The following is a 72,089-nucleotide window of genomic DNA, read 5'->3' on the forward strand; positions in this document are numbered from 1 at the left end:
TAGAACTCAAAAAGTGAATACATAAAGTGTTTTGAACATAGAATTGCTTTGAATTATGGAACAAAGTAAAGACCATAAATGACCATTACGGCTAATCCAATCTCCTTTTCATAACTGCTTCTTATCTTACAAAAAAAGTGAAGGAAACTCACTAGAATTTTTCACAACCCAAAGAATTGTGTAAATGAACCAACACAGACCTATTGTCTTAGTTTTTGTTTGCTTCTTTCCTTGAAGTTGGAGATTCAAACCACTATACTCCACTTTTGTAATATGCTCTAGAGCTCAAAAAGTGAATATTCAAAGTAATTATGTAAAGATAACAGACTGAATTGACATTACAACAAACTGATCTAATCTCATTCTCATTGCTGCTTGATGTCTTACAAGAAAGTGGGAAAAAACTCACATGAACATCATTTGCCTTTCAAAACTTTTGATATGGAGCAGCTCGTCTAAGGGTTTCATCAATGCTAACCTCTTAATAGTCCCCTGCAAAATAAGACACTCAATAGAAAAATGTGCTTCAACACCAAAATTAAATTCACATATCTCGAATGAAAGGGTTAGGAAGTTGGCTAACCTTTGGAAGCATTAGTTTAATATACCGTCCCCCCGTCCAACAAAAATAAATTCTTCAAGTAATTGCTTCTACTGTTCAATCTCTTTATCATCGTTTTCATGCTTATGAAAGGAATTTTTCAGTTATTGGTGAATAAACAAACAAAGATATTCAAAGTAAAACATGGTACGAAAATTGAAAAGTTATAGGGGAAAAATTGAATCAGCTAAATAGGGGAAAAAACATTGACAAGCATTATCTATGGGCAATCTGAATGTATATATACATCCCTTTCTCTTGTACTATCAACAATCAATGTGTAGACCTACATTAGATTTATCGATCTATGAACTTTGAGAGGTTGATAGAGAACAAGACGGAGCTAGATCTACGAAAGAAACACAACAGAGTACCAAAGAAACTCCAGATCTGGGACAATCTGGGACGGTGCAACGGTGGTGGCATGACTTGGTTAGATAGATGTTGGCAGTCGTGGTCTTCATAGTTGGAGATTCGTGGATGGTGGTGAAGACTGAGCACGGTGGTGACGAGGACTGTACAAGAGGACAGTGGTCGCGAGGTTTAGGCTCGATTGATGTGGCCGCATCTGTTTAATTCGGAGAAGAGAGGGTGTGAGCTGTGCGATTGAGAAAAGAAGGAAAGGAAATTGAAAAACTAGAGAGAAAGGAAAAGTTGTGTGGGAAAGAATAGTAAATTAAGAGACAGGAAAACTTGATTTTTTACTAAATTAAAAAAAATAAAAAAAAATTACAAAAGGGCTTTAATGTCGATTTTCAAAAGGCAGATGTTTAATGTTGGTTTTAAACCGACATTAAAGAAGGATCTTTAATGTCAGTTTAAAACTGACATTAAACGTCCGCCTTTTGAAAACCGACATTAAAGCCCATTTTTCATTTTTTCCACCCGACATTAAAGACTAGATTTCTTGTAGTGTGGGTTTTGTTTGGAACTAAGTAGAAAGTATTTAGACTGGTTTGTGCATGAATAGATATGAGGACGATCAAAGATTAAGTTGGGTGAACTCTAGCTAATTGTAAGTCAAAATAATTGTAGTATTCAACTACAACAATAGAGGCTCAAAACATCGATTGGGTTATCCAACTCACCTGAGTTCCCAAACACTCATAAAAATAGTACGTTCTAAAAGTTTATGAGTCAAATTGACACTAATTCCTAAGTTTAAAAATTAAAAGCTATCATAATAGAATGAAATCTTGTAAAGTTTTAAAACACAAGGGAAATAAACAAGTATAATTTAAAATCTTTAAAGTAATACGTACAAGAGTAAGATTGCATTTAATTGCAATTTAAATATACTAATCAATGATCACTTAGTAATTAAACTTAATTAACAAATTATAGGTTGGGGAAAAAAGTCAATTTGATTAATAAATAAACAAAAATAAATTCTTTTGACCGAAATGAATTAAAAACAATTTAGTTTAAAAATTAATTTGAAACAATGATAGCAAACGTGAATGAAAATTAAATTTTAATGAAGAAGTTGTGATAGATTTTATGGGATATAGGATTAGGTAAAATATTTTGCAAACTATTGTAAATGGTATAACTACACTACACCTAACCACTTTTAATTTTAATATTTAACCATTCAAAATTTGCTCAGTGGATGAATTGAGTCTGAGGTGTAAAAGGCTTAAATCCTTTACCACGTATTTATTTGGGCACTAAAATAGTTTAAACAAAAAACTAATAGAATTAAAAGTCAAAGTGTTGGTTATAGGACTTGATTAAACTAAATATTTGGACCATAATAAACTCAATTTTGTTGTGGGAACGAGATTAAATGGAAACGTGGATTTTGAAAAATAAAAATACGAAAGTTGATAGAAAATAGGAAAACTTTAAATATTCTAGGTTTGTTTTTCTGCGTTCTTCCCATTCGTCTATTCCGTCCTCTTTCTTTTTTCTTTCTTCCTGTTTTCTTCTGCCCCATCATATTTCATTCTTTTCGTCTTTAATTCTTTTCCTTCTTTCTTGGATAAAGATCATGTTTCAAATATAAAAGATTTATTTTTTTTTCAAACACTTATTTGTTTTGTCCAAAATCATGTACTCAATATAAAAGCCAGGAAAAATAGGAAAATCTAAGATCGTGTATAAAGAATCTTCCTTTCCTCTTATTTTTTTACGTTGTTTAAATTTGAGTAACTAAGTCTAAACGAGTGCAAAAAAATAGCAAAATCTAAAAGATCGTCTATAAAAAATCTTGAAAAAAATCATTTAGATTGGAGTAGTAAACGATCGGGTAAAAAAGGTAAACGATCGTGTAAAAAAAAAATCATTGTGTAGAGAAATCTAAACGACCGTGTACCAGAAGAATTAAAAAAATTATTTAGCCAAATATAAACAATCGTGTACCAAAATTTGAGTAAAATCTAAACGATCGTGTACCAATTTTGAGCCAAATCTATACAATCCTATACCAAATTTTGATAAAAAAGAAAGTTGTTTAGATTTGGATCCAAATATAAACGATCGTGTAACCAAATTTAAACGTAACTAAAACATAAATGATTGTGTAACAAAATTAAACAATAGAATTAAAAAAATAAATTATAGCCAAATCTAAATGATCGTGTAACAAACAATAGCCAAATCTAAAATATCTGTACCAAATATATTAGGCGCGCATTATTGAGAACTTGGTTGACGAAATATTTTTGGTATTTTCCATAATGGATCTGTGGGGTTTTTCCGCTTTCAGAATTGTTCTATACAGTGTAAATATTTTGCCGTTTTGTTATATTTTGGAAAAGATTTCTATAAAATAATATACTTTTGAGTAAAACGATATAAAATAACAAAATTAGGCAACTAAATAAGAATTTTCTCTAAATTCTCCAAAATTCATGAAATTCCATGGATGTGCATCTCTTCATAATCCACAAATGACCACTTAGTTATAGGTACAAGTTGTTGGTATGACACATCGCCGATAAATGTGGTAAGTAGGTGGAGACTTGGCTTTAGACACACTAATTCTACAAGAAAATTTTCTTTTTCCGATAGCAAAAATCATTGAGTAAAGTCATAAGAACGTTCGGACAAGTAGTTCTTGACGTTTCCTCCATTGACACATAGTTGGTAATGCACAATTTGGCAACAGAACAATTGGGGTAATTTATCGGGCACAAGATTAGTAGTTGTATGGAAAAATGGTTTATCTTAGTGTCAATCTACAATTTTAGCTTCAAAATTATTTTAGCGGACAATAGTTTATTTTAGCAATAGAAAAAAGTTTACCATAGTTTCTTGTAAAAGATAGAGTTTCCTGACGCTTATAAATTTAGCATTAGGAATAGGTGTTTTTTTATTAAAATGCGTAAAATCTGCGATTAAAATGTCAAATATCAACACTGTTGAATGCTACAAATCTCAAATAATCTAAATAATCAGCAGTTGTTACGTTTAATTAGTATTCGAAAACATTACAATTATAGTCAACTGATTGACCGAAAGTTGTTGAGGCTTTTTAGCAAACCAAATAATTCTTCGGTTCTCCACTTTAACTTCATATTATTATGTCAATTTACAAGGACCCAATCGATTTTTTTTTGAGATCAACCTTGTATAGTAACTAGGGGTTCAGTTCGTTTTAATTTCACTTGAATAAATTAAAAAGATAACAATAAATTGAAATATTGTTGGATTAAGATTATCAATGAGACAAACACCTAAACCGAGGATTTGTTTAGTTTACTTTTGATTCACAATTCAACCATTAATTCATCGTGCATTTATATCCCTTGCAACATATGAACAAATTCTTAGTTGACCTTAGATAACCCCTAAACATGCAAAGGAATTGGTATTAAAATTTAGGGTGAAAGCTAAGTTGATCAAACAATTTGGAATTGTCTAATTAAATTGTTCGAAGGAATTTCCATCCTAAGCTAGTTAGACAAATGTTATGAAATTATCAAATCAATAAACAATTGTAACTTATCTTCTTTTATCTTGCGATCTATACTTAACAGTTACATATTATAATTAGATTTATAACAACTGAAACATGATTGGCTAATTGTGAATAGTCCGAAACACATTCAATCAAAAAAAAAAAGTTCAAGGAAAAAAAATTCAATTAATCCTAAGGTTCACGAGACATAAACATTCAAAATCTCATAAGTATACAAATCAAAAGATAAATCTAGAATTCCAAGCAAGACAAGAGTAGGAGTACGATATCTACAATACATCCTTGAAAATGTCTACAAAAATCGATATCAATCAAAGACTTCAATAAAATTGTTGAAGAGAGTGCAAAGTGGTTTTGAGAATAATGCCTAAAAAATAGGCGTAAAACGTGTATGAACAAATGGTGGCAAATAGCTATAAATAAAGAATTATGTCGCATAGGTGCAGCGTTGTGCACGGTGCACACATTGCATGTGTTTGAAAGTTTGTAGTATCATGGCACTATAGGGCAATGTTGCCGTGCTTTGCAGGTTGCACGAGTAAGGCCTCATAATGCCTTACAGAATTGCGACACAATGCCAACTTTTATGTGCCAACCTTGAGTTTCCCTGCTTTTTTAACGCTCTATACCTTTAGTTGAGTCCATTTTGTCCCAAAATAGACAATATGACCAAGAATGATTTAAATTAAACTAAATACCTAAATAATTAAGAAATAGACACGTAAAATACAAGAGCGAAGATCCCAAGTTAAGCAGGATAAGATAGCATATTTTCAAAACTAGCTATCAGCACTCCCAACTTAAATCTTAATCGTCTGATCCCGAGCAAGGTGAGGAACACACATTCACACATGATAACTTATGCCTTAACAATCAATAGGAATCAAGCACATTATCATCAATGTAATCCAAAAATAAGCAATAAATTGACGCACATTTAAAATTCGTTTATTCAGATCTATTCATACATAGACAAGTTCAAAACCCTTATACTTAAGCTTTAACAAAACCTAGAATAGAATACTCTCAATTTTCCTTTCCTCTACTCTGGTAATAGTAAATTGGAAATACAACTTGACAACACAGTGTGGCAATGACATGTAATTGTACAAACCAACTTCATTTCTTTCTTATTATTTTTGTCCTCATTTTTCTTCTTCATCATCATTATTATTATTTTAAATCTTTTCAAGGAATATGGGAGGGTGGCCAGTCGGGGTTCATACCACATCAATAGTGGGCATCCTAGGGGGAGTTCATTTATTATATATTTATTTTTTTTAGACAAGTGGAAAAAGTGGTTGGTTGTGTCCTAGTGCATGCATTACTAGATATTGGTGTTAAAAAGGTCTTTTAGGATGACAACAAACATATGGATCCAATAATGCTACTCTAAGCAAGCAAGATTTAGGATAGTTAGATAAGGACTCAAGTGTATATGAAAGATGGTAGAGGAAAATTTTAAAATGTACTTCAAAATCATACTTATTCACTAGAAGAAATATGACCTTTAATGTCAGTTGGAAAAAATGGAAACGGATCTTTAATGTCGCTTTTTAAAATGCGGATGTTTAATGTCGGTTTTAAACCGACATCAAAGAGAAAAGATTAATGTCGGTTTAAAACCGACATAAAAAACCCGTTTTTTTAAAACCGACATTAAAGATAAGATTTTAAAATTTTGTCTATCCTCACTTATTTTTTTAGGGCTTCATATACATTCATATATTTAGTAAGAAATGAAGGAGAGTGTGAGGGTGAGGGGAGTGCAGCCGACAGTCACAATAGAGAGAGGATTTGATCTCTCACGAGGAGGACGAGGCATGCCCTAGGAGGCACACCAAGGTCTATAGGGATTTGTTGTCTCGGCTGAAAGGGGAATCAATCAATCGAAGTGAGTAGGGGAAGAAAGCCCTAAATCTCTAGCTCGACCTTCCTCAGTCAGTGGGTGGATGTTGCAACCTAGACAAGTGAGTGTAGAGGCTTTTTCTTTTGACCTTGCTGCAAGAAGCTAATATTCTTTTTTATTGTATATGCTTCACAAGTCAAACCCCTCCTTATCGTCGGATCGGGATTCAATAGCAGACAGAAAGAGAGAAAGCCTAGGGTGCAAGAAGAGAGAGGCACGAGGGAAAGGCCTATTGTCGGGTCAGACTGAGTCGCGTCCGCTCGAATCGTAGTCGCACATCCATCTGAACAGTGAGTTTTTTCCCTGCAATCCGTGAGCATCGTCGCCACCGGTCGATGAAGTATTGACGGGTTGAATTATCGCCATCGTCGCCACGACTCCCAATTCACGCCATGGCTTCTTTTCTCCTCTGCTCCAATCCCTTCTCCATCTCTTTCCATTTTTCTACGTCGCCCTTATGTTTTTCAGCCATTTCTGCCATCCATAGTAAGTCTCTCTTCGTGAACTTCCCTTTCCCTTCATTGCTTGTTGTGCGATTTATTCAAATTGGTCCTTTCTTTTTCTCGAAATCAATAAACTATGTGGTGTTTGAGAGAATTTTCTTGCTTGTAGTCATTTGTCCATCAGGCATTTTGTCAAACAGTTGGCGTCTTTGTTTTAAGACTCGATTTTTTAAGCTTCTCTTTTGATGTGCACTGGATCTCGATTTCGCTTGCTTGAATGTGTTTGTATTCTCTATCTTGTGTTTTTTATGCTGGTTGCTCTGTTTCTTGTTCATCATCCTCAATTTCACATATAGTTTACAAGTTTCCTAGCTTTAGGTGCTTTATTGGGAGAGTTGCTGAAAGGAGTTCATTTCAACCTTGAGCTTGAAGTACTCAAATCACAGGTTGAATTTTTAATTAAAACCATTAATGGATAAGGTGTGCTTGGTGATGATTTCAAGCTTCAATATTCTGATCAAACCTTGAAGATACTCATACATAAGCAACTTATTAAAGAATGCAATAAAGTTGCCCTTGTTGTTTTACCATCACAAGAGACTCAAAGCTAAATTATAGGTATCATTATTAGCTAACCTTATATTCACAATCATCACCATCACAACATCGTCATATGTTCTTTTAAGTATATATATTAAACATTGTTTGTATGATATTATGAAATTGCATAAGTGCAGGGAAAGTCGGTTCTGTAATTTGATTCTATGAGTGGGTTAGTGAAGAGTACAAGATTGGTACTGTCAGAAGGGTGAATGAAATAGGGATTGGTATATTGGTCAAGAAATATCGAATTTAGAGGGGAAGGGTTGGTGCCGAAGCTGAAGATGAACTCGACGGGATAAATTTGGGGATGTTAGGGAAGGTTGGTGCCAGAGCTGAAGATGAATTCAACGGGATCACGTTAGAGTTGTTCGGTTGAGAGGGAGAGGAAGTTTCTAGTGGAGTTTCGAGAAGGGAAATTAGGTTTTTCAAAGTGGGTAGGGATTAACTTCTAATACCATTTTACACATTAAGGTAAAGGTAAATATAGTCTCTCTCTTGTTTTATTATTATTGATGAAAGGGATTTCATATAGGCAATGGATACAGAAGAAAAATACAAGTAAGAGATTAAATAACAGTTATATGGGAGTTAGGTTGCAACTAAAAACAGATTTAGTTTATTTTGTTATAAGAGTGTATACTGTGCACTTTCGTTGCTTGGATTTGATTTCATTTTCGTCTTTAATTGTTGATGGAATTTGACTTGCTCGAGAAAGGCGGTGTCTGGAGTATAGACTGTTTATATATGTCCTTGCGTGATGTGAAATTAATTGCACATTAATCCGACATATTTTTAATTGGCTCAATTAGTCTGAGAACCACTACTTTAGCATCGCTGTTTTTCTGGTTTTGTAATTATTTGTTAGTTGTATGGAAACGGTTCGAGTGTTATCAAATATTTGGATTCGCGGCATCTTAATCATTGTCTCTAATCTGGTTTTTTCTTGATTGTTTTGCAGGAGGCTGCTATGCTATTAATTGTCTTTCTTTCATAGATCTGTAGAGTTTGTAACTACATTCTCTTATAACTACATTGTTTAGGGAAATAAATTAACTAAGGATAGTTGTGATTTTAAGATAACAAGATTTGTTGTGCTCGTGGCCAAATTCATGCGTGTTTTTTAAATTGTAGTATTCCTTCCTAATGATGATATTTGCCTTGATTTTTGGCAGGTGGCTTCAGTGATTGCTGCAAATCTTTTAACAAGCATACAACTCATAGATTTGTTATGCGTTGTAGTGACGTGGGTGTTTCCTTATTTTCTGCATCTTTAACTACTCATGTTAAATATTTTTGTGCTTACGTGATAGATTTGTTGCAAGTTATGAGGATGCTGCTATTAATACCTCTCTTGAATCTGATGCTTCCTACCTGAGGTAACTTTTTCTTATTTCCTTCTATATTTGTTTATGACATTCAATTGTCACTCCACTGCACATCTATTTTTGGGATACTATTTGCATTATCTTTGTTTGTGCTTTACTGTGCTTTACTACACCTCACTTTATTTTGTATGTTTCTCTACTTTATTGGCTTATCCTTTCCATCACCATATACATGCCATTTCTTGTCTTGTACACAAACTGATTAATTCAAGCTAATAGAGATTAATGCAACCACTCTTTAAAACTCAAGGAAATAGTTTTTGGTGTATATAGATCTTTATACTCTTTTCGAACGTTGTTTCTCTTGATTCAATAATGCAATTTGTATTCTCTTGAAAGGCTTTTGTCTAATGGATTGTATTTTTGAAATGTATTGCTTGCTCTTTAAAATCTAAAATCCCTCAAATAATTTTTCTTTGAATTGAAGAAAAATTTTATAATAAATGGGATGTGTTTGTTTTGTTGTACGTATGATAATGGGAGCTTCTACATCATCGGTTTGGTACAATTTAAGGGTGGCTCATCCGACGAAGGATGTGCAGATTATAGATCATGATATAGCATTGTTGTTTCAACCCATGTTCATGCTTGGAATTACTATTGGTGTTTTTCTTTCTTTTTTCTTTTCCCAACTCCAGACTTATGCATAGTTATATGGGTTCTTTTTTTGGTTGTTTGATTCATACGGACTTCCTCCATGTCTTTCTTTAAGCGAATTGAGATGTGGAAAGAAGAAACTATTCTCAAGGTTTTCTAATTGATTTTCCTATGTTCTAATAATGTTTGGTTTTGTTTGAAGGTCATAAAATTTGCTCTTCGTTGGTTTTTTTCCTTTTCCCCATAAAGAATTTGCTAAACAATATGAGACTGTTGTGAATTCTCATGGCGAACGTAAGTAATATGGTTATTTGAACTCTTTTAATCACAATTTCGACTTTTTAGCTAAAAGGTATATCTCCTTGTTTGACAATTCTTTTGGCTCGATTCAGAGGATAGTTACCTTTTCATATATTGGGTTTTAACCTTTTTTTTTTTTTTTTTTGTGAAGATGTGCATCCTTAATCGTGTTAGCTTCTCTTATTTAAGTCAATTTCAATGTCCTTTTAATCGCTGTAAATAAATTTTTTAATGTTTCAGTAGTCAAATTAAATGGTTTATTTTGATATTGCTTGTAGAATGATTGAAGACATCGGGTTGAAAGCGAAGCGATTGTGTAGATAGCCAGGCTATTGTTGAAGATTGAAGACTGAGTAGACGTTTAGAATTTCTTATTAAAGTCTTGTATTAGGATCTTGTTCATGTACTGTTGTAGAATGTATATATAAATACAATATTAAGATTTCATTTTTGTGTACAAATGCAAAAGACAAATATTATAGTTTTTAAAATAATATTAATTTTATTAATTTGTTGGAGTGAGGAAAAATATTTATTTACATGGACTCAATTTCGGTTTATAAAAAACAGACAATGGTGAAACAATATAATAAAAATAAAATCGAAAAACGGGCCCAAAACAAGGCCTTTAATGTCGGTTTAGAAACGACACCAAAGGCATCTTTAGTGTCGGTTTAAAAATGACATTAAAGACATCTTTAATGTCGGTTACATTAAAGGTCAACCGACATTAAAGTTCTACAATAACACTATCAAAGATGTCGGTTTATAACCGACATTGAAGGTTTTTAATGTCGATTTTCCAACCGACAACCGACATTAAAGACCTTTAATAACGCTCGCAAAAGACCTTTAATGTCGGTTTAAACCGACATTAAAGGCCAAATTTCTTGTAGTGATTTTCTTCCTATATTTCCTAGCACATGCATGATTCTAAGAGGACATCATAGACAAGTCATTGCAAGACCTAAGACAACAAGGGCAAGCAACAAGAAGAAAACACTTGGCATTGTTCGAGCATTACGCTTAATTAAGGACCCCAAGTAAAAAACAAAGACCCACAAGAAAAATAATCACAAACTTCTCAATCTCCAATAATTTAAAAGGAATATTTATCCCAATGTAAAAAAAATAATCAAAGAAGAAAAATATAGGATAAAGTGGAAGGAAAACATAAAACATTCCTCAAGACTGAAAAGTTGAAGGGTGAGTTGCTATGATCAACACTTTTTCAAAGAAAACAAAAGGGCAAACCTTGCAAAAGAAAATAGTCCAAGAAAACAAACCTAACAGTGACACAAGGCAGGCCATCGAGCTACTCATCGTCATTTGACTCTGACAAGCTGAGAATCATAAGAAGAACTTTAAAAGATCTAGGCCAAGTTAAACATCATGGAGAAACAATGATTCTAAAATAGCATTTGTCTCTCTGACCGCCTAACTGACTGAGAACTATTCTATATCGAATAATGCTCTGTAGCTGGCTAACACTCTCAATGAGGTATCCTACCATTGTCAATAGGGCATCCTTCTGATGTACAAAATCCATTGCCTTCTCCTAGTCTTTATAACCTCCCCAATATGATTTCTAAGCTGTTCATTTTCTACGTGACCTTTGAAGGCTAAGATGTATGACTTATTTAGGGCTTTTAGGAAGGATCATCTCCTCATCTAGACCAAACTCTACCGTAGCACGTATACAAAACTCGATGATCATGGTTGGGTGTCTAGGACCACCAGTGGTCAATTCCTTGAATATACGCCTAATAGAATGGAAAATGATCATCTCCACATCGATAAAAAGACCCACTAGGTAGAGCAAAGAGCAACAATGCTTTCTCCTTTATCATGTTTTAGAGGCAAGTCACAGGCATCAACCTAACACATAAGAAAGCATGTCATATCTTGTTAGAGATAGTAAGGTAATTTGACCCTTTTATCCTAACCAGAACCCCGACCAAATTCTAAACACCCAATTGGCACCTCGCTCATAAAGAGTTTTAATGACTTGATCGAGATCCACCTCCTTTCTAATAACACGTATATATTCATTCGATCAAATTTAGGAATGCAGAATAGACGATCTATGGATTCTAGACTGAAAGGAAACCAAACAACATTGAACTATACAAGAATCACTATCCTCATCCATATTCGAATAGAATTTTCTAACAAGAGGCACACAACACGCTTTTAGGCTGCTAGACCGTTGTATATTGCTGGTGATGTGGGGTACAAATTGACATCTATGGACTCAAACTTTGCTTATGTATATAATATCCCTATTGGAGAATATAATGGTGTATCTATCAAAGACTTCTCTTGAGACAAACTTACAATGGTCATAGGCCAACCCACACGTTTGCGCCCAATGCTCAAAGCATCATCCTTTTCCTCACTCTTCCTAAGAGCCATGTGGAATTTAAACCCAAGGGCATAACTCTATGCAACAAGGGAGACACTAATATAATCTCACAAAACACAACCTAACAACACCCCGAACGCTTGCCTTTAACTTGTGTGTGTTGCTCACCAACTAAACAAAACCTAATAGCCCTTATTTGGGCATTAATCTATTGGGCCTTCGAATAATGAAATAATCCATCAATTTTGGAGAGAGTGATTAGGGGTAGAAAATGAGATCTATCAAACCTAAGGATATAGCTTTACCCATGAGCAACGGGGAAGGCGAGAACAATACTTATGATGAGATTTATAACCACAGCAAGAGCTAGAGTAAGAGTATGCAAAAGTGAGTTCAAGAGCTTGATAGAATATAGGATCAGACTCCCAACCTTGATCTTCTTTAACCTTTTCGTAATTTCCAATTTTTATTATACATTATTGCTGCAAAGTCAAAAGAATTTCCATATCACTTTGGTTAGCTCTTCTAAAAACACTTTCGTTAACTATATAACTAATTCTTCTAATTTAGGATTAAAAATCAATCATTTTCTAAACATTAGAACTTGATTGTTTAATTTTAAAAATCTTTAAGCTCGGTTAAGTGAATTTCAAGAACAAAAACTGTAACTTACTCAATAAATTAAAGATATGTACAAAATTTGAAGTATGAATGAATATTTTCTTTATAACATTATTAATATTAACGAATTACAGAATTAATACATTACAGTACATTTTTAGGTGGGAGAGGAAATAATTAATATTTGACCATGTATAAAAGAATAATTAACTATTAGAAATTCCCCTACTTCCTCATCCTTTTGCGGTCCATCTCAATCAAACTCCTCATGATAATATTTGAAGCTTTCGTGACAACTTCCGATAAGGTCCTAACAAAATAATGAAACAAATTAATTAGGGAAAAATAAATAATTTTCATGTAATTAGGGAAACAAAAATAATTTTGTGCGTTACTTTATTTTATTTTATTTATAAAAAGTGGGATTATTTATTAATTCTATATTTAAATTTAAGGTTCGTTTTGTTCCCTTGTCTTACAATCGTTTACATGCTTCTTAATAAAAAAAACGGTTGAATAATTAGTTAAATTTTAATAACAAAAATAATTTTTTGAAAGATACCTTATTTTCAAGTTTTGATTTGAATTTTTAAACCATTGTAAAATGTAAATATCAAAAGAAGAAAATTGGAGGCAAAAGTATTGTCTATAGCTTTAATTTTTTAAAATTAAAAAATATATATATAGTTAATTTGTACCTTTGTTTATTGATTTTTTTATTAAATAGTGTTTTTATGCGAAAAAAAAATAATTATTTGCTTTTATGGTCGAGAACTTTATAATTTGTAGAAAATAAACAATTTTTAAAAATAAATTCTCATCTTAATAAAAGAAAAAAAATGTAAATTTTCGACTATAGAAAACATGTTAAACTAATAATAGAAATAACAAAAATATTTGATAGACTCTTAACTTCTATCAATCTTTATCGATGATAGATTTGAATATATCAGTTTTTATCATTAATAGTATCGATGATAAACTTCTATTAATTTTTTATTGATAAACACCGATAGACTTCTATCTACATCTATCAGTGATAGACATGTATTAATTTCTAGCACTAATAGATGCCGATAGATTTTTATATCACCGGTCTGAATAGTCCATCAGCGTGTATTTAGGTTGTATGAAATCTAGAAAGTTTTGCTATAATTTGTAAACACACCTCGACCTATTTTGTATTTTTTTTTTAAAAAAAAAAACTCTTTAAAAACATATTTTATTTATAGATTAAAACATCATTTTGGTTGTTAGTATTTTACATTTCATTTATTCCATTTAGCACTCATACTTCCAAAATCTTTTACTATCCACTCTCGATAAATCTTCAATATCTTTCCTTTATTGTTTTTTTAAGTTAATTTCGGTTAGTATTTTCTCTATAAATTTTAGTTATATATTTACATAGGACTATTATAGCATGAAATTCAAATTATTATTTAATATTTTATGTACCCAATTTTAATAAAACTTAATTTTTAATTCATCGAAAGTAAGACTGAATTTAAGAATAAATTTTTAAAAATACTAAGACTAAATCTAAATAACTAAAAATATATAAATTAAAATAAAATGAAAATCGAAGTTTACAAACAATATTTTAACTTCTTAAAATATTTAAGTATGCTTCTTTAATGTTTATATTATTAATAATAGACACACCCAAAAGATTAGGGATATTGAAAAAGTTGCTTAACTATGCCATCTCAAGGATTTTATTATATACTCATTCCGATTTAATTCAATGTTTATAAAATTCTGGGGACACTGTTTTTTATTCTTTTATGATCATATTACAGAGTGTGTTTGCTTAACTTTTTAAATATTTAATTTTGAAATAAAATATATTAAGAATTATTAGAAGATTTAACAACCACTAAAACTAACTTTTGATCTATTCTTAAAGTGTGTTTTAAAATATTTTTATGGTAAAAAAATTAAACAAAATGATTTTGTCCTTTTCTTTTAAAAAGAGGCCTTACTCTGTTGACGAATCAAATTTGAGTCCATCGAAGCTTTTAGCTTGTTGCAGAGCCCAATTGAACCTCCTCAGCTCGTCAGTTTCATAACCATGATGATCCTCGATGCGAAGTTGCGATGCTTTTATATCACAAAATATAGGAATAACCTGTTTAATAATGAAATCTTAATGATAAATTCTCCTTCTATATTTTGACGACAATTTTAGTATAATTGCATTTGGATAATATTTTGATGCGATCAATAATATTAAGGGTGCAATAATAGACTCTTAGTAGCAATATAATTTATCGTTGATAGACTTTTACAAGCATGTCAAGTAATATAATCTATCATTGATGATACCTACTAACAATAATGGTTTGTATTGATTGGTCTCGAAATCTAAACCTTGAGTTATATCGCAACTAAAATTTTAATTTTTTTTCAATTGTGATACTTTGCAACTATTCTTTAACTATACATGCAAAATAAGTTAGAGTGAAATATTGGAATTTCTTTTGTAACATATTCTATAAAATACAAATCCAAACAATCATAGACTTGAAAATTTGCATATAAAGAAAAAAAATTAAAGTTTTCTTAAAGAGATGCTGAAACCCTAATTCATAAAAATTCTCAATGTACAACGGTGTGAATTAAATAAAAATTGTTTAAAGGAAAAAAAGGGTTTTAAGGAGTAACATATTTCTTCTCATATACTAAAACAAAAAGTTAAAAATGATCTATATAATTATTAGGGATATAAACCATTTTTTCACCTATAATGGATTTTTTTTTCTTTTTTTGTTAATTACACTTCCTGTCAAAGTTTAAAACTGAAATCAAGTTTTGAATTAAAATAAATAAATAAATATAGATATATATATACATACACACACATATATATTATATATAATTTGACTAAGAAGTCATATTTTCTTTAAGAAAAGTTGGGACATATTTACTTTAAGAAAAGTTAAGTCATATTTTCTTTAAGAAAAGGAAAATTATGTGAGAGAAAAAAAAACATAGATAATAAATAAGAAAAAAAAACATGAAATGGTTATAAAAGGGGGTTCATTTTTAATATATTAATTTTCCTATTTAAAATTTCTGGAAATGCTTCTCTCAAATAATGAAAATTGTTTCGGGAGAGAAAACTACCACAAATTAAAAAAAAAATGATAAAGTGGCAAAATAATTATACCATATAAAACAATTTCGAAAACGGAAAAAGTCTACCGGTCGACAATGAAAAATACCAAAAATGCCCCGCCACGCCGTCAACAACGCCCTTATTTGATACAGGATCGTTTAGATTTGGTTATTTGGTATACCATCATTTAGATTTGTAACCATTTATTTTTTCAATTCTATCCATTAAATTGGTTACACAGTCATTTACTTTTGGTTATAAGATCGTTAAGATTTGGTCGTTTAGATTTAAATTTGGCTACCCTAAATCAAAATTATTTTTTTTTCAAAATTTATAAATTTTGCTATGATTTTTTTCAAGATTCATATACATAATCTTTTAGATTTGGTTACCCTAATCTAAACGACATAAAAAACAATGAAAAGAAGAAAGACGATGAAACGAAATCACAGCAGAAAAAAAGAAGAAGTGAAATCACAGCAGAAAAAAAGAAGTGAAAAAAAAAAGATTAAAAGAAATCAAATTTAGAAATCGTAGCAAAAAAAAGAACGAAGCTGAAAGACGATAGAAAGAAATGACAGCAAAGAGCTTTGGTAAAATGAAAAAAAAAACAGTTTTTAGAAAACGAAATACATGGAAGTTAAACAGTCCATGTATATAATTTTGGTTTTAGAAGCTAGACTAAATATATCAATTATAGTTAAACCTTAATCATTCATAAATCAATGGACATATGAAATCTTAAGATTAGAATGAATATTATGGATATGAAATAAACAACAAAAAATGCTAATAGAAAAAACAATAATAACAATAGGAGGGAAATATAACATACCTTCTTGTTGGACTCAATGATCATAGCCAACTCATGAAGGCAAAAATAAGACTCACAATAGCGAGGAGAAAACACAGCTACACCAACTTTACATTGCCTAATAGCCCCATGAATTTCATCAAACAGTTTCTCTCCAGGCCTCAAATTCTTGTAATCCAAAAACGGCCGCAGCCTCACCCGAACCAGCCGGTCGTACAACAATGCCGCCACCGTCTTCTTTGTGTCGACCCCTCTACGGTTTATGAACACATCACAAGGCTTCAGAATCATACCCTTCATCTCCTTTTTCCCCATATGAGCTAGAAACTGCCTCGGCGTAATGTTCCCGACACCGCCGACCGCCACACGGTTCATATTTCGGAATTCTTGTTTTTGGTTACGTTGAGAAAGGAAAAGAGAAGAGTATTTTTTTCTTTTTTCTTTTTCCTTTTATTTTTTTCAGTCGTGGAGGAAGAATAATTAATGAGGTATTTATATACATAATTTAGGGGGGGGGGGGGGATTTGAATGAGACAAAGAAAGAAATTTTTTGGAAAAGAAGAATAAGACATTTGATTTGAAAATCAAACATGAAAATAGACAAGGAATTTTTTTTTTCTTTTTTTTTTTCTTTTTTTTTTCTTTTTTTATTCCTAAAGTGCCAAAAGGAATGAATGGAAAAAAAAGTGAAATGAGGGGTTTGACCAAGTAATATACAGAACCACTGTTTGTAATGTTGGCTTCAAAATATGAAAATTTTAAATTGGCCTTTACCGTTGTGTACGTAATTCCTTACCATCTCTCTCCTCTCCTCAAAATTAACTTTCAAAATACCTCATACTTTTGATATAAAATGTATTGGTATATGAACAAAAATTAGTATGATCATCGTTCTTAATCCTAAAACACAAAGTATATGTAATAATAAGAAACAGAGACATCAACCTCTTCCTAACACTGCAACACTCTTAGACAACTCTAAACTCAAAGTCTCACCGATTTTTATTCCTTAACTCCTTGAAATCTTAAAAAAAAAAAAAAAAAAAAAGAGAATAGCATTAAAACTAACCACAATTTAACTTATATGTCCAAGAACTTTGATGATAGAATTATGTCCTTGAAATAGAAACAAAATGTAGGATCTTTATGTACTTGACATTTTAAACTAAGAAAGAAGTATAAACAAATGACTTGAAATGTACACAATAGGCAATAAAAATAAATACCAAAACTAATGGACGACCACTCAAAAAATGCAACAACTTGAACAATATGAAGGACATTTGTACAGCAATCTTGTATTAACTTCAAAATCGATCAACTATATCGTGCCTGAAAGTATGAACGATGTGGGTTGCCTTTGCTTTAAGGTGCTTAGGCATTAAATGCATCCAATCTCATTGAGCGTAGCCTTTCATAACCAAAAGTGAACCATGTTTTAGTACAAATGAGTGTATATTAGCCACAAACGGCTTTTCTTTGGTTTCTTGGCTAGAGGCTCTTACCATTTCTTCCTGTGGTCACATCAAATAAACCTTGATCATGCTAGTATAAGTACTATTAGCAAAGCTGTTAAGAATGAAGTAGTATTGGGTATACCTGATATTGACTTACATAATCAAGTATTCTGTGGTAATTGTCAGCTTTGTAAGCAAACTAAATCATCTCACAAAAGTACAAAAAAATGTTATACTAACAGAGTCCTTGAACTTCTGCATGTAGACTTAATGGGGCCTATGCAGACAGAAAGCCTCGGTGGAAAGAAGTATGTGTTTGTATGTGTTGATGATTTTTCCCGATTCACATGGATAAGGTTTCTACATGGGAAATCTGATACGGCTAGAGAATGTATAAACATGTGTATGAAACTACAACGTGAACATGAAAAACATATTATTCGTATCAAAAGTGATCATGGCGAGGAGTTCGAGAATGAAGAATTTTAAAAAATTTGTGATGAAGGTATACGTCATGAGTATTTTTCTCCTTTGATACCTCAACAGAATGGGGTACAGAAAGGAAAAACATAACTCTACAAGAGATGGCTAGAGTCATGCTACATGCCAAAAAGATTGCATAACATTTATGGGTAGGCTTTAAACACTGCTTGTCACATCCATAATCGAATAACTACTCATTCTGGAACAATTGTTACTTTATATGAACTATGGAAAGGAAGGAAACCTAATGTTAAATATTTCCAGGTTTTTTGGAGTACTTGTTATATTCTCAGAATAGTCGTGCCTATAGAGTATTTAATACATGAATAAAAATTGTTATGGAGACTATAAATATTGTAGTAAATGGTAGTGAACAACGGTTATATAGACAAACGGATGATGGAGAAGAATTATTATTTCAACTGTCTGTCTCTACTGGTTAATCTGAGCTATCCACTGCAGCTGGGTCCCTAGTTGATACTGAAGTTATTAGCAACATTAAGAGCTCCAAATCCATTCAGAAAGGAGTTATGACAAATGAAGAAGAAAGTGTTTCATCTTCACATGTCCAGAAAAATCATCCTTCAAGCTCCATCATTGGTGATCCATCTGTTGGAATTACTACCAGAAAGAAGAATAAGATAGATTATGCTAAGTTAATTGCTAATATATGTTATACATCTTCTATTGAACCCACATCTGTCGAAGAAGCTCTAAAAAATGATTTCTGGATAAATGTTATGCAGGAACAATTATTACAATTTTAGAGAAATAATGTATGGACATTAGTTTCTAAACTTGATGAAGCAAATATTATAGGAACAAAGGGGATATTAAAAAATAAGACAGATGAGAAGGGTTCTGTAACAAAGGACAAAACAAAGCTGGTTGCTCAAGTTTATTCACAAGTTGAAGGTGTTGGTTTTGATGAAACCTTTGCACCTGTAGCTAGACTTGAAACTATACGTCTTGTACTTGGCTTATCGTGCATCAGAAGATGCAATCTGAATATGAGATGAGCATGGTTGGATAGCTTTCCTACTTTCTTGGACTTCAGGTTTCTTGAGCTCGAAAGCAGGTCAGGTGCTCTCTTCAGCTAGCAGATATTTTTACTAAACCTCTTGATGTTTCTTCATTTGAACATTTAAGAGCTAGATTAGGAGTATATAGAATTTAATTTTAATTTATAAAAAATATATTAAAAAACAAGGAAAAGTGTAGTGATGATGGCAACATTTATGGCCCAACTTTAGTGCCCACATTCACATTAATTGCAGGTTTTTTTTGCCCACTTATGTTTAAATACTTTTGATGAGCGGAAAATTATATCTGTTTCGGTTCGTGTTCTTTTGAGCTCAAGAAACCTATTTGTCTTCAAGTTGTGACCATAAATTCTTGATTCTTGAATAAGCATAGTAAATACTCGTCGTGGAAAGTATCAAGTTCGTTCAACCTCAGTTGGTTCCGAAGATGATAGCTCCAGAATGAACATGCATGGTGTTCGAATGAGAGCGCATCGATTCAAAACTACTCCTTCTCGACATCCTAATCGATTACCATCCGAACGAAATTAGGTATCACCTCCTGATCCTACTAAGGAGTCTCTATTTCCTAACCCGATTGATTCTATTGTTCTTAAAAATGTTGGGCATTACGAGTCTAATGTATCGGATATGGACTCAAATGAGAGTGATGATGTACCTCTCATTCATATATTGAAGCAAAGAGTGTTTGGAAAAAATACTCAACTAGATAGTGGTGTTCCTGGTGCTTCTAATATTATTCCCTCTCAAAGTGGTCACTCTGTATCCTTACATTCCTCGAGTAGCTCTTCAAAGAATAATGTTCCTGCTTCAAATGTACCACATCACTCTAGTGATAATTTTTCCCAGGGTCTAGATAATGTTGATCAAGAATCTAATCCAGAACATGTTGAGCCAGAATCAGTTCATACATCTAATGATCGTGCATCTTAACATCTTACTAGAGTGTAAGAACCTAATTAGGAAGATGAACTGGGTAGAGATATTCCTGGCCCTGTATCTTATATAGGTAAGAATCGTTCTCAGAAAAAAGTGAGGAAGGCTTCAGTTCGTCCAAAAGTTATTACTACAAAAACTGGACATCATAAAGTACCCTAAAATGTTCAATTTTTTTTCTCATTGATGGAATATCATGCCACCTTTAAGATAGTGTGCAGAGGTGGAAATATGTAGTTCAAAGGAGAATTGTTGCTGAAGTTAATATATCTGATAAGCATCATTCTTGTCAAAGTGTAATGGACTTGGTGATTCAACCTGGCCTTTCCAAAACCATCTTCAATGTAGGGTAATTTTATCTTCAATTGATCAGAGAGTTCATAATAAATTTACCTTATGAGTTTAATGATTCTAGCAACCCCGATTATCAAGCTGTCCATATCAGAGGATCAGTGTTTAAGATTTTTCCAGCTACCATAAATGGTTTTCTTGAAAATTTTATCATAGCTTGCTTTCAATCATCTCAAATTTCTAATTATGTTTTGGCTTCGGTTTTATCTGGAGAAACATTATCTGTTTGGCCTGTAAATGGTACACCTGTTGTCTCTCTAAGTGTCAATTATGTCATCCTTCATAAGATTGGCATTGCCAATTGGTTTCCATTATCTCATGCATCTAGTGTTTCTATAGCTTTGGGCATGTTTTTGTATCAAATATGTACTGATTAAACTGTGGATGCTGGTTTATTTATATATAATCAATTATTGAAGCATGTTGGTTCTTTAGGTGTCAAGATTCTCATTCATTGCCAAGGTTCTTCTCGAGCTTGTTGATTCACTTGACTCCAAATGATGCTCATGAACCAGATCCCAAGACATTGGCGCTAAACTACAGACCTTTTCAAGGCCGCCATGTATTGATATTGAGCATGATGTGAGGCCATCTAGAAATGCTAGGGTGTTTGATTCTGAAGATGTGAATTTCACTTTAGAAGGTTTCAATCTTCCTCGAGAATTAGCTTTACGTGTTATCAATACACTGACAACTAAATCTCAAGTACTTTCTACCTCGATAAATCTACTATCTGATAGAAGACTTGAAGTGGACAGTCTTGTTCGTCATTTGAAGAGTTTACTACCGTCTACTAGTTCCACATATCAAGATTCAGAGTAAATCTTTTCTTTTCAGGAGGGAGAAGAAGTGGTGGAAGAAGGAGGCTTGTTTGTTTTGTGCTTAATTGATTAATAGTTGTTTATATGATAATTGATGTAGTTGTTTCTTTTTTATTATATGGACCTTTTAGTGTTCTTTTTGTTGACTGTGAAGATTGCTACTATTTGTTGTTGCAGCTTAATGTACCTAATTGTTCTATAAATGATTTGTTGTGTCTCAGTAATGAATGCTAATGTGGAATGATTCTTCGTTGCAATGGTTGATGCATGAGATATGTTATTCCTTAGTTGCAATGGTTACAACATATGTTGTGTGACTGAACATAAAAATATTTCTCCTCTTTTTGACAAAAGGGGGAGTTTGTTGAAAGATTTGTTAAAAAGATTTATTGAGAATCTTTTTATTATTCATGGGGATTAAATTTCAAAAGATAAAAAGATTTTCCTAAATATTAAGAATCTTTAGCTAAATATCTCTTTTGAAATATATATATATTAACTTATGGGCGTGAAGTTGAGTGACGAGTTCTATGGAATTATTTTCAAAAACCGACAAACTAAAATTCATAGGTGTGGAGTTTGCCAAGTGAGATAATGTGAGAAAGGTATTGATGATGATTGGTCAATTTATCTTAGTGAGGTTCATTCACTGAGGACATTGTTGATAAGCAATGTGAAGGAAGATTCTGCTTTATATAAATCTGATGATGAATTCAGGGGAGCAACATTGTCTTCAAGAAGATTCTTTCCTAAATTCAAGGGGAGCCTGAATATATCTGTGTATCGTCTTAATTAATGAAAAGTTGATACAAATAAGAAGGAACAAGTGCCTTATTGTATTAACTGTAATTCGACTCAGTTGAATTTTAATAAGATTGCAGATCTGAGCTATATCAGCTCCTTAAACGTAGGTGACATTCACCGAACTAGGTGAACAAAGTCCTCTGTGTTATTTTATTCTTCCGCTTATTACTTAGCTATTCCGCTTGTTATTTACTTTAGAATTAACTAAAGGACTTTTGATTATCTCACACCGTTTTTCAGGCTCTCGCCACGACAACACCAGCAGTTGATAGCTATGTCAAGACCAATTGGTTCATGATGATTGGATTCCTCATGGGGTGTTGGGCCAGCTAATTGTTTATTTTGCAACTTTCATGCTAATACAAAAAATAATAAGGCAAGAAAACATTTAACTTTTAAGATAGAGAAAACTAACCATCGCATAAAAGGAAATTTTTGTACTTATTTAAATATTTTAATTTCAAATGCATAGTTTTAGCAAGTTCACAAGTCATTTGATGGCAATAATGAGCATAATGATGATTGGAAGAAAAAAAATGAAGGTGAAGACTGAGTTGAGTATTTTATTTTTGGAATATTTCCTTCGGATTTATGAATTATAGATGGCTTGTATAATTTCAGTTTTTAACTCAGAGTTATACTTACCAAAAGAACCTTGCTGATACAAAAATAGTAATAACAAAATAAAAAGGAAAATAAGCAATGAAGTCCTCGATGGAACTTTATCTTTCATATAAAAAAATGTGTCATTTTCTTCTCAAAGGACATCGCCAACATTTCCAAAAAAAAAATCCTATCATAAAAAAGTTCACAACTACAAATATATTTGTAAGAAATTGAACTCTCATCTAGCAAAAAAAAAAAAAAAACAAAAAAGGTATCATACCCCATTCCTAAACTTGATAGGATACTCTTCATCAACGTGACAACACAAACTAAATCAAGATATTCTGAGAGAAATGGGCATGTAAATTCCTTCCTTATATCATCATCCTCTTCAAGTTCTTCAAACGCCGTGAACGAACATACTTAATGTTGAGCTACTATAGAATCAGTTCAAAACTGAAGGTGAAGGCAAAAAAGAATATAGATATGATAATTAGAAAAAGGAGCACACAGATATATACAATGTTGAAATAGAATACAATCAAAAGAATGTGGCAATGCCTATATTGTTAGAAGCACACCGTACTATTTTGTATGGCTAGCGCTTTAGACTTTTAGAGCACCACATGAGTTAACCTATAATTTCAAAAAAATTTAATAAAATTACACAATGAACGGTGAATGCATATATGTTCATGTGACTAAAAAAACTGTACAAGAGAAGAAATTTTAAAAACAAAAATTGTTCTTTCAAAAACTAAAAGGAGATATCAATAAGCAATTGATTATGTACGGAGCATGATTCACTCATTTTTTCAACAACCACCCACATTATTTCTCTCTCTATTCTGCAGGATTTTGTATTGAAAAAATATTATAATGGTCTAACAATAAATGAAGCACTTCTTCTTTAAAAAGAAAAAAAAAAACCATTTTCTAGAAAAGAAGAGATCATAAACCCTGACTTTGGCCGAACCATTTGTAACATTATTTATAAAAGGATAGCATTTGAAAAAAAAAACCCGAAGAAACTAACAATATATCTTTAGAATTACAAAGCTCAAAGACCAAAGCGCAAGTGTCTACTGCAAGAAGCCAAAAAACAGCCTTGCAGAGAAAAAAATTAGCACAAGCACAAAACATACACAATCTGAGCATTTTTGTTATTTCTCAAGCTAGTAAAATAATGAGATCCTAACAATGACAAAGTGAATGAAAATGCAAATTAGTGTTGAAAACCATACTATGAATAGAAACATAAGGAATGTTAGTGACTGAAATTATATTGAAAGTAATGCAAAGTATCCACTTCAAGAAAACCATACTATGAATAAAAACATAAGGAATGTTAGTGACTCAAATTATATTGAAAGTAATGCAAAGTATCCACTTCAAGAAAAATATGCACCATTTATAGAAAGTTCGTGGTGGAGCGTCAGCCGTCCGTAGGGGAGCGTCAGCCGTCCGTAGGAGAGCGTCAGCCGTCCGTAGGAGAGCATTAGCCGTGCGTGATGGAGCAGAGTTGGAGCAGCCGATTGGTGTGATGATAAATAGATTCAGGACTTAGAGTTTGTTGTGTTGTGTGTTTTGTGTCTATATCTTACTTTATGCGATCAGACATGGTTATGGCATGCTATATATTGTCTATGTCTCACGTTCTCGTGTAGTTACTAAGTCCTCATTGGGTACAAGTTTTCCTACCGTTTGCCCAAGTATAAGCGAAACAATAGGTTTCCTTCGTAATATAAAGTTGGAAATAGGGAATTGATATCAAATCTTAGTTCTAAGGTTTACTCTTCATTTAGGCATTATAAAAGAATTATATATACAATATGAAGAAGTGTTTTAAACTATATCTACTATCTACACTAGAGAATCTGTGAAAATGGAATAATAATGGAGGCGAGATGGGAGTGCGAACTAACATGTGTACGAAAGAGTGAAGGAAAATCTCGGTGTTCCTAGGCCTTTAAACCACGTGGGAGAGCCTTGATGCGATGTATCTCAAATATCTAGCTTATGATTAAGGCGAGTACCTCTCGGTGTCTTAAACGTCACACTTGCTCACTTCTAAGGATGAAAATGACTAAGCTTTGTTAAGCAAGATATATCTAAAAGATTTCACTTATAAGACTTATAGAGCTTCTCCTTTAAGGGTGACAACGTCTCGACACCAAATACCCACACTTGTTCTCCTTTTGAGTTAGAAGTGATGGAAGTTATATCGTCAATGTGGAGTTTGTCTCTAAACTCCTCCTTGCGTGCGTTAGCCCATATCATTGCTACTTGTCCTCTCAGATAGTTGGCGATAAACACTAGCCAAAAAATGCCTATAGCTCAGCTAACGTAATAAAAATTATAAGCTAAGCTTCTTATCAAGAACTTATCACAAGATCAAACTACAAATAACACATTGATAGGTGAACAGTAAAGAAATTATGGATTGAAAGGTATAAACATGAAATATATTAAAGAATGTAAGCCTTAGGCGACTGTACAATATGAACAAATACATTGCGAAGAAATACAAAAATGAAAAGTATAAAAATGAATATTACAAGTTAGGGAAAATGGAAAACGACATCTTCTTTACTCGGACTCTAAACTCTCACTTACAGACTGATTAGAGAAGAAGAAGAGAAGAAGAAGAGTAACTTTACAGACAACAAAAGACTACTCCTTTCCATCCTTCTCCAGGGTTTGGCCAGTTCATTCAGACATCTGATATCTCTCGAAGCCAACCTATTTGTCTGGTACATATGAGATCCTTTTATAGGCAACTTTCAGCAGAAAACTTCTATTCTTCTAATCATGTTAGTCCCAATTGCAACATTTGTCAAGTCACATCAATACTAACTATCATTCTTGTCTTCTAGTGAGCATTCCTCGTTTGATGACGTATATCCTCGCCTAGAAGTTGTACTTTCCAGACGGGCTCTTCATGCGTGGCTTTTGCATGAGATCTTTTGCGATTCACTAGTTTCTTCTTTTGTTCCTCTTCCTATGTTAAGACACTAAAAACACGGTAAAACAGACGTGGAAACTTATGTACAAGGTATTTCCAAATACTTAGGAATTCATTGATGACAACTTGTTGTGTTGGGATATCAATTTTTTATACGACATTTATACTTGCTAAATGTGACTTCGTTTTTTTTTTTTTTTTTTTTGCATGTACAATTACATCTGGTAATTGATAAGCTATATTTTGCAAATGAATTATTTTTTGGACTTGAAGTTCACATTGATCTGTACAAGGATCTAAATGAGACAATAATGATACATCCATATAGTTTCTTTTTCCAACTTTTGAATTCATCCCTTAATGTCTGAAAGTTTGTCTCATTAAAGTGACAATAAACAAATCATGCAATAAATACATCACCTGTCGGGGGTTTAAGATATTTAATAATTGATGGGGAATCAAATCCAACATATATTCCTGGCATTCTTTGAGAACTCATCTTAGTACGTTGTAGTAGAGCAATTGTAACATATACTGTACATCCAAAAATTCTCAAATAAGAAATATTTGGCTCATTGTCATATACTAATAGGTCCACATATATCACCATGAGTTTGTTCTAAAAATATAGGTGATACAATTCCCACTTTAGCTAGTGATGATCTAATTATTAATTTTCCTTGAAAGCAAGCATCACATAATAATTCATTAGATTGAAGAATCTTTTTGGTTCTTCAACGGATGTCCTTTTAGTAAATTTTCAATAATTCTTCTCATCATTATAGACCTTGAATAATCCAATTGATTATGTCAAATGGTAAATGTTGGAATTTATGTCCCAAAACTCATAGTTTGTAATCATATTCTATTCAATAAAGTTGTTATTGAGAAATTGAATATTGTAATCTTAGAACCAATAAACTAAGATCCCAAGGCTATTTTTGAGTAAACTTGAACTTATGTATAGACATAAACATGGATTAAGTTCGAGTAAATAGCATAAATAGTCTATAGTATATGAATAATGGTTGGATGCCTTATTCAGAGATACTATGGATGTGGTACGCTTTGTAGTTAATACAAATGATGTAATCCTGAATCGTTCATGTAGAGACATGAAAGTGGGGGCATCCGATGTCAAAAGTTTACATAAGATAGAACCATGAAATAGTCACTTTTACGTTATAACATCGTTTACTGTTTAAAACTGATGACTATCTCGATTATTGATAACCTAGGTAACTTAATCTTAATCCTAAGCTAACTGTGAACTTCTGTTCACACGAGATTATCCTTAGATCTGCATAGGTGAGGGCAACTAATTAGCATTAGCCCAACAAGCGTCCCATTTCAGGGGTAAGATCGGATGGATAGTTAGAAACATAGGATGCAAGATGGAATTCACTCCTACCCGCTTTAAGGTTAGTAGATAGGTTGTTTCTTAAGGACTGAATCCAAGTCTTGAACAAAGGGGTCCCACTCTCTCTTTAGCCCGAGAGGGATTCAGTTTATAGGTTGAACCGTGAAACCAATTGTTCAATAGTGGATCAGTGGGACTTAAGGAGAAAGATGTAGTCTTTGAGGTAAAACGATATTTTTCGATTCAGCCAAGCTTACAAACAACCTAAGAAGGAATAACTTACTAATCAAGGTTATATCAAATGGACACAAATATATCTATAGTGAGGGGAGTGCAACTACGGGACTTTAGTGGAATCATCTATTAGTTAACGAATATTGATTAGCTCGATATAAAAGAGTTTAGCCAGTTAATCTCAGATTATTGGAGTCCATGATCTATAGATCCATTAGGTTCCTCTGCTACCTCATATGGAATAAACTTAGAACAATATGATAGAATGAGTCAAATTATTCGATTTTGGAGAGGAGAGAGAAACCAACAAGTATATGTAATATAGCCGTCGGTTTTTAGATTACTAATAAAGAATTATACTTAAATGGGATTTAAATATTAAAGATATGAATTCAGATTCATACTTGGAAGCTCGGAGAAGATGAAAATAGTCAAAGTTGTAAAAAGTCAAAATGTTGACTTTTTTACTTTGAAAAGTCAAACTTTGACTGGCAATATATTCAAATGTGATTTGAATCTAGAGAAAATAAATGCAGATTCATGCTCAAAAGGTCAAAATTAGTCAAGACAGACAAAATTGTAAAAAGCCAAAATGTTGACTTTTTTGTTTGAAAAGTCAAAGTTTGACTTTGACCAAATGACAATTTTACCCTTTGACCAAAGTTAGTGGGTTTATCTAACTATAGTGGGCTAGGTGTTAGCAAACTATGAAGACATTAAGCCCACTAATTGTTAGTGGGTTATGTGTTGTTGGCCATGTGTTTGCATGCACACGTGACCTTACATGTAAATTCTCTATAAATTGGGCTTTTAGGGCCTCAAGAAGAAAGCTTAGCAATTTTTCTTAAAATCAAAATTGGGTTGGTGGTTTTATAAAATAAAAGCCCAAACTTTTTTTTTCCATATTTATTTTTCATCTTCTTTCTCTCTCTTGGTTTTCTTCATCCAACGGGTCTAACAACCCGATTCTGAGTCTGGAGGATACTAGGTCAACCCTAGCGGTGGTTCAAGGATCAATCTTCAACGTAAGTTTTTCTTAAAAAAACTCTATATTTAATCTTATTTTGGTTTAGGGTTTATTCTTAACTAATTGCAATTATGGTAGAATTTTGATCTTTCTTCTGCAATGCTCATTTAATCTCTATTTCGGTCTTTCTTTCACAATACTCATTTAATCTCTATCAGTAAATATGTCTTAATTCATAAACTTCAAGTTCATTGTTTTATTTAATTACTCGTATATGAGTATAATATAATCCAAAAAATAAAGCAAACTACTTTTCTTATATACATTTTTTATTTAAGACAATAGATACAAAATAAAGATATTCTATCTTGTTCTTTCTATCAGTCTCAATATAATAATCATCGCAACGTATATATTTAAAACTCATTAGATTTCTCTTTGATTGAATAGAGAATAATACATTATCAATCGGGAATTATGTTTCTCTAGAAAAAATAATATTTGTTTTTTCAAATCCTACAATTAGATTTGTAGAACCTGATATTGTATTAACTTTTGCTTCTAGAATTGTCAGTTTGGAAATATATGTACTTATTAGTATTACGTACGTAGTTGCACTATCTGCCAGACGTATATTTTTGTTGCTCATTTTTTAGTTATTTAGCATAAGAAAGTTATCCATGATTCTTCATTAAAAATAATAATTACAATCAGAAAAACAGCTTCGAATTGTAGGATTTTTCTTCAACAATGCAAAAAACATTAACTATTATATAATAACAAAAGAAACATTTGCTATTTTTTTCAACAATGCAAATTTTTTGTTCAAGATATTCAAAATTCTACCACATTCAAATTTTTCATATAGGACGAGTCAAATATATTATTAATCTTATACCCAAAATCTGTTTCCACATTTTCCTCTTTTTCTTGTGGCGCTTTTCTTTTATGATTATCATGTCATATGATTCTTTTGAATTTTGACTGATTATACCAACCAACTATAAAAAATAATTATTTCTTCCTTTACTAAGGTCACAACCTTCATTACAATTGTGATCAAATTCACAACATTTGCTTCAGAGAATGAGACTGTTCTAGTTGGTCAAGATTCATAATTTTTCATCCACCACTATAAAAATTATTTATAACATTCACTTCAGTAAATATTGATTCTTTAGTTGACTAATTGTTATGAATTTTCAATTAATAATTTATTATTTCATTGACCACTAGAAGATATTAGATAATTGCATAATATTTTTAAAATATTTCTCTCGGTATTGCTTCTGCAAATGCATATCGAAACATAGAAGAATTCTTCTCAAGTACATATTGATTTCAAATGTTGGAGCATGCAAACATTTGTGATGAGCTTTAAGGAAGAATAATTTTTTTCTGATGATCATACTTTAATGGCATCTCGATATATTTCAAAATCGAACATTCATGATAATTAATTATTACTATTAGTATTAAGCCAAAGTCGAACACAAGAAATTTCTATCAAGCTTATCTACAATATTTACTTCTCTCCAGGTGGTATAAATATCTATACAGTATGATGTATAAGTGTACGTGTGTATTAATTCTACTATCTACACTAGAGATTCTGTAGAAGGTGACATTGAGTGACGTAGTGATGTACAGTGAACTAACTTGTATCAAATAAATATGAAGGAAGGTCTCCGTGTTGTAGACGATTAAGCCATACGGACGGTCGTTGATGTGATAGACATCACTTAACCATTTCTAGTTAAGCCAAGCAACCTTTGAGTGCTTAAACATCACACTTGTTCACCTTTTGAGATACAAATGATAAAGATAAATTAGGCGATAGCTATCGAGATTTTCCTACTAGTAAAAGTCATATTACCTCTCTTTTAAGGTGGACAACCTCTTGGTGCCAAGATACCACACTTATTCTCCTTTTGAGACATAAATGATGAAGGTCAAGCGTCAAAATGGAGTTTGTTTTTCAAACTCCTTTCTACTCTCATTTACCTATGTCCTTGCTACTTGCTCTCTCGAGCAGTTGGCAACTAACACTGGCAAAGCGATGAAGTCAAGCAAAGCTAAACACGTTGAACCTTATAAGTAAAGATCTCTTATCAAGCACTTATCAAGCTTAAACTACTTATAAAACATCAACAAGATGAACAATGAAGAAATGAAAGAAAGGCAGTGAATAAAGATGTAACGTATTGATTGATGTAGGTCGTTGGCCATGGAAATATAAAAGTCAAAATATTTCATTGAAAGTGCAAAAATAAAAAATAAACAAATGACTCGAGTCGCCGAATGCCTTGTTGAGCATTTCTTAGCTCTTTTACAAGTTGGGGAATGGTTGGTGGTTTCTCTCTCTAATCTCTCAAAGCTCTCACTCAGAAGTTGATCAGAGAAGAGGTGACGAAGAGAACTTCTAAAGAGTTATTCTCTTCCACCGGCTCTCAGGGAAACAAAACCTCTTAGAGCTCTCTAGGTTCTTATCCTTTCAGACCTCATTTCTAATGGTAGAGATTGAGGTTTTTATAAACTAATTTAGGTGGGAACCTTCTATTCTTTTGCACATATCAGCATCGAAAGCAGCTTTGTCAAGTCACGTCAACTCCAACTAATTCTTGTCTTTTAGCGAATCTCTTTGCATAATGACGTGGTATATCCTAGCAATGTTAATCGACAGGCAATTTCTTATCATGTAGGACTTATCGGGCATTCTTTATGTAATTCTCTGTGATTTCTCTCTTTTCTTCATTATCCTGCAATAAAACACTAAAAAGCATAGTTAATCAAGCATGGACACTTATGCAAGTTATATTCCCTTATCTTTATAAATTTGTAATGAAAGCTACCCGTTTTGGTACTTTATCATGTGTTCTGACTTCATTGTTTTACTTAAAAGGTCATAATAACTTGTATTTCTACAAGTTATCACACTTGTAATTTTAAACAATGCTTGTTCTCAAGCATAGTTCCATATCAATGCTTGTTCTGAAGCACAATTCCACATCCAAGACTTACCTTCCTCTTCACATCCAATATACTTCTCATAATGCATGTTATTTTTACTGGCCATTAGGGTTCACTCTCGTCCTGTACTTCCCACTATGAAAATATTTTCAGGTTCAGAATGCGACAAGCTTATAATACCGTTGTTTATTCCCAAGAAAATCTTATTTTCAATTTTTAGAAATGGCTAAAACTTTCATTTGGGATTTGGTGTTAAGTGGAAAATCATAGGCACTCTATGAGTCAGTTCCTCTCCTCAACTATAACTCTTATCGCCATTTTTACTTTTACTCTTAGCTTTTTGTTGAAACTTTACTTCATATTTATGGTGCAAGGCGACAACATTGGAGTTCTTATTAAAATTTTATTAAGGAATACATGAATTTTGTAAATTTGATTTATTTTTTACTTCAACTTCTGTTAAAACACCTTATAAGATCTTTCAAAAAGTCTCAAAAGCTTTAACTCGGACCTCGCATAGCCTAAAATTTAGAACGTGGCAAGATCCCTATTGCTGCAAAGTGAATGATAAGATTTATCACATAAAATCTTACAAAAGAGATTTGAAGTAAAGCTTACTCGCCTAGTGAACTTTCTAGAAATATTTCCTAAGTAGGTTTCCTTAATAAGTTGTCCGCCTGAGTGACAAATAAAACTTAACTTTCATAGTTATATCATTGTGAGCCAAAGAAAGATTAAAGTACTTAAACATAGAAAGCTAAAACTTGCTAAAAGGAAAGTATACGCAGAATGAATGCATCAAAACATGTAATTGCATTGCAAAGGATATAATTACAAAGGAATAGAAATTAAATAAGTACAAAATTAAAATTACAAAAGAAGAAGAAACATATATATATGTCCCCAAATTTATCCATGACACGGTTGAGAAGACTCTGCAACGACACTTGGTTCTGGGTCAAATTCAATGATAGGTTCGTCAGATCTGGTTGGATAGATAGGATCGGGCATAACGCTAACAATCGTTTCGTGGATATAGTTCATTAAGGTTTTGCATTGCCTATCAGTCTGTAGTGATGCTCGATTGATTAAAGTATTCAACGCCTGAATCTGAGTCCAAGTCGCTTCATTTTAAATTGTTCAGCTTGAGCTCTAAGTCTTGAAGCTACTTTTGATTTTGCAATTGGTTTTCTTGCAAGCTGGTTTGGCATTGGAACATATCTTAAAATCCATTTTGCATTAGTTCGCCCAAATTTTTCTCAATGAATTTGAAATATAATCACTGTTCTTTGTCGTATCTTGTTCCTCGACAGTATATTTACTTGTTTGTTTAGATGGCGAAGGTAGGCGTGTGTCTGCTTCCTTTGAGGCAATTAACTTACTCTTAAAGATTAGGTCATCAACTATCACACCCCGCCCTAAATGTCACTCCATGCGACCAGATGAGGTTGTGCTGCCTAGACATCCATTGGGTATCTCTCCGCGAGATGACACTATGAACGCCTAGTAAATGGAATAACTCTTACTCTTGTCTCTTTTGTAAAGCTCTTCCATTGAACCTTAAAGACCTTCACACAACTTTTTGCAGTGGAACACAGCTCTCAACCTAGCTTTATTAGCTCTTATTACGTAATTCAACAACTTATGAACGATAAGCACAAGAATAACATAGCTAAAAATAATTTACAACTCTTGAACTTTACTCCATCACCTAGTACCTTTTACATAGCACAACTTAACTTTAACTCCTAGGCTACATACACAGAGATATATCAACAATAGAGGACATAACTTAACTTATTTTCTTTATTAACTTAACACTTATAGAGTTCATACATTACAAATTACAACCTTTAGACTTTACTTTGTATAAAATAGAACCTAGTCTCATCTTCTCGTGTCATCCTTCTTCTTCTTACCAAGGTATATCTCTTCGCGCCAAGGCACTTAAGGGTGTAAGACTCCAACTTCTATCCTTTTTCCTTTTTATCATCTACAATACACTTCAATGACATCTTTTCGGGTCCCGTTTTCTTTCTTCACTGCTAAACGTTGCTCCTTGTGGTGGGTACCTAGAGGTGTAAAGGTGCAACTTAGTCCTTCACCACGGTCACCCAACCACCCTTCTTTGTAGACGATGTTTATTGCTATCCCTTTCCCGACTTAGCTATTTAGCTCTCTGATACTTCGGGTTAAACTTCACCAACCTGGATAGTGCACTTGCCTTCCTTCAGAGGTGGTCATCCATGCGAAGGAGCCATCTGCCTACCAATGGGCTCCCTAAACATATGACAAGATGTCATGGCTAGCACGCCATGTAAGACTATAGAGTAACTCTGCCTTCACTCCTTAAATAGGCTACAACACTTAAGAACCATCCTTTGCTTGGCTTCAATGCCGGACAACCTGGAGAGGGAAAAACTTAAAACATAAGTCAATCAGACTTAGTGAGAGATGGGTTTGAGGAAAACATTTTTGGGATATAACATAGAATCAACAAGATTAATCATATCACAACAATAACAAGCACAAATAATAAACCAAAAAAGTTCATGCTTTTACTACCTCAAACACAAACACGATAATTACGACCAAACCACACCATTCAAGCCATCAAGCAATCGCTGCTTATCACCGGGACATGGGATTCTCCCATTCACATATAATCACTTAGACATGGGGTTTGCACTCGCCAGTATCGTAGGATAGATTTGGAATTCACTTTCACCAGCATCACATGATTGAATCAAGATTTCTACTAACGTCTCATGACAATTTAATCTTTCTTAGACATGGGATTCTCTCAACACTAAAACATGGGATTCACATCCGACCAGCGTCTTACGAGTTACCTGAGATTTTAACCAGCATCTCATCACCTCTTGACTAAACCTGAGATTCTTCCCTCGCCAAGACCTCGAATTCACATTCAACCACTGTCTTACGAGTTACCTTGGGATTTTAACCAGCATTCAACATCAAAAACACATCTTAACTCTCCCCGACTTGGAATTCTCTGCTAGCCTAGACCTGAGATTTATATCCATCTAGCATCACCCGTGTTATTTAGGATTTCTACCAACATCATGTGATATACCTTATTACAAGTTAACAGGGCAAACAGAAGGGTTAGCCTCCCGAACTACTTTCTTTGCATACAACATAACAACAAGAATATTATACAATAAGCATCAACAATAGAGCACTTTCGAATAATCAACATTATCATACATTATTCTCATAACATCTAATAACACAAGATACTATTTTAGGAGAAATCATTTGTAAAACATGTCATCTTTTGAAATGGATCCAAAAGATACAAAAGCTTGCTAAACACAAACATTTATTCATAAATAACCACTCAGAAATAACATTGAAAACTTATTTATCACTCACAAACATTTATTCATTTATAAGGTTCACTCACGAAAAATACTTAGCGTCAACCTCTTCCTTCTCTTCTTTTGGACTCCTCTTTTTGCTAGGTGGTTCTCCCCACCAAACGTTCATCATTTGGGACATCTTCTTGGCATCTTTTTCTGAGAAATCTAACACTTCTAAATAACCTTTTCCTTTTAGACTTTGGTCCTATTTATAGTGATCTCTCATACTCAAAGGTCACTCTACATAATTTGTTGTGTCCTAGAGCCAACCCAAGCTCGACATGTAGGCTATCCATTAGCGACGATTTGACATTCCTTCGAGATGCACACGTTATCTCCTTGGGAAGCCATACTCTTTAATCACCTGACCCTTCTATCTTCTCAGGAAGTAACAAGCATTTACTTTAGCCGAGCAAGTTGTCAAGTCAACTTGAAAGACACGTACTTCCTCGCCTTACTTTCTTAGACAGACATTTCTTCTCAAATTAATAATGCCAAACTCCCAACGTTCACCACAAGCTTTTTCCTCGCCAACTTATTCTTATCGTGTCGCTTGCTTTCTCGCGATAAAACTTAGTAAGCAAATCACAGAGGGAATCTTCAAAGGTGTCTTCTAATAGCTTATCCCCTTGTTTAGATGAGGGATCATTCAGGTTAGGCATTTGGTTGGTTTGGTCAAGCACATCGATGGCAAGAGTTTTAGGATTTTCATCTTACCGCGGGGAGGAAGTAATAGTTATGGTTTGGATTTGGCAAGGAAGGTTTGGCGTTTTGGATTTGGATTTCTAAGGAGTTTCTTTTGCATTTTTTGGAAGATATTGGTGTTTTAAGTTTGGTGGAGGAGGTAGATCTCTCTTTGGGTGTTTTATCAGGCGATAGTGGTAGAATGATTACTTCTTTGGTTTTGGTGGTTTGAGTAGTTTGGGCATATGAGGCCCTGATCCAAAAGGGAGTCATGTTGAAAGGGTTCCCCGTTGAGAAAGCTAATTTTGATTAAGTACCGAAATAGGCATTCTGTAAGGAAAGATGTCATTGGAGAAAAGATGATGTGAAGAGAAGTGAATGTCTAAGTGCCATTGCATTAATTAAGCGACGTGATGAGATTAGCCAGTGAAGAATAAGCAGCGCGATTGATGCTAAGAACTAGGCGGTTGGGGTAGTAATATGGGGAGAAGTACATACACCGAAGAGTGTGACGATGAGGTAGGTGTCCTGTTAAAAAGTTAAACATCTGTATGAAGTGGGTGAACGACCCTCTGAGGTAATGTAAATGTTATGTGAGTTTTTAAGAAGAAAGTCAGGCGAGTTGAGCATTCGAAGAAGATAAGATTAGCATTGCAAGAGAAATGTCTAATCGCGAGTAATAGGCTGCAACGTGTTAAACATAGATTGGTTACATGGCCTGATGAATGGTAGCTTGACACGTGTAAAGCATGGAAAGGACCCATGGATGTGAAAGGTCACTATAAATAGGACCAATGAGGTTGAAAGAAAAAGATACATGAAATGTTAGGCATTCTAATAAAATGACAAAAGGAAGTTTTGAGTGTTGAACGGTTGGTTTAGAGAAATGCTAGGCGAAAAGAGAAAGTTGAAAGCAAAGAAGAAAAGAGTCGAGGCTAAGTATTTTGTGAGTGATCCTTATAAACGAATGATTGTTTATGAGTGATTCTCACACGTAAAATTATGTTTTGATGCATGGTTTTCATATGTAAAATGAATATAAATTATGTTTTGATCCTTATAAACGAATGAGTGTTTGAAATGTTGTGTTATGATCTTTACATCTGAAAAAAGTAACTTGTGAGTATTTATGTTACAATATCCTTTCGTAACCTTGTGATCTGAATATTATTGTGTTACTATGTCATTATATGTGTTCACAGTAGGTTGTTGAGCTAACGTTTGTTTGTTATTAGTCATGTGATGTGTGGTAATGAGATCAATCGCAAGCCGCTTGTGGAAATTCCAGGTCTATAGATAGACGCGAGTGAAAGTGAATCTCAAGTTTAGGCAATGAGATACTGGTAGAAGTGAATCCCAGGTCTGGGCGAGTATAAGATGTGTTTTTTATGCTTGATGCTAGTGAATGTGAATATTATATCTAGGCAAGGAATGATATGTAAAGATGCTAGTGAAAGCGAATTCCAAGTCTATCGCGTGACGCTGGTAGAAGAGAATCACAGGTCTAGGCAATGAGATGCTGGTGAAAGCGAATCCCGAATCTTAGAAAAGAATAAGTATTACAACACGCTGTGGAAATCCCATGTAAATCGTTAGATGCCAGTGAAGTTAATCCTAGGGCCAGGTGATGGGAGAACCTCAGGTCTCGATAATGTGTGGTGAATGCTTTGATGACTTGTACTGAGTGGATATTATTGTGATTGCTGTAGTGGTGTTTGATGTGATCAAAGCCTATGGTTATGAATTGATGCGATGAAAAATATCTATATGTGAAACGATATGATATTATTGTTATATCTAAAAATGTTGTATTCTCCAAAAAAGTATTTCCTAAACTCATCACTCACTATGCCTTTGACTTACCATTTAAGTTTTCCCTCCCTAGGTGGTCAAGGTTGAAGCTCAAGTAAAGAATGGTTGTCAGGCATAGAAGCCAAGTAAAGGAAAGAAACGCGAGTTGTTATGTAAACTTGTATGGCAACAAAACCGTATAATCCTATCTTGCGTTTAAGGAATCGGTAGGTAAAAATGTCACTCCTTAATGTTAAAGCCAGGCAAAAGAAACCTTAAAGGTTGTTCTTGAAACGGTTGTTGGGCGACCAAGGAAAATGATGAAAATATGGTCTTTACACCTTTAATTACCCTCGCTGTAAGGAGCAGCATTGGACGATGGAGAAAGAAGAGTGGATTGGAACTTAGTAAAATCTTTATGCCTTACGAGAAAAGGAATGTAATTATAAATATATACTCAGTAAAGTTTTAAGTTAATAAAGAGAATAAGTTTTGTTATTTTGCTGTATTTATTCAAGCTTATCACCTAGAAGCTAAAATTGATATGTATTATGTAAAGTGTACTAGGTAATGAAGTAAAGTATAAAAGTTATAAGTTTTCCACTACAATAAGAAAGTCTAATTTCGAGGAAAAGGCTTCGCAAGGAAACAAGTTAAGTGAGTTGTTCTCCTTACTAGGCGTTGAGTTCGTCATCTTGCAGAGAGGTACGTGATGGATGTCTAAGTGATACGCTGCTATCTGGTCACATGGAGTGGCATTTAGGGCGGGCCGTAAGAGGGCAACAAGCTGGGTGATCACCGTAAGAGGGAGAGGGTCCCTGGACTTCTTTTCCTTGGGTCTTATCTCTCACGTCTTTGACCTAGAGGACTCATCCTTGCCTGTCCATTTGTGCCTTAAGGAATTCTACTTTTCAGCTTCTTCTTTTCCTTCAATCTCATCTTCAATTTCCATTTCTTCCTTCTCAGGGAATATTTCCATGTTTTGAGTTTTGAGGCGTTCCACTTCAGCTTTGTTCTTATAGATGTTTATCATGCGGTAGAGACTTGTCATGGTCTAGATTCCATCTTTTACCCTTGCCTTAGGGAAATTCTTCAACGAGGGCCCAACTTGTGAACATAGTTCTTTGATCAAGTGTGGTGACGGTCTTGCACTGCATGGATGTCTTACCCACACACGGATGTGTTTGCAGAAAATCTCGTCAACATTTACTGGGATCTCTTGCATTATCCATTAGAGCAACATCGCTTTGACCAAAGAGATCATGCTATCATGTTGCATTGGCATCAACTTCTTCTTCACACAAAGTATCCAAACACTTGCTTCTGTGCTGAGGTTATGGGGGAAGAGTTGATATTTCTCGATTGGTGTTATGTTTCAAGTTGCCTATTTCCATGCGATAGTCTCTAACACATCCTTCATGTCCTCCCACATTAGGTTTGAAAATAACTTGCCCAATTTCATTTTCATCCAATCCACAGAACAAGTTGATTTTCTTGGGCCCAAAATAAACTCTCTTTCTTTACCACCGGGTAGTACTCTTCATCATTGATAAAACCTTTATAGAATATGTTGACTACGTCCGCTCTGACTTCAAATACTCCCTCAAAAACATTTTGCCACATGATCGCACGAATGAGTGCCCTCAAGTATGTTGGAAAATCACCTTTGAAGGGGAAGAGCCCCTTTTCTATCTTGAAATTTCTACTCACATACTCAACGGAGTGGGGTGCATACTCATCGCCTAGCCCAAGGTCCTTATATTCTTCTTCCTTTTGGTCGTTTCATCCACAAGACCCTTTATTTCTTTTTCTTCTTACCTCTTGGAGAACTGTTCTCTCAACACCTTCATTTTTATGCTGACCTTCCTTTTCTTCTTTGAAGGTTTCACCACTTCATCCTCCAAAAGACTTCACTTTCCCAATTCTTTCTCTAAATCTTCACAAATCTCCTCATTTGAAGTCTTCATCGCCTTATCCTTCACCACAAAGAAGGATACTTTGTTCATTTTGTTGAGGAGTTTATGTTGCTCCTTTAACTTTGTCTCCTTCTTTTCTTGTGCGAGGGCCTTAAAGCCTCGCGCTTTCAACTTGATTTTAAGGAGGTCAGATGCCACTTTTTCCTTTTTCTCTTTGGTCTTCTTTGCGACTCTCTCAAATTCAGTTTCTACAATAGAAGTGGAGAATCCTTCGTGATCTCTTTCATCTGGTTTCTCCATTTCCTCCCTTCTTGTTGTTCTTCATCTTCATAGCATTTTAGCGGTCATTTTCTTTCTTTCCTACTCTTCTTATTCTTCCCTAGCCTTTTTTCATTCTTTTACAATCTTTAACATGACCGCCATTTCCTCATCAGTCATATTTATCTCTACTCCTCCATTTCCTTCACTTTCTACTCGTTTCTTTAAAAGCTTTGACTGTTGGGTTATGACTGGGTTGAGCTTGCTCGACATAGAACCATCGGAGCGTACTTTGTCTATTCTTTCTTGTGATTTGGAAGGCTTTGAGGTCAGATACTTTTTGATGGTGTTGGTGTTGTTTCTCTTATCAACTATTTAAACAGGAAAGCAAAAAAACTAAGAATGAGTTGAAAGAGAGAGACAGAAAATTACTTGAATCTTTCCGAAAAGAATGCTCGGAGACGATGGAGACCTTTGAGTTCTTCAGGATTTGCAAGTGGCAAAAAGTGGGAATTAGAGCTTTAGATAGGTTTATAAAGTAGCTCTAACCACAGTTAAGGAATGGTTACTGCGTTCTATTACATCATTGCAATTGAACTACGACGGGACATCTAACACCATCTTTTGTACTTCTGAGGACACTATGCATTTATTTTCTTTTTAAATTTATAATTAATATTTCGAATTTCGTGAAATCCTAAAAAGCCCATCGACTTTTTATACCTGATAAGCTTTGCGAAACAATCTTAACGTGTGATGCATTGTGATGTTAATCTCAACTCATCCAATGGTCTTATCGCGTAAACCTTATTCTTTCTTCGTCTAATTTACATGCAATAAAGCTCATAATTCTTTTCCTCACTTGTCAAAAATTTCTAAACTAAAAAGCAATAAAAGATAGAATTAAAACAAAGCTATAAAAGAAAGCAATAAGTACTAAAATGATGCATTTTGCGATAAGGTTAAAGAAACCAATACCTTACAAAAGCATCTATGCGTTCAGATTTGTAAATGTGGATAATTGGGGCCTTGTTGTGACCGATGCATCGCATATTCATCATAAATGTGTTGTTTCTTTTTAAACGACTTTGATCTTTTACTACCTAAATGCTCCAACGATTGCTCTTTGACATGACTCTTTGCTACATGATCGCTCATCGCTACATGATCACTCATCGCAATGATCTCCATAGAGGAGTTTGATGCATTTTCCTCATGCTGCAAATGATCACTTGGTCCATTCTTCGCATAGCCAGTGAAGACCAAGTGTTTCACCGCGTCTATTGCATGGACCTTTTAAAATAAGTGCCTCAAGAGAAAATTCTCCACTGAAGAAGATGGAAAATTTCTGGCTCTAGGCATTTAAGGTTTCTTCTATATCTCGCTTTACTCACATCTACCAAGTTTCCTCTTGTCATTACCAAAATATGCAATCAATTTCTGGGTCAAGTTCATGCATCACAGATTCCTCTAGTACCAAAGACTTATTCGGGCATTCTTCAGTTAAATGCGTGATTCACACAAATTGAGCGTTTGCTTAAAATAAAAGAAAAACATTATATCTAGTTTTGGAAAAGAAATTCCTTGGCAACGACATCGAAAACTTGCTTAAAATTGTTGTGATCATATGGTTTGCTTTGAGTTTATCATTTTAATATTTCTATCACAAACCTCTCTTCACAAAATAAATGGGGTAAGAATAACCCTACACGATGGGTACACAATTGTTAACACGCCTCTCATATGCTTAATACTTAATTTGTTAATGTGTCATTGAGGTTCTGAGTCTACAATTACGCTACGCAATGAGACAAGATCATCACATGCAATATGCTCGCAATGTCTCTAGGTGAGGATCGTTCAATGAAAGGTACACATCTTTTCTACGCGTAACTATTTAATCTGCATTAGGTACAAATTTTCTTTTCGCTTGTCCATGTATAAGTGAAGCTAGAGGTTTCTTGTGTAAACCAAGATCAAACACAAGAAATTTCTATCAAACTTAACTACAATGGTTACTTTCTCTCCAAAAGGTATAAATATCTATACAGTATGATGTATCAGTGTATGTGTGTATTAATGACACTATTTACACTGGAGATTCTATAGAAGGTGACATGGAGTGATGAGGTGATGAAAAGTGAAATAACTTGTATAGGCGAGCCATTCCGACATCAGAATGAAGTCGTCAAGATTGCTTCACGAATTTGATTTTTTTAAAATATATTGTAAACTTTCCCCGATGCTTATGCAGGAACATCGAAGGCGTTGGGAAAAATAAAATAATAATTCAATTGTTGAATTTTTCTCCATGCCATTGGATAAACGTTGAGATTGGTTGGAACTAACCTCGACGTTCTACTTTATGGTGTCAGGGAATATTAAAATAATAGTTTAAATACTTAACATTCTTTGACGTCCATGCATGGCGTCGATGATAGTTCCAATCAATACCGATGCCATTAGTGAAACATCGATATTTGTTGGCACTAACCTCGACGTTCCACTTTATGGCATTTTAAAAAATTCAAATAATAGTTTAAATGCTTAATATTTCTTGACGTCTATGCATGACATCGGGATAGCTCAAACCAATACCGACGCCATTAGTGAAACATCCGTATTGTTGAGCACTAACCTCGACGTTTCACATTATGGCGTTGGTATTGGTTGGGTTTCCCGATCTTTTCGAGGTGCATCGAAAAATGCCCTATATTTTTCTTTTTTTGCATTCGAAGAACACAGAACGTAAAGAAAAGAAACGAAGAGAGATTGTCAAAAGAGAGAAAGGGAGGGAGAGATTGTCGTCGCCGTCCATCGTCAACCTTCGTTGTCGTTGCTGTCGTCCACCGTCCTCCCTCGTCGTTCTATTTGTCCATCACCGCCCAATCAAGGTTTGTTTTGTATGTTTTTTTTTTTGTTTTAAAATTTAAAAAATGTATGCTTTTTATTGTTTTTTTTTAGTTTCAATTTGGTTAATTAGTTTTAGGATTTGTTTTAGAATTTAGATTTTGAAATAGTTTTAGGATTTAGGTTTTGATTTTGAAATAGTTTCTAGATTTAGAATTAGATTTAGAATTATTTAGTTTTAGGATTTTAATTTTTTTTTATTCGAGAAGTTGTTCATTGAATTTGAAATTGAATTTGAGATTGTGATTTAATTTGAATTTGAGATTGAATTTGATATTGTGTTTAATTTGAATTTGAGAATTTGAATTTGAATTTAATATTAAATTTGAATTTGAGATTGAATTTGATATTGTGTTTATGGCTATACTGCAGTTATGGTAGTATTTTCATTTCAAAAATAGTTATTAATTTGTTAGTAGTTTTGGGGGTTTTTAGCTATGTGGCTTTACTGAAGTATGTTAGAATTATTGTTAGGTATGTTGAAATGTGAGATAGTTTTAAACCTAACTTTAGTGAAAGTTGAGAGATTGGGCAAATGATATTCATGGAGTACATTTGAAGAACAACAAATAAGGGAGGAGGAACGTGACCAACAAATGGTAGAGACTGCTCGATAAGTGGCAGAAAGCGCACGATAAATGGAGAAGATGAGGAAGATCATCGAGGAAATGAGTTGGGCACAGAGAAGACCATGAAGACGTTTAGGATACGTATTTTTCAACTTTTATTTTGTTTAATTTCTCATGTATGATATATATACCTAACTGTACTTTTATGTTATTTGTAAGTTTGGAGATTTTTCTTTACACATGATCGAGGTTTAGGATAGATTGATGTAGTTTTATTCATTTAATGTACTCTTTTTGAACAAATTGAACAGTATCAATTGTACTTTTTATTATACATTCGGATGAATTATTTTGATTTATAAATTAACTTTTTTTTTTATTTTAATTGTTTGTTATAAATTCTGTTAAATTGTTTCCTTCCAAAGCGGAACAAAAACAAAATAGCTCAAGAATAACATTAAAAAATAATAATAAAATAATAAAATTAATAAAAAATTAATCTCGAATAAACTACGTCGAGGCAGAGAGTTTTCCCAACGTTGGGGAAAAGACGTCGGGGACCCTTTTACCGATGATTATAGTTCATTGTCGACGTGCGTCAGACATCGACGTCAACTACGTTGGGGATGCCTCTATGCCGACATCGCTCTGTAGCATGTTGAAAAAAGTTCACCCGATGCTATATTTCCAATGTTTTGGCTGATGGAGTTTTCGACGTCGGTATAGCCTGTGCGACACAGTTTCCTATTTATACTGGTTCTCTATGGGGTCAGTAATGCCCCAAATCCTTGCAGTAAGTAATTAAAACTAAAGGAACAAAGAGGCTTAACTTTTGTGAACACTCTGTCTATGGTAAAACCAAGAGGCTGAAGTTCACAAAACGAGAACATACAACCAAGAGCATCTTGGGATATGTGCATGTTGATTTGTGGGGACCTTCAAAAACTCCTTCTCTTAGTGGTTGAAGGTATTTCTTGTCTCTAATTGATGATTACTCTAGAAAAGTATGGACTTATATACTTAAATCAAAGGATCAAACATTTGAAAAATTTAGAGACTAGAAAGTAAAGATTGAGAATTAAACAGAGAAGAGAGTGAAACATCTCAGAACTGATAATGGGCTTAAGTTCCTTGGAGGCTCATTCAATCAATTTTGTAATGAAAATGGCATTACCAGACACAGGACAACACCTTATACTCCTCAGGAAAATGGAGTGGTTGAACGCATAAACAGAACAATCTTAGAAAGAGTAAGATGTATGATGTCAGAAGCTAACCTGTCTTATAACTTTTGCGTAGAGGTTGTAGTTACTGCAACATACACTATCAACAGAAGCCCTTACACTCCTATTGACTTAGAAACTCCTAAAGAACTGTGGAATGGTAGAAAACCAGACCTGTCTAAGTTGAGAGTGTTTGGATGTGTAGTCTATACACATTCCAAACAAGAGAAGCTAGAGATCTAAGAGCTTTGAAATGCCTGTTCTTAGGTTATCCAGATGGTACTAAGGGCTATAAGCTACGAGACTTTAAGTCCAAGAAGAGCAATATGAGCAAAGATGTGATAGTCAGAGAAGAAGAATTCTTCATGAATTAGAGAAAAGAAATAGCTGAAATTCAAAGAGACATTGAGAACTCTACCTCGAGGTCTAAGGTAGAGTTTTCAGAGAAAGAAAAAGAAGAAGCCCATGAAGAACCACCAGAAAGAAGTACTGATATCTCACCTAGAAAAGCTACTGAACTAGAAATTCCTCAAGAAGGTCAAAATGTGGAAGATCTCTCAAACTATACTCTAACCAATGATAGACAGAGAATGAAAATCAAACGCTCTTCCAAGTATGCCTAGGATAAGTATGTTTCATATGCTTTAATTCCATTTAATGACCGACTCTGATGAACCTAAGTCCTATGAAGAAGCTATGAATTCGATTGACTCATCTAAGTGGAAGAAGACAATCAAAGAAGAACTAGACTCCTTACATAAGAATCATACATGGAATCTAGTCCCTTTATCTCTAAGAAGAAACTAATCCCATATAAATGGGTATTCAAGAAAAAACTGGAGAAAGCCAGTGAAGGAGGAACTCAGTACAAAGCAAGGTTGGTGGTAAAGGATTTTACACAGAGAGAAGGGATTGATTATACTAAAATCTTCTCACCTGTAGCAAAACATACTTCCATTCGGATCCTTTTTGCTATTGTTGCTTGCAAGGGCTTTCAGCTGGAGTAAATGGATGTGAAAACAATCTTCCTTCATGAAAAGCTAGAGGAAGACATTTACATGAGTCAACCTAAGGGCATAAAAGACTTGAAGCAAAAGGATCTAGTCTGTAAGCTAAACAAGTCCTTATATGGACTCAAACAGACTTCTAGGTGCTAGTATAGGAGATTTGATGATTTCATAACAGGGATCAACTTCAAGAGAAGCAAGTATGATCCTTGTGTCTATTTGAAAAAACATTCTAACGGTGAAACTATATATCTTCTACTATACGTAGATGATATGTTGATAGCAGGGAAAATGAAAAATCAACAAAGTCAAGAAGCTACTGTCAAAAGAGTTTGAGATGAGTATTTCTTATAACAATAATATTAGAATGGAAAATTAAATAAATAAATAAAGTGAATGCTTACTTTAACGTTGGAATCATAACCTAGTGTCATGACTCTCTTAGACCCTGAACCAACATTAAGCAATGATTGTTTTGTTGAAAATAAACATAAGGTGCTTTAAAATATATTAAATTTCTTTTATATTAAAATAACACATTAACTTTTAAGAACCGTATCTTGACCTCTTAATATATTTTGGCCCATGTTTGATATAACAATTATATACTTAGATTTGTTATATTATATCGAAATAATCAATAACACTCGGTTATTGTGCAGTTAGAGTAAACAAACTCGACTACAATACTAAATATTATTGAAATTTGAACATTTATCGAACATTTTTTTTCCTTCTCTCTACCTTTTACATTTATCAAAAAACATCATCTTTCTCTCGATCTTTAACTTTTCACGATTATCAAATAACTTTCGACTTCTTTGGTTGGAAATTTGAAAACAAGAAATTCAGTAAAAACAAAGTTATATGCTATATTTTCAGAAAATGCATTTGTTATCGAAATATAAAAATTGGATTCTAAATAGGAGTATTTTTTAAAAATAAGGACAAGAGTAAGATGAAAAGAAGTTTTAGAAATAGGGTATGACCTCAAATTATTGTAAAAAATAAGGTAATTTTGGGTTTTTCGAATTTCTATTAATCCACATCATTCATACATGACTTCATCAAAAAAAGAAAAATTTTTCATGAAAAAAGTTTGAATATCGAATAGTTGAAAGTTTGACTAGGTAATCAAGAAATGTTTCCTTATTTAATTATATATAATTGAATAAAAAATTCTAAGAAATTTTGACACACTAAATTTATGAAAATTCTTTTAATTCTTTCCTTATTTAATTATATATACTTAATTAAATAAAAAGATTTGACCCACTTAATTTAAGGAAATTTTTTTATTATTCAATTATACATATTTAATTAAATATATATAATTAAATAAAAAAGTTTAAGAAAATTTGACCACCAAAATTTTTTCCTTATTTAATTAAATATTTATTTAATTGCGTATATTAAATTAAATATATATAATTAAATTAAAAAAAATTAACATAATTTAAGAATTTTTTTCTTATTTAAATATATATATTTAATTATTTAATTATATATATTTAATTAAATATGAAAATTTAAGAAAAATTTGACAACTCGTATGAAAATTAAAAAAAAAACCATTATATATATATATATATATATATATATATATATATATATATATATATATATATATATATAAAGAAAATAATAAAAAAGTGCGATAGTAGTTGTGGATCCCATCTACGACTTCGAATTAATTGTCACTTGGCGGCAATTTATTAAAGTCGTGGATCCCGTCTATGGCTTCACCCTAGTCGTGGATCCCGTCAATCACTTTACTACCATATTTTTGTCGATACTTTTCCTTCTATCCTATTTTTAACAATATTTTCTAAAATAACATTTTTCTAAAAGAAATTCTTCCAAAAAAACGGCAAACTAATGGTAGTTTCTTGCTAAATATTAATCAATAATAAGTTATTATGAGTGTGTTTATGATCATTTATATAAAAAATTGTGATTATTGTTTTAAAATATTATAAATTTACAGGAAAATTTTTAAAATTTATGATCCCTATGCTATATAATAAATGAAATTTTTAGATATGTTTCTAGTTAAAATTTATCCGTGTGGTTTAATAAAAATTTTATAGTAAATAGTGATCCTTTAAGGTGGCAGAGAATTTGTATTAGATATGTATTTGATATTGATACGTCTAGATATGTGACAGATATGTGTCAAATACATGAAGAATATCCGACTCTTTTCTCTCTCTCTCTTTTTCTTTTATTTTAAATACATGAATCACTTTTTAGATACGGAGATACGACAATTAATATTTTTGTATATATATATTTGGAATAAATTTTAACCATAAAGTCCATGCTCACTTAGTTTCATAAAAATATATATTATAATTACTAGCAAATCAAATGGACAAATAAATATAAAAATATAATAAAAAATTAATTAAAATAAATATACTCTAAAACCATATTTTCTAGTCTTTTTTATATTCCCTTCAAGATTAATCATCAAAACTTTCTACAAACTTAACTTTCTTTCCTCGGTGAATTTTAAGTTAAGTACATATGTATGTATATACATGTACCGACGAATTTTGTATATGCCTAGGGGGGCTTGAGCCTCCCCTCAACTTTATCATCTTTATATAATATATATAAAGAAAACTATTTGTTTTTCTATATTTATAGCTAGTTTAGTGGTTATTCTGAATGTCAATCCCTTCAACCCAAATTCAAATTTTATTTATGTAGTTTATTTTTCATATTTTTTCTTTTAGCCTCCTGTCAATATATTTTCTAGATCTGCCACTGATACACATACATATGTATTAAAGAAACAACGTACCCATAGATATATATATCTTAAATGTATATATATCTTAGTTTTTCGTAAGTTAGTGAAATTGGCATATGGGTTAGGTAGGGACTATTTGGGAGAATTTTTAACAAATCATAGGTAGTAGTTTGATTTTTAAATTGAACTGCGTTTATAGCATAACATACTATACTTCTAAATTTTTTTTATCCTTATTTAACATAATTATGTATTCTAAACATCAAAATTCAAAGTCTCAATATAAATAAAGTATAAAAGTGTTGTTTTCAAAAATTACTTTATTTGGATCACAAGTAATTAAAAATAGTTTTCAAAAACAAAATATAAGTTATTTGTCAAACATGCATTTATTCTATTTGGTGAATTAGAAAATAATAAACAAAATAGGGAATGAATTAAATGGATTATTTGCATTCTCCTTTTTCTCACTTTTTATATAAAGAAGGATTTCATTTTAGAACCCAACCCTTCAAATACAAGCTTACAAAACTCATTCTATCAATTGGGCGTCACTAATTATAATTGATAGTAATTTTATGAACAATAATCAAGTATAAAGTAACATTTTTAAAGTAGTTAATAATATAGCAAACTTTATCGATGATAGACTTCTATTGTTAATAAACTCTTATGGTCTATCAATGATAAACCAACATTTGCAACATTTTAGTATTGATAAACTTTGACAAATTTTATAACATATTTATAGTTTTTTTTTAAATATCATATATATTAATATTTTAAATCTAATTGTTATATTTGCAACTAATTCTAATATTATATATGATATTTAAATATCCCATTCAAGAATCTCCTATACCAATTAATTATATGCACATCCCTACACAAACTTGATTTAATATACTAAAATTGGAATTAACCAAAAATGAGTTTTCAAATATTTTGGCACACATTACAAACATTGAAAAATTAATTTAGCTATACCCATTACTGATTCCAAACAATTGTAAAGAAGTCAAAATCATACATAAAAAAAAAAGAAAAAAAAGAACAAAAAGAAGACTCTTCCTTTAACTACTTTAATCTCACTATTTTGCCTTCTTTTCGGTATTGTTTTATTCATACCGCTTGTTCTCAATGGAGTACACTTTTTTCCTTTGTCTGGACACTTTTTTATATTCTCAATTCAGTCCCTCTATTTATATATATATATATATATATATTACCTCAATTATATATTCCGAAATCCGGATGTAGAATAAAAGTTACATTAATTTAAATTTAAACTAATAAAATTGTATCGATTTAAACAATCAATTATATTATATCGATAGGTTTGGCAATTAAATTTTTAAAACTTTTGTAAGTCAATCCATTCAAAATCACAATTAGAATCTTCTTAAACAATATTCATGCAGAATTGTAATTTATAATCAATTACTTAATTAACCTAACATTTGATAAAATCTACACGTACCTGTACAAAGTTGATAGCATTACCAACTTTCAGGTTTATAATTCTAATAAATGTTATTTCCAACATTATTTTAGAAGTTGAAATAAATAATAATGATAATAACGAATGTGATTTGGAAAGAAAAGTGCAAACTCATATCCTTGTGAATATTCAAAATTTCTCAAATTATGGGGTAATTAAAACTTTTGCTTTTTTTTTTTCATTTGAATTCTTTGACCTTTTTTAATGGTCTTATTGGGAAAGGTTACCCTTATCCTTTCTCTCTCTCACTCTCTTTCTTTTTTTTTTTCTTTTTTTTGTCTTTAACCTTTTGTATATTGTCACCTATTCTTTTCCCTCTTCTTTTGTACTTCAACATATCGACTGAATTGTTTTCTTTTCTATTCTCTTTCCCTTTCAAACCTACCTGACTCCGCTTGTACGGCTCTTTTAAAAGAATAAATCGTTTTTAAATATAGTAAAATAAATATTTACAAATATTATTAATTTTTATTTTTTACTACGATTTATTATAGGATAGATTGGAATGTTTTATCATATTTTGTAAATATTTTAAGTACGTTTTGTCATTTAAAATAATCTTTATAGATATGATGTTTTTTTCGTCAATAAAATAATGGTTTGTTTTCAAATATAAAAAAATAAACCAAAACATTTGTAAATATAGTAAAATATCACTGGTTGATGTTAATTGACTCTGATATCATATCTATCACTAATAGACTTATATTTATGGTAATTATAATGGGTAGAAATTTTTAGAATAATTATTAAGTATGTAGCAATATTTTTTAAAAATTATAAATATAGCAAAATCTATCGATGATAGAGTTCTATTATTGATAGACTTTTAAGGTTTATCAGTGATAGACCAACATCTGTTACATGGTCTATCGGTGATAGACTTCTATCATTGATAAATTTTGACAGATTTTGCTATATTTGCAATTTTTTTAAAATATTGTTATATACTTCATTATTTTGAATATAATTACTATATTTGCAACTATTCCATTTATGAATGTTTTTAGTAATTTTTTCATTAACAATAATTTTTCATCAAATAATTTATTTTAATTTTTTTAATATGTTTAAAGCCTATTGGAAGGATGTTATTTGAGGTAAGTCGTTATCAAAATGATAGGTTGTTATGGATGTAAGTATGCAAAACAAGAATTTATTCCTAGTCTAAAATAAAAGAATTCAAGAATAGAGAAAAACTAGATGAAATACGAGGGTTAGGGATTGCCTCAATTACCTTTTAAAGTTATCTTTTTAACCCTTCTTACCTTTGTGGAAATTGAGAGTAGTATGGAAAAGAAGGGTGTCGAACCCTAGAGAGCACTTAGGATTCAAAACTTCAAGACTCACAAACACGGTTGATTAGTAGCTTCAAGATCTAAAAGAAAATTAGAAACACAAAGGGGGGGTTTGTGGAAGTAATTTTTGAACTATAGTAAAGAAATAGTATTAAGGAATGATTAGTGACAACAAGTAATTCAATGAAAAATTGATGGGAAAAACTTATTTGTTTTATTGAAAATTCAAAAGAAATTGCAAAGGGAAACAAGCAATCAAATAAAAAATTGAAAAGATATAGAAAGGAATTTAATTCTCAAAGAAAACATGGTAATTTAACCCAAGAAAAAGTCTCAAAAGATTACCTTAACCCATGAAGATTGATGAAATTCTTGAAAAAATATTGAGTAAAGAATCCATTTATTTAACAAAAGTAATCTTTATTGATAGAGTTGGAAGAATTTGCTAGAAGAATTGAATGAGAAAGAGAGCTCTTTTTTTATTATTATTAGGATTTTCTTATCTCTCTCCCAAAAAATACGAGGGATTTGTAGAAGGGAAAATGGGAGAAAAAAGTGGAATTAGTTTAAAAAAGGGATAGTTGCAAATGTAGCAATTATATTCAAAATAATTAAGTATATAGCAACATTTTAAAAAAATTGCAAATATAGTAAAATTTGTCAAAATCTATCAATGATAGGAGTCTATCTTCGACAGACCATGTAGCAAATGTTGGTCTATTACTGATAAACCATATGAGTCTATCAACGATAGAAGTCTATCACCGATAAATTTTGCTATATTTGCAATTTTTTTAAAATGTTGCTATATAATTAATAGTTGTTCTAACAATTGCTATCCATTCTAATTACCCTTTTAAAAACTGCCATTTTGCAGTTAATTTTGGGGAAAATGATGAACTGGGTTACGAATTGGTTTGGATCGGGTCTTGGGTTGGTCCAATTGAAGAGAAAAAAATAAAAAATAAGAATTGCAGCTGCTGAGATTCGAACTCACGACGGGGGAGAGGCGCGCATGGACGAGGGAGCGACATGTGGCGGGCGCATGGGACGCGAACCGGTTCGCGGATCGGTTTGCCAGGTCGGATTTCGGGTCGCACAGAAAATGAAAGAAAAAATAGAGGCGCGCCTGGAGTTCAAACTCGTGACTTCGCGGCAGACGCGTGGCGTGATCTGGTTCGTCCAATTTTCCAGTTTTGCCCTTGAACTTGTTTTTTTATCGTTCTTCTTCGTTATAACTCCGATTTAAGTGATTTCAGTGGCGTTGGACTCGTATCGGGGTGAAGTTTCATATTCTGCATAAAAAAAAATGATATTTTAGTGAGTAAATGGATAAAGGTTGGGAAAAATTAGTTTAATAATGTTAGGTCTAAAATAGCCCTAACACCTATTAAGCTCATTCAAATTGTCATGTTTTATCTAAAATAAGCCTATTGATTTTTTTAATCTCATTCCACGCAGCCTCACGAGCACGTCATGATTTTTTTTGTACGATATGCTTAAACCATGTTCAACACGAATATAATGAACTATATTTTTGGGAATTGACAATTCAGAACTAGCTAAAGATATTTGGTTCTTAGTTAGGTCCTTGATAACAGTCTATGATCTGTTAATGGAACATCTACTGAACATGTATGTTCAGAATCAAACCTAGTAAGAACCCATATTGTTCTATCCCCATGAATACAACAAGAAGCACACAATGACCATTTGCAATCTTCAATTACGCATTGCAAAATCATAACTTTTTTGTTTGATTTCACAATAACGTATTGAAAATTGTCTCTAAGAGCAATGGCTTGTACGCACTATTTGAACAAAGATTTGGTTGAAAACATGCCCTGGACTTTCAGTGCAAAGTTAGAATCTACTTTAGACATATCTATATTTTCAAAAAACTGACCCACATCATCTGGAATTTGAGTTTGAAAAGAACTCGACAACGATGAACCCAAACAAATAGATAAAAGGGAAAACATAATGAATAATAAGGGCAATATGACCCTCAACATTCGATGTTATTTTATGGTAAACTCATTTAACATCGTTATCATTCGTTATAGCCAAATCCTTCTTAACACATTCTATAAGACATAGGCAAAGATATAAATCAATATTGTGCATATCAGTAATACTACCTAACTTGGATCTAAGGCTAGTGTACAATTCTTTATAGCACATATTAGAAATATATGTCACTATTACTGGATGTCCAAATATATGTATTATGGTAAATAAGAAGGGGTATATATCTAAATAAGAAGATAACACACATATCATATTCGTCAATAAATGTATGACAATTTATGTATATTATTGTAAATATGAAGGGGTATATATTTAGAAAATCAACGAAGCCAAATAAGTATTGTATCTAAACTTATATGCATTACTGTATATATGAAGAGGTATATATAAATGAATTTTGGCAATTGATATTCCTTGGAGACTATATGTAAACATATATGCAGTGATATATGTCTAAATTAAATAAATCTTCGAGAATATAATATTAAATGTTCTAGGAATACAATGATAGCACAAGAGGAAGAAATTCAACTGATATATGTCTAAAATATAACGAATTGACAAAGATAACTAATCGGATGTGATTTCCAACGAACTGAGGATGTGATTTCCAGCGATGGAAGAAGACTTTACAAATGTAGAACGTTGGAAAATTGATTTCGAGCGAACAGTGTGTTTTATGGCGAACTAACAATTGATTTGTGGCGAACTAACAAAAAGAAGGAAACTTGATGGAATTGGTTAAGAAATCAAGTTATTTTCTGACGGAGGATCAAACGGAATTGGTAGAGAAATCGATATACAGGAGTCGGCGAAAATTGATAATGAGAAGAAGACCAATGGACGAAGTATGATAAATAATTAAGAAATAAATTCTTGAATTAAAAATGTATTTTTTTTAAAAAAATCAATATTAAAACATATATTATTTAATTATAATTTGGTAACATTTTTTGGTTAATATAAAGATTGCGTATTAATTAAAAACATAATTAAGGAAATTATAATTTATATAATAATGATAAAAATAATGTAATTAAGGAAACAATTAATTCTTAATTTCGAATTTGCTATATAATTAATGTTAATCATAAGGATAAAATCGTCTTTAAAATATGTTAATTCTTAATTAAGTAAAAAAAATCTTAATTTAGAATATTTGTAAAATTTCATAGTCAAATTAAACCTTTCGTCTAAATCTCTGTTTCTTTATTTTTTTATAGAGTTACATTAGCTTGTTAAATAATTAATATTAAAAAAAACCAAAGTAAGAATTAGAATTAATGGAGCTGTTTCACAGACTTTAGAAATGAACATAATATTTTACAGCTTAGGACCCAAAATAAAGAAGGGAATAAAAGTTATTAAAAGTACATTCCTTTGTAGATTTCAACTATATATATTAAGAAGAAAAAAAAAACAACTACATAATACAACTAAGATATTTAAATCTTCTCAATTTATTTTGAATGAAGTTATTTTTAGATGAAGTGATATATACGTTACACACAATGGATATCCATTGGGACATAAAACAAAAGGAAAAAAGAAAAAACTCAAACCAATACATGGGTCAACCTCTTGTTTTTTTTGTAGAAATTCCATTTATTCACCACTAATTCCTTTTCTTTGACTTACAAAATGAATTTTGATTTCACTTTCTAGGAATTAGGGATGGGTGACCACCCTACCATGGTCTTTGTTTTCTTATTTTGTCCTTAACTTAGCTTGACCACTCTAGCTACCTTAGATATGTTAAAAGTGTACATTAATGTAACTTTGGTTTATAATTCTTAAGTCGTACAACCAATGGTATGTTCTTTAACAATACATCTTTCTTTTCTCTTCATGTTTTAAATATAGCATGCTCAATGTGTGACTAATAAAAACATTTATAAAGTTATATAATTTAGACGGTCAAGTCATAGACATGTTATACATTTGAATAATCTCTTCTACTTTTATAACATAAAGTTATAAAAAAAAACAGGAAAATCTTATGACTTGAAATGAAATATTTATTATGACTATTACAATGAGTTGATAATTTCTACATTTATATTAGGTACATACAGAGAAGAAAAGAAAGAATTAAAAAGTACGAAATATATTTTTGACCATGTTAAAAGGGATAGAAAATTGATAGGAAACATGTTAAAGATTTCAAGGGAAAAGGGCTAGAGGAGGGGAAATATCAAGGGGATATATAGTTTTGGATGGAGAGAAATGGGAGAAGAGAAAAAGAAAAACCAACTTATATTTGGTAATCTCAGAACTCAAATTGAAAAACAAAAATTCAATCAAAGAGTAATTTCATGTTTAAAAGAATGTAGTTGCTAAAAAAAAAGTTCAAATTTGTATTTCAACTAAAACAATTGTTTAAAATGTTTTACCATAATATATTTATAAATCCCGAAAAAATACAACAAACTGGACATTTTGTGTCATTTGAAAAAGGATATTTAACATATTATACACGATCGATTTATCTAAATAAGAAAGCGGATGTTTAGTATCGGTACATTAAAAATAATAAATAATGTCAGTTTTAAATGGACATTAAATTTTTAAAATCGACAATAAAGATACTTATTCTTTTATCATTTTATTATACAGATATACATTAGGGTTAAACGAAAAAAGAATTTGTGCCTCTCTCTATGGCCATCTCTTGTCTCCCATACCCAACTCACGCCACACTCCATTCCCGGAGCCATGTGAGGTCACTGTTCATTTGGCCTTTCCGATTAGCAACGCGACATTCCCTCTCCATCTCCCCGAAACCCCTATTGTCCTCCATCTCACTCGACTTTCCCTCCATCTCCACAAAACCCTCATTTTCCATCATGCATTGTATCATGGGAATTTGGAGCTCTAGCTAATGAGGTTGAACAATTGCCTCCTAGAATTATAGGAAGGAAAGAAAAATATTGTATACTAGCACTTTGTTACTATGGGAAGGTAAAAGCTTAGTTGCATTAAATCTTTTGAAAAACTTCTCATAGAGAATGTAGACTTCTTACTGGAGTTGTTGCTGGCTTCTAAGCTCTGTGGAGAATATTTGGTTTTGTCTTGGTGAGGGAGTAGCCTACACAATGAGAGTGCTTTCACAGCTGCATGGCAAATGCATCCAATTCGCTTTTGTTGCTGATTGCTTTACTTGGTGTTTTATTGTCAGCTATAACTGACATTTAACACATAGGATATGACAGTTTTAAACCGACATAAAAGGCATATTTTATAATTTAAAAATAAAGGGGTTACTTGAAAATTATTTTTTGTTGTTTAGTAGAGAAGATACTTTTTTTTTGTTCTAATTCATTTTTTCTTTTAGTTTTCTTTTCATTAATTTGTTTATTTATTTTTTACTTATTTCCGAGGATAATTTACATAAATGTAACAAAATCAAAAAATATTTATGGTCCATATAATAAAAATTAAAGCCCAATAAGCTGATGGAAAAAAGAGAATTGTGCAGCAGAAGAACGAATCGAAAAAATTACTCTAGATGCATCTAAACTAGCTTAGAGATTAACATGCTTAATTACGACCTTAATAACATTAATTAGGCGAAGAAAAGTACTTACCTTTATAGTTTCCAAACTTCTCAAAATCTCCTCACAATCACTAACCGGGACCACCATTAGTGTTGACCTGTTATTCTTCAGAATTAGAATCGGGTTGTAGGACACGTTAAGTGAAGGAAAAAAAGAGAAGGATGGAAATTGGAGGAGTTTGGTTGAGATTTTGGAGAGAAAACTAGGTTTATTTTGTAATTCAAAATTACAAAATATGGCAAAAAAAAAATGAAATTACCCTTTTTGTACATTGCATGTAATTAATTTATTAAATCTCAATACCTAAGAATTCACTAACAATTAGTGGAACTTAGTGGGTTAAGTGTTTACATCTCATGTAGCCACCTATCCCACGAAATGTTAGTGAAATTATCCAACAAAATGTTGGATTTTTCCAATAACTAGTCTAAGGACAATATAGTCATTTGACTATCTAAGTCAAAGTCGAACTTTAACTTTTTCAAGTCAAAAATCAATTTTTTGACTTTTTACCATTTTTTCAGCCTTTACTAATTCTAGCATTCCGAGCATGAATCTGCATTCATGTTTCTAAAATTCAAAATACATTTAAATATAAAGCCGACAAAGTTTGGCTTTTCAAAATCAAAAGTGAACATTTTGACTTTTCACTACTTTAACCATTTCCATCAATTCCGAGGTTTTAAATATGAATCTGTATTTATATTTTTAATATTTAAATCGCATTTAAACATAAAACTCTATAACTGACAGCTATATCACATATATTCATCGGTTTCTCACTCTTTACCTAATTCGAACAATTCGAATTATTCCAACATATTGTTTTAAGTTAATTTCATATAAGCTAGCAGGAGAACCTAATGGACCTATAGATCATGGGTTCCAATGATCCGATATGAACTGGTTAACCCTTTTAGACTAAGCTAATAAATATTCGTTAACTAACGGGTCATTCCACTAAAATCTCATAGTTTAACTCCCCTCACTATAGATATATTTGTGTCCATCTAATATAACCATTGATCAGTAAGTAAATCCTTCACAGGTTGTTTGTAACCTTGGCTTGGTTGAAATACTGTTTTACCGCAGAGATTACATCTTGTTTCATAAGTCCCACTGATCCACTACTGAACATTTGGTTTAAGGTCCAACCTATAAATCCAATCCCTCTCCGGTTGATGAGAGGGTGGGATCCCATATTCAAGACTTGCATTTAGTCTTTAAGGGAACAACCTATCTACTAACCCTAAAACGAGTACGAGCGAATTTCGTCTTGTACCTTATGTCCCTAACCATCCACCAGATCTTACCCTTGAAATGGGAGGTTTTTGGGCAAGCATCGTTTGAGCTGCCCTCACCTATGTAGATCTAAGGATAATACCATTTGAACAGAAGTTCATAGTTAGCTCAGGATTCAGATTAAGTTACCTAGGTCATCATAATCGAAATAGTCAGTTTATATTGTCAACAGTATTATAACTTAAAAGTGACTATTTCATGGTTTCAGTCTTATGCAAAATTTTACATAGGATGCCCCCACTCCCATGTCTCTACATGAACGATTTAGGATCATATCGTTTTTACTAACTACAGAGCGAGCTGCATCCATAGTATTTTCGAAATAAAACACCTAACCTTATTTATACACCATAGATCGTTTGAGCTATATACTCGAACTTGATCCACATTTATGTCTCTACATACAATTCAAATCTACACTAGATAGCTTCGGGACCTTGGTTAATTGGATTCAAGATTATAGTATTATATTTTCACTAATAAGTCATCAATAACCACTTTATTAAATAGAATATAGTTTTAACTACAAACTACGAGTTTTCGGACATAAATTTCAACAGAAGCTACCTTTGCTTTTTTATAAATTCCAGATTTACCTTTTGTTGGTTTTAAATGTTACGGGACCATTCTTCACTTCACTTCGTTTCTTTTTTTTTTTTGTGATTTATTCTTCTCCTCTTCATATTATTACTTTTCCTTTTCATATTCTCACTTCTTCTTGCTCGTGATTTCTTCATTTTCTCTTCCAAAATTTCTTCCTTTCTTCTTCATCTCTCATATATCTTTTTTTTCTTGGTACAAGATCTAAACGATCGTGTACTAATATCTAAATGATCAGTTGTCTATCTTAGACAGACATAGATAGACTACTATCACTAATAGACCGATTAGATTTGGTACAACATCGTTTAGATCACTGGGTACAAGTGTACACGATAGTTCATACTAGGTACCATGGTAAAAGATCGTTTATATTTGGTAAAAGATCGTTTAGATTTGGTACAAGATCGTTCAGACTGAGTACAAGTTCGTTTAAACTAGGTATAAGGATTGTTTAGACTCAGTATAAGAACATTTAGACTGGGTATAAAATCATTTTTTCACGCGTGTGTGATTGATTAATCATAAGGTATTTTTGTTGAGGGCTTCTGTGGGCTTTTTCTTTTTCAAAATTGTTCTATACGGTGTAAATATTTTCGCACTTTGTTCTATTTTTTAAACATATCAGTGAGTGTCCAACAAATTGACCAGGAGAAAGAGGAACAAAGTAATAGAGCAATGACGGTGGACGGTGGAGGGAGGAAGCCACGACGGAGGAGGACAAACAATTGTAGATGGCAAGACAGAGGAGGAGGGAATACTTACAGTGGGATTGACGAATGGCCAAGTGGTGAATGAGAGAGGGCACGACGTTGTGAGATGAAGGCAGATGGAGGAGGACACGGTGGCGGACGAACAATTTTCGCGAGGTTTTAAGAGAGGGGACGATGACAATTTTTTTTACGAGGGTTTGGACATCTGTGTGTTCGCGATGGTATTTTACGAAGATGGCTTGTTACGCCTATGTGTTCACGGGGGTTTTGAAGGAAAAATTGGAGTGCATTAGACGAAGGATTTTTTATTAGGTAATTTTTTTTAATGACACAAAAATCGACACGAAAATTGTTTCAAGAAATATACAAATCCGACATTAGCGTTTCTTCGCCAAAATTCTACATTTTTTATTTTAAACGACATATTTTACTCAATCTATACCTTTTTTCTTGATTTCAAGTGTCATTTTATCCCAAATTTGTAAGAGTGTAACTAATATCCACTTTTCAAATTGTCATTATAGATTGCATTTAAGATATGGTCAACGTGATCTTAGCTCAATTGGAACTAACATGATTTTTCTCTTTAGAAGTCTAGCGTTAAATCCTACAAACTACAATTATTATACTAAAAAAAAAAGAGTAAAGCACGTTTCTTGAATAAGAAATTTTGAACCAATCATAAATTACTACGTCATTTACTAGTATCCTTCAAACTACGTCATTTTCAAAATTTGGTATATGATCGTTTTGATTTGGCTACACAATCGTTTAGATTTGGGGTTCCAAATCTATTTTTTTTTCAAAATTTGGTATGCGATCGTTTAGATTTGGCTACCCTAAATTTAAATGATTTTTTTTCAAAATTTGGTATAAAGGTTTTTTTTTAATATTCTTTATACACGATCTTTTAGTTTTGGTTACCCTAATTTAAATGTCTAACCAATTTTTTGAAGATTTTTTATACACCATCTGCGTAAAAAAGAAAAGAAAGATGATTTTTTTTAATATTCTTTATACACAATCTTTTAGTTTTGGTTACTTTAATTTAAATGTCTAACCAATTTTTTCAAGATTCTTTATACACCATCTGTTTAAAAAAGAAAAGAAGAAAGACGATACAATGAATGCAGTGAAAATAAAAAATAAAAAGAAGAAACAAGAAGAAAGACATGCCTAAAAAAAGAGAGAAAAACAAGAATGACGATAAAAAAAAATAGATTTGGAACCAAATCTAAGAAAGATGGAAGAAATCGCATGAAGAGTACAGAGGAAGACGATAAAAAATCGCAGAGAGGAGAAAAGGATGGAAGGACAAATCTGAAATATTTAAAAATGGCTAAATTTATTGGCTTTATTACACGGGCCGTAAATATTGTAGTAGTTTGTTGTATTTATATAGTTTGTTGTATTATGAAACTTTTCCTATAATTGAATTTATGATTAATTGAAAATTGGCATGTGTCCCAAATTAAAGTTGAAAACATAAATTGACCGATTCTAATGATGCCACATGTTTTTATTATGACTCTTGGATCAAGTTAATTATTGTGGTCCAATTAAATATTGTTTATTTGGGCTAAATTTCAATTGAACCAAAAAATAAGCTTAATTTAGCCCAAATGCTAAATATCACCTAAATCCATGTGGTTGAGCCTTTGGGTCTGATCCATGGACCAACTAGGCTCATGCCTACAAGGCCCACTAGAGAGCTATATAAAAGAGGAGTTCTCTTCATTTGCAGGGTTGGAAATTTTTTACTCCAGAAGGTCTAGATAGAATTTTCTTAGGAGCCTAAAGACTCCATAACTACTAAAGTCGACCAACCATGCCCAAGATTGAAGTTCCTTTGAAGATATAAGCTTCCTTTCTAGACTCCAACTTCAAGAATATTACATGCTTTACTTAACCGAGAGAGAATCAGGATATCAAATACTAGAGATCAAACCACATTGCATTAGATCAACATAAATACACACTACAAGAATTTGCATTTTTACCAACGAAAAAAACGTCGACCAAATTCCAAAAAACGTCGCCCTAAGTTATGCCGACGCAAAGAAATGCATCGGCAAGAACGTCGTTGTATCCATGTCGGGAGAAGTTCTTGCCAACGAAATTAAATTTCATCGGCATACCTTTTTCATAACGTATATTGTTGCGTCGACATTCAAATTTTGTTGACGAAATGCAATTTCGTCGGCGAACAAGTTTTACCAACAAAACAATTTCGTAGGTATAATGCAATTTTACCGACGAAAAATGTCGTGTAGGTAAATAAGTTGTCCTCAGAAAATACATGTTTTGTCCACATAAACGTTCTTCAAAATGAGATCAGAAACATATGTTTGCCGACATTGTTTTCATCGCTAGTTTTATATATGAATTGTAATTGCTAAATAAGAATTTTTTAAAAAATAATACCTAATTATGCACGAACAATAATTAATCGACAATTAAATCAATTGGGAAACAAATATAACAAAAACAAACTTTTATGTTAAAATAAAACTAATATTCAATTCAACAATGTAAGATTAGTAGTATGTATACATGTGAGGATTGCTAAGTTTCACAAATCTTACGTACATCTTTCACTAAGCTAAAGTTTATCATTCTAACTGTTCACAAGTCTCTTATACAAAAAAAAGTATTATTCATCTAACCAAAATATACCCTAACCCAAGTGAGATGTGTTACACCAAAATAAGTAGTCATCTCAATATATTCTCCCAATCTCCAAAAAAATCGATGTTCGAGATCACACGTATAACTTGAAATAGGAAACAAAGACAAGTGACAACGTGACAAGTAACAAAGTAGCAACAAAGATGACAAAGTAGCATCCAAAATAACAAAATGGCAACAAAAATAACCTTAAAACCTACAATTAGTTAAGAGAAAGTAGTTCATAACAAGAACATATTACACCTAAATAGTACTCACAAAAAGGAATAAAAGAGCACTTAGTAAAATGCCAAGGGCAAATCATCAAATCAATGTTAAATTTCCTACATTGAAAAATAGATGACAACATGCTGAAGTAGTAGATGAAGAAGAAAGATTGTCCAGATGTATTAACAAAATCTGAAATACCTTACCATAATGAGCTGCACTTTCCACCATCAACACCTTCCACATCTTCAAATCCAACCATGGGGCTTGAACACTACATAGTATTGAACACATTCAAAAATATAAAAGTAAGTGAAATATAATAAAGTACATTAAAAACAACAATAATAAAAAAATACATTCCCACACCTAACCCAAACCTGGTTTTTTTTTTGAAAAAAGATACGTTGGGTCAGTAGGTGCACCCGGGCATCTCCACTAGGTGGACACCCCCTTAGCACCATCATCATTCCCGCTTCATTAAGATATAACAAATACAATACACGGAAGCAGGATGGCCCAAAAAAAGGGCTTGAGAACAGCCCCATAAGGACAAAGTACAAGCAGAGAGAAGTGAACACTTAAGGAAGAGCAAACTAACTAAAAGCATTAAGGTTTAGTGCTATGGAAGAAGCTTGATAATTTGAGAAAAGAGAAGATCTACTGGTCCATAGTCCTGCAAGAGCTTTTGTATTTTCCCATATTTCTGCAACTGTTTTTTCTTTCCCATTGAAGATACGGGCATTCCTTTCCAACCAGATATTCCAGAGGGCAGAGGCATAGGTGTTATAGAGAATTACATTTTTCTTTGTTTTCTGGTTCCAGCTGCACATGGTAATACAGAGATCCTTTGGACTGAGGCAGTTTACATTGCTGTTTAAGTGTGATGATATTAATCTCCAAATAGACTTTGCAAAGGGGCATAGGATAAAGAGGTGTATTCTGTCTTCGTCATTTCTCTTACACATGACACACCAGCTCGGTCTAGAACAGAGATTTGGTAATCTCTTCATAAGTTGTTCAGCAGTGTTCACACTATCATAGAGCAGAGTCCATATGAAAAAGATGCATTTCTTTGGGATGCTTGTCTTCCAAAGATTCTTGAAAGTGTTTTGGCTTTGGAGGTCTATGAGGCTTTGATCAGGCTGTTGGAGAGCTTTTTTAACCGAGGCCACTGTGTATAAGCCATTAGAGTTTAGGGTCCACGCTGGAGAGTCTTTTCCATTTTCGCAAAAGCTTGCATTTAGGGAGTTTTTTAACTCAGCCCACAGAGGATATTCCCACTCTCTTAACTGTCTTCTTGGATTTAGATCCCAATCCATCAAGGTATTATTCCACATGTCTCTTACTGAGCTGTCCTTATTTGTAGATAGAGCAAATAATCTGGGGTAGTGCAAAGACAGAGGACTATTTTGATGCCAGTGACTATGCCAAAAGGAGAAGCTTCTGCCATTTTTAATTTTCCATGAAACATGTCTTTGAAACCACTCAAAGCCTTTGCAAATGGAAAACCATGGGGAACGGCTGCTGCTATGATTGCAAACACAAGGAATGTCCCCTTTGGATAGGCTTCTATATTTTGCATTTATTATTTTCTTCCATAGGGGGGAATCTTCATGGATGTATCTCCAGAGCCATTTTGTTAGAAGAGCAAAGTTTGTGTCTTTCAGTCGACTTATACCCAGCCCTCCTCTCTCTTTTGGAGAAGTTATCTTCGCCCAATTAACTAGGTGTAGTTTATGGGTCTCTGGTGGGTTCTTCCATAAGAAATTTCTCCAGGTTTTTTCAATGTTTTTGCAGGCTGATACAGGGGCTTTGAAGATTGATAGCTGATAAGTAGGAAGGCTAGCCAAAGAAGATTTAATCAGAGTAATTTTACCTCCTTTAGATAACATAGAATATTTCCAGCTGGCAAGTTTTTTGTTTATCTTTTCTTCAACATTCTTCCAGAAAGTCTTTGTGGTTTGTTTAACTCCGAGAGGAACTCCAAGGTAGTTGATTGGAAGAAATTTTGTAGAAATTCCCCATTGTGAAGCTATCTGTTCAGTTCTTGCAGCATCAACATTTATAGGAGAAATGGTGGATTTATTTAGATTGATACTCAGCCCCGATGCAAGCTGGAAGAGGTTGATGATATTTTTTAAATTTTGAATTGAGTGCCCATCATCTTCTACAAAAAGCAGAATATCATCTGCAAAGAGTAAGTGTGTCAGATTTATGTTGCCTTCCATTTTCACCCCTTTGATTTTTTCACCCACAGAGTTCAGCAGCCTGCTTATATAATCCATTGCTAGGACAAAAATAAAAGGGGAGATAGGGTCTCCTTGTCTTATGCCACGGGAAGGTTGAATTTTGCCTCTGGGTCTGCCGTTGATGATAATAGAGTACTGCACACTGCTAATACAAGCTCTTATCCATCTCCTCCATCTGAAGGGGTACCCCTTTTTCATAAGCATGAAATCAATGAATCTCCAGTTCAGTTTGTCAAATGCTTTTTCAATATCCAGCTTTATAACAAAGCCTTGAATTTTTTTAACTCTCCAATAGTCGATGGCTTCATTTGCAACTAAGATAGCATCTATGATTTGTCTGCCTTTTACAAAGGCCATTTGATTCTCTGCCACTGTGGATGGAAGAGTTTCTTTTAGTCTTTCCGCAATGACTTTGGCAATAAGTTTGTAAATGGAGGTCGTTAAACTTATAGGTCTGTAATCCGCAGGCTCCGCACACTTTTCCTTTTTGGCAATTAGAGCAATATTTGTGATGTTTACTGCTTTGTTAATGATACAGTTTGAGTGGAAGTCTTTGAATATGTTGAGAATTTCTTCCTTGAGGTCAGACCAAGTTGATTTATAGAATTCCATGGTAAAGCCATCTGGACCCGGGCTTTTATTGTTTGAGAAAGCAGTAAGGGCTGCATGAATTTCCTCCTCCGTGAAACAAGAGCATAAATTTTGTGCTTGGGTGGTTGATATAGGAGACCAACTAAGATTATCAATAAGCCAAGGGCTTTCCTCTCCACCCCCTTTGTAAATGTCTTCAAAGTGATCTAAGAAGGCTTTTGTAATGCTTTCATTTGTTGAACAGGGAACACCATCCACGGATTTAATATTTGATATAATGCTTCTTCTTTGTCTGGCAGTGCAGATTTTGTGGAAGAAAGATGTATTTTCATCTCCTTCTGTGATCCACAACCTCTTGCTTTTTTGGTACCATATTTGAGCTTCTTTGAATCCGGACATAAGGACATCAGCTTTTAATCTAGTCCTTCGGAGGCTAAGCTCTTCAGAAAATTTTCCTTCAGCTTCTAATCTGTCTATGTTGTCGATTTCTTTTATCCAAGCATTTTTATCTTCATCACTGTAGCATTTGTTTTTTCTTTGCTCATTTCTTATAATGGCAGATAGTTGCTTTAGCTTTCTCATAAAAGAAAAGCCTGGGTGCCCCTCCTGTCTCAAATTTTTCCACCAATATGTGACATTTTTTTTGAACCATGATTCTTTCAGATGTACATTTATAAGCTTAAAGGGAGAAGGGCCCCAACTGATCATGGAGGATTCCAGTGCAATTGGGAAATGATCTGAAGTAACTCGCGAGAGGGTCTTTGAATAGTGGGCAGTGAATAAATTTTCCCAATTTGTTGTATAAAGGAATCTGTCAATCCTGGAGAGAACTGGTTGAACTCTGAGATTAGACCAAGTAAATTTTGCATTTGTGAGGGGAGGGTCAATAAGATTGCTGTCAGAAATGAATTTGTTAAAACATCTCATACTGTGTTTACTTGGATTTTGAGTAGAAGTCTCAGAGGAGAATCTCACAACGTTGAAGTCTCCTGCTAACAGCCAGGTTGGGGAGCATTTGTTTTTTAGGTCCAATAATTCAGCCCAAAAAGATTTCCTGTTTCGACCACCCGAGGGTCCATATATAGCCGACAACCACCAGGCCGAACTCGCAGGCCCATCAGGGGTGTTTATGTTAATGGATAGAGAGAAAGTTCCTTCAATGAAATCAGTCACATTAAATCTGAGATCATCCCACATTATAATGATTCCTCCAGAGTTACCAGAAGCACTTATAGCACGCCATTTTACACTTATGGAGCTCCACAATGATTTAATAATTTTTTTTGTAACCACAGTAATTTTTGTCTCAACTAAAATCACAAAGTCAGGAAGATAGCGGGAAAGAAGATTTTTTATTTGAACTCTTTTTGAGGGAGAGTTTAACCCTCTAGTATTCCAGCTTACAATTTTCATTTAAACATAGAATTCCCCTTTTCGAAGTTTCCAGCTGGAGATCTGCCCATGTAAGCATTTGAGTTCGGGTTCATGTTGGTGTCCCAGTCCACCGGTGCCAATTTGAGGTTGTTTGTTTTTAACCATTCAATCAATTTCTCTTTGAAATTTTCTTCTTCAGTTTTCTCCTCCCCTCTTTCTTCTTCGGATTTTTCTTCATTCTCAGAGACTAGAAGCTGCTCAATGCTGTCTTTTATAATATCAGAGTGTGTTGGAGATGTGGGCGATTGTGAGATTGATAGTTGTTCTGGGCTAGATAAAAATTCATCAGAGAAGGGAGATAAAGGCCCAAGGTCCACTGTGAGACTGAAGGAGTTTGGCTCTTTAACCTCGTTAATGGGCTGAATTTTTAGCCCGCTGCCTTTTGTCTTTATCTCATTTTGGGCGTCTGGATTTGTATTTGGGCTCTTTATTCTGTACATCTTTTTACTTTTCCCCTTTATTTCTTCTCTGAATTTCTTCATCAATTTCTTCTTTGGGCTTTCAATTGGGCTTTTTAACTTCATTAGGGCCTGTGGGGCACTCTTTGGATCGTATAGCAATGTCTTGGATTTCGGGGATTCAAAAGAAACTTTCCTTTTGCCTTTTTTCTGTCCAGCTGATTTTGAATTTTCCCCTCTATAAAAAAATTTCCCTCCTTTTTGGCTGACCACTGTCATTTCGTCATCATTAGCCTTCATCTTTCTTTTCTCACTTGAGTCACTGTCGCCGTCATAATTCAAAAAATCCATCATTGCTCCCAATTTTTTATTTTTTTCCAAAATCTGACCGTTGTCCTTCTTTCCGACCACCATGGATACTGCTTTTTCCGGCGAGACTGCGAAATTATCTTCAAATAAGTATTGCTCACTGTTCATGTTGAATTCATCAAATCTTTTGGCTGCTTCTCTAGTAAAAGTACCATGGATACTAGGACTTCTCTCCCGATGCCATTTCCCTTCAGTTTTAACTATAACTTGTACAATAAAGCTGTGTTCTTCTTTGTCAAACAGTTTGATATACGCTGGAATGAAACCCGTGTAGTTGTCCTTGATTTTGATGGAAGCTTCAAAGATGTCCGTGAGCTCCCTTGTTTCTTTTGCCACTTCAACGAATCCACCACAGGCATCACCAATTTGAATAAAACTCTCCAAATTCCACGCATGCAGAGGAACCCCTCGCACCTTTATCCATCCTCCATAACTTGGGATGACTTTTGGTGATGCATGGGTTTTCTGGCTCCATTCTTCGAACTTGACATAAAAGCGACCCACTGTGGTCCATCCTTTGTTCTTACATAGCAGCTTTGCTTGTTCCTCATTTTTGAAGTAAATCAATGCTTTATCAGCATGGAAAGGTTTGTATCTGACAGTAGTATCAAGCTGTTCATTAAGCTTCTCCACTATCCTTACCCAATCATCGTGAAAATATCTTCTCGTAAGGACTGCTGTTCTTTCCCAGTCAAAAGAGAAAGTGTTGTTTGACTTCCCTATTTTCTTTATATTTTCGGCTCTTGAGTTTGATTCCTCATCGGATGAACTACCTTTAATAACCGCTTCAGCATAGGATCTCCTCTTTGTGTCTTCCCCAGAATCAGAGCTAGAGAAGCTATCTCTCATTTTTGAGTTTAAATTTGTTCTGTAGTTTGTTTTTGAGGATGGGTCCTTCTTTCCATGTAACAGGCTTACAAAATGGGCCCATCTTGATTTTTCTGCCCCTTCAGGGACAAGGATGCAGCATTTTCTTCCTCTATCATCTACTCGGTAAATTTCAGCAATGTAACCTTTCCTATTGTATGTCTTTTGGACCCACAGGCAGCATTCCTCGAATCTTTTTTCCAAAAAGAATCTGGTTGTACGAGGAGTATCCAGCAGGGTTCTGAATGACGATTTTAACCATTCCAGAGACTCCAGGGTGACAGCAATTGAGAAGGATTTGTATGGACCCACCTCCGTAATAAGCAGTTTGAAGTCACGTGACCGATTGTCCACTGATAGAACAAAGTCTTTTTTTTCGATGGTGCAGGAGCGGGGGAGCTGTTGTAGTGTAGCCATGCTGCGAAGTAAAGTAATGCAAAGCAGTAAACAGAGAGTGAGTTGAAAACTTCTGTAAATGTACCTTAATAGCCTGAGATAAACAACGATCTTCCTTGGTTGTCGGGAGAATCAGCTGGAATAAATTTGGTTGTTGAGGGTAGTAAATTTTTTCAGGGGAAGTGCAAAGGTCCTCCATGACACTTGTTAAGGTTTTCCTGTAGCTTGTGAACTGTAATGGCCGCCGTCTTGGGGAGTTTGGAGAGAAGCACTGCCGTCATGATGGAGATCTCTTCAACTCAAGTGTCGTTTTGTCACACTAACTCTTGTTGGTTTATGTTGCAAATGATCTTTTGCTTGTTCGTGTGTTTTTGATCCCTCTCTGTCGTAAGTATCAACCCAAACCTGGTTACCAACCCTAAAAGCAAGGCTATCGCCAACAATTTTCTTTTTACCTTTGATTAGCAAAGAGATTAAACAATATATGAAAAAGAAAGAGTTTGGGTCCAATAGCAATGCAGAATGGAAGTTTTGACACCTATTTTTCAAATAAGTCAGTAGGTAAAGAAGATTTCACATTTCTAACTTCCTAAAAACCTAAAAAAGGAACGAAGAAAAATTGAAAAGAAAAAAGATGAAGAATGAAAAAACCAATCTGATACTCTATTCAACTTTACATAATTGTGGGCAAAGATACAAACATGTTATTAGACGTAGTTTTGAAGGATGAAGTTGAATGAATTGAGCATGATTCCTTGGATTTGTTTTCCCTAGAATATAGATAAATAGCTGTCAATTCCCCAACACAACATTGAACAAACTCTAATACTTGCTGAGATGCTTGCTTGTGACCAAGCACCACCTACTATTTTGATAGAATCGACTGTTAACCATGGATAAATGGAATACAACATAAATCATGAGAAAGACATTGAAGACCCACAGTGTCGGCAAGCTTTTGAAGAGTTTGACGAGCTTGGGAGAAAAGGGGAGCTCCTGACGACGACTTCGACCAGCAGCAAGAAGAAGAAAGCTTGGGCATAGGCAAGGAAGTGACTGCGCCTAAGGGGAGGGGGAGGGTTGTGTGGGAGAAAGAGGAATTGGGAAAGTGAAGGAAAAAGTAAATCAATTAAGGTTTTTTTATCCCAACGATTTTTTGTGTCGTCATATGTACAAATATTACGTCGACATAAATATATAAAAATGTATGGTTTTTTTTTAAAACCTAAACCTACGTCGCCATATGTATAAATATTGTGTCGGTATAAATATGTAAAAAAGTGTATGAGTTTTTTGTTTTTAAAACTTATGCCGACGTTTTTATGAGTCATCATATGTATAAATTTGCGTCCGCATAAATATGTAAAAAAATGTATGGGTTATTCGTTTCCAAAACTCATGCCGACTTTTTTTGCATCGTCATATGTATAATTCTTTCCGTCGGCATAAATATGTATAAAATGTATCGATTTTTCTTTTTTAAAACTTAGGTCAACGTTGTTTGCGTCGCCATATGTACAAATCTTGCATTAGCATAAATATGTATAAAAAGTGTATGGGTTTATAAAACTTTGCCGATGAATTACAATTTCGTCAGGATAACACATTTTTGTCCACGTTAAATGATGCGTCGGAATAAAAAGTGTTGGAATTGCCAAAAATTCTTGCAGTGACAACATTAACACAAGTTAAAATCCACGAATCAAATTTCTCCAAGAATCTCATGTGAACAAATTTGCGTGTCCCTAAGCATGCCTCAAATTGTGCCTGAATGTCAAGAAGCGAACGTGACGACATCTCATTTGATTGATGAAGAAGATTGACGTCAACCCATTATAGAGTATCTTGAACATGGAAAGCATCCAAAGGATTATCGTCATAAACTAAGGTACAAAGAATAGTTTCACACTTTATTTATTACAAGAGAACCTTATATCATCGTTCTCTTTAAGAGCTCTTCCTTTGATGTATTAGAAAGGAAGAGTTGATAAAAGCTTTAAAGGAAGCGTATGCAGGTGTCTATAGAACACATCAATCAGGACCAAAGCTTCAATTTCGGTTAAGAAGAATAGGCTACTACTGGCCTAAGATGATTCAAGATTAAATGGACTATGCAAAGAAGTGTAAGGCTTATCTTGTCAATACTATGCAAACTTCATATACCAACCTCTAAAGCCTTTACATCCAACCATTGGTTCCTAGCCGTTCGAGGCTTGGGGACACGATCTGGGTTGGCCCCATTACACAAAAATCATCAACAAGGTATTCTTCTATCCTTTCAGCAACAGATTATTTCTCAAAATGGGTTGAGGTCATTCCCTTGAGAGAGGCTAAGAAGGCGAATGTGATAGACTAGATTCATACTTACATCATCTACCGATACAGTATTCTTCACCGGATTGTGGTGGATAATGAAAGAAAATTCTCCAATAGCATGATAGATAAATTATGTGAATAATTCAAGTTCAAGCAATACAAGTCATCCATGTACAATGCAGTTACGAATGGGTTAGCAGAAGCATTCAACAAAACATTGTGCAATTTTTTGAAAAAAATTATCTCCAAGTTGAAGAGGGATCAGCAAGAAAGGATCACTGAAGCATTGTGGGCTTATCGAACCACTCATCGCATTCCTATAGGGTTATACCATATTCGCTTGTTTACGATGTAAAGGTTTTCCTTCCTCTCGAAAGAGAAATCCCGTCACTAACAATGGCAGTACAAGAGCGGTTCATTACTGAAGACAATGTCAAGTTACTCTTCAAGAGTTAGGAGCACTTGATGGAAGGCGATTAAAAGCTCAGCAAGCATTGGAATGTTACCAAGCGAGAATGTCTATAAGCTTTTAATAAACACTTTAAACCTCACTCCTTTTAGGTTGGTGATCTAGTACTTGTTGTAAGAAGACCGATCATCACGAGGCATACAAGAAATAAGTTCACTCCGAAATGGGATGGATCCTATATTGTCAAAGAAGTTACACAAATGGTGCATATAAGATTGTTGATCAAGATGGATTTGACCCAATCAACGACAAGTTTCTCAATAAATTTTATGCTTAACGTTATTAGGAAAGAAAGAAAAAATCAGTTGAACTACGTTAGACTGGATCCCTATATTATAAAGGGTACATAGGCAGTTTAAAGGAAACTTTAAGTTTAGTCCAGTAAAAAACAAAAACTCAGTTGAACTACGTGATGACTTGATCCATGTATTATAAAGGGTACGTAGGCAACTTAAAGAAATTTAAGTTCATTCGTACATTATGTAAAAAAAAAAAAGTGTCCTTTGAGCTAGGTTGTAACTGCCCCGCCATTTATCACAAAGGCAAATAAACAATATATATGAATACTAATTAAAGGAGAGAAAAAACAACGAAAAATTACATTCAATATGAGGAAAATGAGAAGTCAAATGATCAAAGAATGAAATTTTAATTACAAATTTCAATTTCAAAAGTTAAAATAACAAAAAAAAAAAAAAGGATAAATAAATGGAGGTCGTGAATTAAGAAGTCCATTTAAGGTTTTTCAGCTCCTCTAGTGTGTTTTCTAAAGATTCATGAATCGTTGACAGCATTTTAGTATCAGCATCTCTAACGATGAGGGCACATTTAAGTTTCTCAATTTCCTCGCAAGTCTTTAAAATATCATGTTGTTTTTGCTTCAGCTTTGTGTCATTCTTGGAAATTAAGCTAGAAAG

General features: G+C 33.1%; 1 protein-coding gene across 1 annotated transcript; it reads right to left on the minus strand.

Moving 5' to 3' along the window:
- Nucleotides 1-12,827: 12,827 nt before the first annotated feature.
- On the minus strand, nt 12,828-17,134 carry LOC103493343 (TIR-only protein). Its single transcript, XM_008454049.3, has 3 exons — nt 16,706-17,134; nt 14,735-14,880; nt 12,828-13,059 (listed from the first exon to the last, which is right to left on the minus strand). The coding sequence occupies exons 1-3, from the start codon at nt 17,057-17,059 to the stop codon at nt 12,975-12,977; spliced, it is 585 nt and encodes a 194-aa protein (XP_008452271.2). The 5' UTR covers nt 17,060-17,134; the 3' UTR covers nt 12,828-12,974.
- Between the last annotated feature and the right edge of the window lie 54,955 nt (nt 17,135-72,089).

The sequence above is a fragment of the Cucumis melo genome, chromosome 6, assembly GCF_025177605.1.
Source record: "Cucumis melo cultivar AY chromosome 6, USDA_Cmelo_AY_1.0, whole genome shotgun sequence".
NCBI classification, from domain to species: Eukaryota; Viridiplantae; Streptophyta; class Magnoliopsida; order Cucurbitales; family Cucurbitaceae; genus Cucumis; species Cucumis melo.

Coding starts and splice junctions, on each gene's coding strand:
- LOC103493343 (XM_008454049.3), bottom strand. CDS start 17,059: ATGAACCGTGTGGCGGTCGGCGGTGTCGGGAACATTACGCCGAGGCAG. Junction 14,881..16,705: donor TCATTGAGTCCAACAAGAAG/GTATGTTATATT, acceptor ATTATTAAACAG/GTTATTCCTATATTTTGTGA. Junction 13,060..14,734: donor AAATTTGATTCGTCAACAGA/GTAAGGCCTCTT, acceptor TTATTTTGTTAG/GACCTTATCGGAAGTTGTCA.